This window comes from Polyodon spathula, chromosome 12, assembly GCF_017654505.1.
Source record: "Polyodon spathula isolate WHYD16114869_AA chromosome 12, ASM1765450v1, whole genome shotgun sequence".
Lineage (NCBI taxonomy): Eukaryota > Metazoa > Chordata > Actinopteri > Acipenseriformes > Polyodontidae > Polyodon > Polyodon spathula.
In genome coordinates, this window is record NC_054545.1 from 44735979 (window position 1) to 44796664 (window position 60686).

The window sequence follows — 60686 nt, forward strand, 5'->3', positions numbered from 1 at the left end:
TGGTGGTAATTGTAAATTAGAGCCAGGTGCAGGGTATTTGAGAGGCAGCCAGTCTGTTCCAGGCTGCTGCTGAGAGAAGAGTCCGACTGTGTGAGTGAGCAGTCGTATCGAGGTATTGTGTGAGGGTGTGTTTTTGAATGTTTGTGGCAGGTAAACGGTTTAGCCGTCCTGCGTGATAGTTAGGTTTATGTTTAGTGAGTGCTCCAAATAGGAGCTAGGTGTTTGTTTTGTGTTTATTTCATTTTGTGTTTATTAAAAGTGCGCGTGAGCGCTGTTTCAGTACAATCCTGTATGTTGGGTCGTGATTCAGAAGGGAGAAGAACCCGTGAGAGCCTGCGTGGCGAGCAAAAAGGTGACAATATATATATATGCTGAATGTGAAAAAAAATGTCCGGGGACCCTCGACCTTCACACCTGGGTTGGTTGTGACACGGGCTGGTTGTGACAGTGCTCAGCTATGAAACTAGATGGCGCATGCAGGTGATACTGACACTGAAATGCGTGTTCTACTGTCTGGAAGTCAACCATCTTGTAATTTGAGGTCAATCTAACAAAGGTTCGGAAATATTTCTTTTTTTTTTTCATACCCAAAGTAAAAAATGCTTATCTTGTTATTTGTTATAACTCTTAGTAGTATTGGAGTTTGTTTGAATTGGTGGCCATGTTAAATAGAACCAGATACTGGATATCTTTTGGTGTAAAAACAAAACCAGTAGGTTCTCCCAGTAGTATTGAATTCAATTATCATGTAAAGTCTGGCTGGGGCAGGTTGTCACATAGTTTTGGGGGTTGGTTGTCACGTGTAAATCCTATAGGAAGAAGTCTTATATTTTTTCTTTCTACTTTTTTACACCAAAATGTGGGCTATGTCACTGTGTAATGCTTATTTAAATTATTTACTGTTTGTCCTCTGGTTCTGTGGAGGCTGTGCTATTATTTTGTAGCATGGGTCAACATTTCATATATAGGTCTGTATTTTTTATGTTCACATAAAAAGAAAAAATACAACTTTCTGTCATTGTACACAGTAAAACTTTGTTATTAAAAACTGGTGACCGACGCATTTTCAACCATCTAAATATCATATTTGGAATAAAGGTATACTGAAATAAAAAATCAATTTGTACATGAAGAGTTATTCTTCAATATAACGAGAAACAGAACCTTGCAGCATGGCACCAGATTGAGGAAAATAGAATAAAAAGAGTGACAACCAACCCCGGTCTCCCCTACACAAAGGATGTGGTAGGGTTGGATCCTGGAATAAAAGTAATTTAGAATGTTGGTTCCAGATGTTGGGCAACGAGAATGTCTTTAACACTGTTCCTTGCGTAGATCTGATAAGCTTCTGAAGATCTGCCAATAAGCTTTTTTTTTTTTTTATTACTATTTAATGACATGCGGAAGAATATTTCGCTGAGCAGCTGTGGTTGCAGCTCCAATCCGGAATGGCACCAATAGTTCGAGGAAGAAAGGCCGCCTTTTTGGAGCTTGAAGTCTTGCAGAAACCAGGACCTGAATACTCCTGGGTTGCGCACAGTTACAAACAGCAAGTTTTGAACTACAGGAGGACCCCGTCAGGCAGCCAGGAGGTTGAAAAAGGGCAATCGAAACCCACAGGAACTCGACACACTCCAGATGGACGGAATACTTCACCCGAGACCGAAGCTCCAGATGCACGCCAACGGCGCAAAACGCCTCGACACGTAGCAAGGAGCAAAAAGAACAATTCATGCGAGATTGTTACGTGCTTTAAAATATACAGATCTAAGATTGAAGGTTAAGTTCTCCGATGCAGTGGTCTGAGAATGGATAAATGAACTTGTTTCAGTGGTGATTTTGCCATTCCAGAAGTTGCTGCTAGAAGGACATCCTTGAATAGAGAGAAGAATCCGGAGCGCGGAGCGTTGACAGAACTCCAGGGCTCCTTTGTGATGGGTGGTTTGGAATAGAATAGATTTTCTATTGGGTCTGTTGATATGGTCTGTTGATCTGGAGGATTGGTGTGTGAGTGAGTGATAGAACATCCAGTTTATCAGGGGCTGGAAGCAATACATTAGAGAAGCAAGTATAATAGATTATAAGGTGATAAGCAGCTTTTGTAAAAACATCTAGAGATGTCTCTTTATAACTTAACTGAAGTAATTCCCTTCTGGTAAGTTAGTCTAGCCTGTGGTTAGAAAAATAATGCAAATGATGAAATGGAATGTCCTGGGCAAATTACTGTTTTGAATTGTTCTTGATCTTGAAGAATTGGCTGCGTGATTTAAAGAAATCTGGCACACAGAACAGAATGCATATCACGGTATGGTGAAATGGCGCTTTTTATGTGTTTATTGCTGAACATTATATTTTGGTAAAATACTGGGAACACCTGTTATAAATAAATCACGGTCGAAACATTTTTGACTATGAATTGGAAATTTCGGCCTCCCTTTAACTGGACTGCTCTATGCTTGGAGAGTTGAATTGATATGTCAGTTGTAGGGTTTCCTTTACCTTACTTTGGTATTGTTTTAACCTACCCACCGATTCTAACCCTGTACTTTCTGATTTGAGTGTATTAAGTCTATGGGCAAGGGTTCCATATATTCATTGTTTTTAAATAATGTCTTCACTGTAGGTTTTAAGATACCTGGAAATGTTATCTTGGCTTGTTATGTTGATGAGTGGTATGTTGAAATCACTGTCAATATAACACGCGCAAGAATGTATGCGGAAGAACTCGCAGCAGACAATTATCCACAGTAACCTTGTAAATAGAGTAGTTAGTGGTTGGTTGCACTTGAATGGAGTAACAGCAGAATAATTAATTGATATTATAATTAGTAAGATAACAGACATAAACTGTAGTCACATAGCCTCTGAGCTTACTAGTGTATAAATATCAGGCATACAGTTGTACACAAAACAAGCAATTAAAAAAAAAAAAAAAAAGTGAAACTATGGACCAAGGCTCTAATGTGGGTAAGACTTCCAGCAGCAGAAATCACTTCCCTTTGGTTTTGAGGGGGTTTCCTGGATTACCCGCGCTGCTCTGGACTTTCCTTCGTTTCTGTTAGATTCTGTCAGAATCTGATAAACAACAAACTCGGGACTTCTAAGGGTTTCATATCCCCATTTTTAATTTTTTTTTTTTTTTTTTTTCAAAATAGAAATAACGCGGGTTTCCTTCTTCTAGAAGTGCATGTGTGCTTCATTTCTTTTTGAGCAGAGAGACAGACACCCACAAACTCTTTAGAAACAAGATGTTTTGGGATCTGGGTTAGGTGCCAACATTGGTAATTAAGCAGCATTGTGCTAAAGCACGATGCATTGAAATCAGAAGTAAACAGAGTTGTAAGAAAGCGATTAACTTTGCATTGCTGCGCGTCTTTGTGGTTTTTTTTCTTGCTCACTGAGTAGAAGCCGCGTGATTGCTATCTCGTTCTAAATGATTTTCAGCATTGACGGTGCAGTTGCATTGCCTTGGTTCTGTGCTTACCGGTTGCGCTATTATTGACATATCGATTATTCGTTGCAGTGCCGTGGTACTATATGCATGCAATGCTAGTTAAATCAACTGCTAATTAATCGATAATATTACTGTTGTAGCATTGACAACCAATTAATATTGTGCATCTATTGCAGTAATAATGTATCCTGATTTATCTAGCTTGTGGTCAATAACATATGGTGCTGAGTGGCATTTAGTGTCATATTGAAACCCTGACACCTTCTTCGGTGGAAATCCTAAACCAGACGCTGGTGGTTTTGGTCAGCGGGGCTATTTCTGTTTTTAACCCGAAATGTCAGTTCGAAACCAAATGAACGATAGACAGGAACAGGGGATGTACCGTAGAGGAGCATTTCAATGGAAACAGCATACATTGGAAATCCAGATGAACCTCATCTCATCGAGTCATACACACAAACAAACTTTTAGGGGAATTTAGTGTACCAGAGGTAGTGTTCATGTATTTTCACGAGTGCTCGTTTCATTAAACGCTGTATAGCTATAGGGGTGTATTTAAAAAGTGCGATTCTGTAGTAGAGGCACCTATTCATTGTCAACTTATTGTTGATCACCACGGGAATGGTTATTGACTGAGGAAACCGTGTGTGTTCTAATTCGTATGGATAGATACTCTCCATGTCCGATTCGATTTTTGTCTTAACAAAATGGTCCATTTATACACTGAAATCAAGACAATCACACGTTTTGGGAAACACGATGTATCGCGATCGTATAGGCAGATTCGTCTATGTGACGGAGATATTAAGATATTTAAAGGTGTTGTACCAAATGACTTAATAGTTTCCCGTGAATTCCATCGGCTTCAGTGTCATTTTAATTGCTATAGTATTATTGATGAAGTTATTGTATTTAGGCAGAGTATTTAATTCAACGTTTTGGACAAGTGTTTGCAAAAACAATTTTGAATGTTTTTTTTTTTGACCTCTCAAGTGGCGCTGATGAAACATCAAGTCACTTGACCACAACACAGCCACGCCGAATACCTCAACCCGTCTGCATCAAGAAGCGTGCGGGCTGTCTGAGTCACGGGACTGTCTTCACACACAGTCAGAGTTCAGATTTATTCACAAACACTGACGATTTGATTGGGCAACTATGTATATGTTCTTGAAAACTGCCAAAAGTTTTGCATTACCTATAATTCTAGGATTTGAGACATCATTTAAAAAAAAAAAAAAAAATTATGAACATAAATGTTGTTCTTGCTTTAACATCACGTAATCAAAGAAACTACAAAACTGATGTCGCAAAGGTCTACCGGAAGCCATAGTAGCAGTACATTTTGAAATGTCACATTTTACAATTTTTGTCAGTTGTTCGTTAAGTATATGGAAAACTACAATGGCACTGGAACAATTTTTAAAGTGGGGGTGCCGAAAGCCATTGAACAAAACTGTAACCCCTGTATATGATAAAAGTCATGAAAGCAAAGGGGGTGCTACCGCACCCCCAGCACTAGTTCCAGCGCCCTTGGAAAACTACAAAGCGGTGTGTAATTCAGCACGTTAACGTAACATTATTCAGCATTTTTTATTTGACTTTATGAAGCATGGTTAATTCTATATAGAGGGGAATGCTAAAGTTTTGGCCAATGTGGTTACCCGACGTCCCGGACAAACTGGGATTGTCCCAGTTTTCAGCCTTATTTTTTTGTCCCGGTCAGAAACAGTCAAATTGCTGAATCGTCCCTGTTTTGCTATTTTGTATAAGTACAAAAGTGCAGCGGTGCGCTCCGAAAGGTAACAGCACAGTCATTTATTATACAACACTAAAATAAAGAAACCTATGGATTACGTGCTTAAAAATCCATATTTTATTTAACTTCCTGGATGAATGTTGATTTTTTTTTTAATAACGACGGTGTTATTATATACTCGTCTGAACTGTTTCAGAGTTGCTACCAGCTTCAATAGATTAAAGGAGAAGGAAGGGTCATTCTTTTTCATTCTAGAAATCTGGTTTAAAAAAAAAAGTCTATATGTGATCTTAAAATGGACTCTGAGATACCAAGATGCAAGCGCGGTTTGGCCCTGTTGACAGTGCTAGGGCGGGTGTTTTATTTTTTTTCTCCAACCCCTATCTATGATCATCATTTGCCTCAGATTTTCCAGATAAGTTGTCACAGTTACCACGAATTTATGGGAAAACCCATTTGCATCGGTAAGCGGTCTACAGAGCTGAACGTTTTAGATCGTGAGAAGAACCTGGAAATTGCATTCTCTCTATTTTAAAATGATACACTGTACACCGCTTCAGAAACTGTATATTATATAAAACCTTACCATAGTAAAAGCTTTTTTTATTATTTTAAAAACATGTCAAACGGGGGTAAGCTACGGTAAACGTATAGAATAACCACGAGAAAAGCCTTACAAAACACAGGGCAAGAATACTATAGTAAACTCTTATAAGGGAAAGTCATCATTCCTGGACCAATTCGGAAACGGTATATGTTAAAATGATATACTTTCTTGTTTCATTTATTCTTTGCACGGGTGTTAAAATATATGTTGTCTTTGTGTATAATGAATTATAGTATAATGCCTTTTATCGCACGACTGAGGGTGACCAAATAATAGCAGCACATGGGCATTTTTACCACTAGAGGGCAGGTGTGTCTCATATTGAAACCTCCAATTGTAATTGTAACAGGTCTTAGAAATTCTTGCTGTATTTTCTGTGCATTTGAACCGCACAAGCCACGATTGCTTTTGTACCACGCAGACGCATGTAAAATGTTCAGTAAAGCAGTTGCAGTTCATTCGGTTCATTCTTCAGTTCTCATTGCATTGTTGGTGTGTTTTTGTAAGTGTGTATTAAGGCAGTGGTTTTCATTCCAACTGAGCTCTCAATAACTGAACTCGACCTTTTTCCTTGTTCAGCTCTTCAGCTGTTTAAGAGCGGAAAACAATAATAAAAACAGGTCTAATTAAGCAAATTATCAGTTCAATTAAGGGTCTAGTTAAGTAATTGATTAATTCTGGCAATAACACTTTGAATAATCGACTCTTGGATGTCCAAAGCCGTCACTTCGACTCCTGGTCTTTGTTCCAACACTGTTCTAAATCGTTTTAATTCAATCAACTTAGCTCGCATCTAGCCCCTGCATTCGTTGATTATATAATCGTACCTTTTACTAGCTTATGTTCCACAAGTCTATGACAGGCAGTCAGAAGAGATGAAAAGCGCCAAATTTTAAAACATGTAATGAATGAATAGCACAGAATGGTTCCAAACACCATACACATGTAAGGGGTTAGAGTGTGTGTGTGTGTGTGTGTATATATATATATATACACACACACACACACACACTATGAACACCAAGGGTGCAGTTTCTTTTCAGTTTTTTTTTAATCGCACTAAGGTTAACCTCAACTATAAAGAGAATGAATAGCATGGTGATACCGCTTTGCAACCAGTGCCTCCAAAACAAGCAACGTGTTAGCAAGCATTTTTTTTTTTTTTTTGTGCGTGTGACAAACCATAACTGTAAAACGCACAAAAAGTACTGCAAATTAATTTTAGTAATTATGTATGTTTCAATAGCAAAACTTTTTTTTTTCTTTTTAAATCGTATTATACTGAAATGGAACTACATGGAGGGTATATTTTTTATAAATTAACTTGCCTTTTTCCACAATCTCTCTTTTCTCCCATGGAAATCATATTGTGCGCGGGTCAGCTTCTGGATGTTACCTCATTTGAAAGGAATGTTCCCTGCAGTACTTGGCATCAGTTTTTAATGTGTTGCAAAGTTTGAACAATACACATCATATTCCCTTCGCTCACGATTTGTTAAAATGTACTTTTTTTTTCTTTCAGCAATTTTAAAACAGTTTGTATGAACTCTATGGATTTAGAAAAGTTGCCATGTTTTATAAAATAGTTAGGAAACTTAACATGACACAATGATGCACACTGTGACTGAAAGGCCTGTTTTAACATCTCAACGTCCAATGCACATTAAAAACAACTGATGCAAAGCAGAAAAAATACCTTAAAATGCACACCAAGTGACTGTACATAAGGTTCGGTACACATGGGAAAAGGAATGTGAACATATCTACAAATACACCCTTATGGTAGTTCTATTTCAGGTGAAACAACTTCCAGAGTGATTTTTTTTTATTTATTTTTTTTTTAGTTTTCATAAATTTTTAAGTCTACCTTAATCTCTGTATTGTAGTGTAGATAGACACACACAATTGTTCACAATTAATAAAATAAAACATTTACAGTGCTTCTAGGATGGTTACATTACAAAAAAATAAAAATCCAATTACACCACTTCTGTAGGTGGATATGTACTAATCCCACAATGCACTGGGCTCAGAAGCATGCTTCATATATCTTGCACCCCGTGGGTTTATTTTTATGCCAGTTGTAAGATCATTGCTCGTTAACAAAAACTAAAGGTGCACAACGCCTGAGCAAATATCCACGGTATTGTGTGCAGCAGCAAAGAGGCACACGTACCTGCAAGATAATATCTACACACAGTAAAACCCAACCACCACCTGAAACTGTTTCATAGTTTAAAAAAAAATAAAATAAAACACCTTTGTAGTTTCAATCCTTTAAGTCCACCTTAATTCCTATAATGGAGCACAGGCCCACTTATAATTAGTTTTGTTGGAATTTGTTGAATGTTACTGACCCCCCCCCACCAAAATACATTTAACTGTATTAAGCAAGTGGATACTCGGGAGCTGAATTGCAGTACTGAAATTACCTGCACATATAAGTGCTGGCTTGGTGTGTTAAATTAACACACAATTATATATTCTTATTAGAAGTACTTTATTTCCTAGATTCACGATTTGGTTAAAAAACTCAAATGTGGAAAGACAAAATAATAATTGTTAACTATTTTGAGATAGATAGATATATATCCATGCAGAGGAGTCACCACAGTTTGGATGTATACTTTGTAGAACACACACACACATTTTATATATATAAGTGTATTTATTACAGTTTGAGGATAACCTAGATGTGTAGCAAAAGTGTGAAGATTACTTGGATAGGCGATACCTTACTGTAAGGGGGCATGGTTCAGGGGAAGGGTGAAAGATGGAGACCTCTTGTTCAAAAACAGGAAACAGAACTACAGCAACCCTTCACCCAGGATTACTCTACCTGCCTCGTTAAAACCAACTACACATCACTACTTACCACATCCTACTTTGTTATGTTCATTGTGCAAAACATCTCAAAAGGTGTTACATTTACAACACATACACCCCCCCACCCCCTGCAACCTTGATTTTAGAAAAAAAAAGGAAATTCTATGAAAGCACCAATTGATGAGATCAAACTGCTGTTCATGCTTAAACTGAGCTTTTAATTTCACAGAACTCAAAACAAATCCCTTGATCTATTACCCACACACACACTGTTCTGGTAAAGAATGAAAGTAAAATGGTACCTGCCTTTCTCCAAAAAACTGAAAAACAAAGAGGGATACACAAGTCTACTTCACTTCGTCACACATACACAAAAAAAAACTCCTCATACACCTGTCAATCTTGACAAGGCGTGCAAGAGCTTAGTTTGACAAACCCTTTTGTTTTAACAGAACAGCATGAAGTAGCTGTTAAGAGCCCCTCAAGAAAGGCTTGGCATTTTTAGACAACACAGCCGTCAGTGCAGTTACACTTGAGCCGTTAACAGGGGGGGGGGGGGGGGGGGGGGGGGGTAGTATTTACCAGCATGCTTTCATTCATTGTGAAACATAGCATACATAGACCAAAAAGTTACACTTACTGGTGACGAAAACAAAAAAAATCTGTTCAGTTTTATTTAAAAGCATACAAAGTTTAAAAAAAAAAAATAATAAAAAAAAACTAAATCACTATCTGCTATTCTTTCTTCTCGGAAACAGTCTCCTCGGGTCCAGACTCTGCGGGAGGTTCTTCAGGGGGGGCGCTGTTGCTTTCAGAGCCAGTGTTGCTGTCGCTTGTGCCCTCTTCAACCACACTGTCCACTCCCTCCGGCACGCTCTCTTTGTCTTCTGTAGTGGAGGCCCCTTCCTCGCTGTTCTGCTGGCTCTCCGAGGCCTCCTCTGCCTGGGGCTCATCTGTAAAATAGACGTCAAAAAAATAAATAATTGTTGAATTAATAGGTGCGTAAGGCTTCTGTTCATTCAACTTCAAGACTTCAGATGCATTGGCCTAAAACAGGGTGCTGAGTCAATCCCGGTCCTGGAGGGCCATTCCACTCCAGGTTTAACAGGTAAAAAATGAACTACTTCAGGGTCTGGAGGGAGATTCACTTGGGTTCAAAGCAGTGGTTCTAAAACTCAGTCATCATGACCCTAGTGTCGCTTGGTTTTCATTCCAACTGAGCTTTTAACTAACTAAACCCTCAATTGAACAAATCATTTGCAAATTTTCTGCTCCTGAAAAGTTGCAAATTTCAAGTTACTTATGCAACTTTACAGTAACTTGAAATCTCCAACTGTTTAAGAGCTGAAAACAATTACAAAAAGCCTAATTAAGCAAAGTATTAGAAGTCCGGGGTTGAGAAACACTGCATTAACCCTTTGCGGTCCTATGTCGGACCAGGTCCGACATTACAATTTTCACTTTTCCGGTCCAATGTCAGACCCCGTCCGACATCAAAAAGACGTCAAGCACAGGCCTCTAGTCGTTATTTCTCCAGAAAAAGCAGAGAGAACCTATCAATGGCTGAATGAGGCCGATGAGCTGAAAAAAAAAAAGAGGGGGCAGATCTGAGCAATACACATAGCCCCAGCACCAGAGAGATAACAGACGAACAAAGCAGAGAGCTGCTTCCGCGTCCAGCGCTCAAAGAACATCAGACATTTGCAGAGCTTTTTGAGATGTTATTGAGGAGTTTGGTGATAGTGATCAGAAGATGATTTAATCAGTATGTATGACTATTAAGATGTATGTGATACAGACAGCGAACAAGGGGTGGGGCAGGGCTGGAGATGCAGTATCGAGTGCCGTGCTGATATGTAGTGCCTTTTAAACCTGTTTTACTGTGAAAAAACACACTTAAAAACAGCATGTGTTCAATAAACAGAGTGTGAAAATAAATTAGACCTAATGCGCCCGACAGGCGCTGAATAAATGGACCGCTAAGAGTTAAACAATTTAGAACAGGGTTGGAACAAAGACCAGGGCTGGCAGCACTAACTTTGTCCACCCTTGCCCTAAAACATGCCCCAGTCAGAAACAATTATCTTGTACATGCGCTTTGTTTGGTCTGCCAATATTCACTCACTGTCAAATCATAATTACACAAGCACGGGATCTCTGGCGCCAGTCAAAGTTCCAACAGCTTATCAGACCTTTTAACACATGTAAGTTGCCTTGGATCAAGGAGTCTGTCAAATAAATTAATAACACTCTGAATGTCAGACATACCCTGGAGCGTATTAAAGTGTGCAATCAAACTGACAACTCAAAATTGGGAATTATGTAATTTAATTTTTTTTTTGGTGGGTCTGCAATCAAATGAAACACACCACAAGATTTTCTATTAATGGTGTCTAAACAAATTAAATTCAAGGACTTTCCACCAGGGGGTGCTGTGGTACCACATACCAGGATACCATTTCTACTCAAGAAATGCAGCAACTTCTTCCTTCAACATTTTGGACAAAAGCATGCTTGGGATGCATTATATCTGGGTGAATCTCATTTACCAAGACATGACTAATAAAAACTAGCTGCTTCACACCAATTAGTAGTGTTGGTGGGTCATTTTCCTGTGGCATACTGGAGGTTTAAAAGTAGGTAAAGCTAGCTAATCTATATGCGTTCGCTACTCTGACAAGACAGACATCAGAAGTCCAACATTGTGGTAATAGGTCCATACAAACATACAAAGTGATAAAGTATTGCACTCATCAGTGGTATGATGGATTTCCTATCCAACGTAACACTACAGGTTCACCGAACAGCCCTTGTATTCTGCTTTGCAGGGGAGACTGGCAGACTGTGCTAATGAACCCTCACCTGTCTCCATGGGTTCCGCTTCTGGCTCCTCCTCTTTCTTCTCTGGCTCCTCCTCCTCAGGTGCTGCTGCTTCTTGTTTGCCTGCCTCTGTCTCTGCTGCTATTGCCTCCTGCTTTTCCTCCAGTGCTGCTGCCGCTGCCGCTGCCCTCTCTGCCTGCTCTGCAGCCTCCTGCCTCTTCCGAGCCGCCTCCTCCGCGGCTGTGATCTCCGCAGCGATCTTCTCCATGTCCACCTCGACCTTCATCCCACACAGCTGGAGAGGCAGAGACCACAGGGTTTAATGTAACACCAGATAGTGCTCAGAGAAATCCCGGGATATTCAGATGCATGCGTGAACAGTGTCTCTGCTGGTGTATAGCTATGCTCAAACATTTTGCAATTTTACTGTTTGACTGGGACCAAAAAAAAATAAAAAAATGATGGCTGAAGTGTGATCGTCTGGTATTTATTATAATGCATACAGCTACAGCTCTCGTTGCCCTCATGCAACCTTTTTTTTTTTTTTTTTTAAAAAAGCACAGAACACAAACAACAAAAATACAATAGAAAAAAAACTAAGGAAATGCATTTGGTTCCTGTAGGGTCTTCCATGAACAGATACTGACTAACTGTCCTTTTCCTAGTGGTTCACGGTTACGTGAACTGGGGTTTCAAGCCCAAAACCACAACAGGTATATAAATTAAACAAACCTACGGCACTTTCTACACCAAAAGGCAAACCCGCTTTTGTATCTATTAAGTCCTCAACGCTCGTTTCAACAGTTTTTCACTGGGCACCGCGCCTTCCTTCAGCAGGCCTTCACTCTGCAAAATTTCGATAATTTCTCTCCATCTTTACCCCCCAAAAACTTCTTCAGCAGAACTAATTTAACAAAATGCCATGTTACTCCTTCATTCACAATTACAATGTCCACACGCAACTTCAGTCCGTGTGCCACGTCATGTGCGACTTACACCTAACCCCTTTGATTTCACGTAGTTAAAAACCCCAAAAACTACGGACTCACTTTAAATCATGTATTTAGCATTTAATCATAATGGGACGTCATTTAATTATTCGTGTCTTCATTTTGAGAAAAAAAGTGACTAATGTCACTTTGTGGTTTCTCTGATTACATGATGTTATATAAAACATCTAAAATTATATTTTGTTTATTTTATTTTTATTATGGTCTCAAGCCTAAAATTGTAGGTGCCGCAAAACTTTGCCATAGTTTGACACATGGCATGTGAACAAGGTATGGAGGGAGGACAATTATAACCCCTATTCCTAGCACTGGCTAACGTTAAACTATTTACATATTACAATCGTCTACCACCATGTGGAACAGCAACCCTAGATTTAGGTCACAAAGTTACTTCAGCATAGCATGTGATCTCTGAATGCCCCAGCTAAGATTTCTAGTTTCCAAAACTAGAACTATATTGAGAACATACCCTCTTGAGCTCATTGTTGAATGAGTCTGTTGTCTCCAAAAATTTTCTTTTCTTATCCAGGTGGCGGTCTTCAATCTGGAGCAACTCCGCTTCCAACTTCCTCTGCAGGGAAAAAAAAATAAGTCATTAAAAAGGCTTTTAAAAGTTTAAAAGTTACGACTGCCACTGTTCTATAGTCCTCATTCTACTGCTAACAGAATATAACCAAAAACTATTTTACAGAGACCCGTTAGAAAACAAGATAATCCAGTTATTTAGCCATTAAACACTTTATTCAATCTGGCTCAGAAGGTTCGGACAGCATTATCCAATTCTAAACAAAACCTGCATCTCACAAAAAGATGAAAATAACTGACATTTCGAAATCTAACATTAAATACTGTATTACTATTATTGTGTTACTAATTTAAAATTAATGTTTCAATCCTAAAATTCAAGATTATGCTAAACTTTTGGCCATAGCTGTAGATCACCATGTCACCTTTTCCATTCCAGCAACTGAACCACCCCGCCCCGCCCCCAATTCCCTTTAGCCACAAGGAAGAAACCCACCTGATGCACCATCAAGGACTGGACCTGCCTCTTGAGGACCTGCATCCTGGCTGTGGTCACCACGGACCGGACATCCGGCACCACGCTCTCGCTCAGGATCTCGCTGATCAGCCTGTGGTTCCGCTGGAACCGAGCGGCCGCCGTGTGCTTCATAGAAAACCCATCATCATAGTCTAAAACACACAAATAACAAAACACTACTGTAAACAGAAGAAAAGTTTGGGAACAAGAGAAGACCATTTCGGGCCCTCAAGGCTGCTCCCTTGTTAGCACCACACCTCTAAGAATAGTTTTTTTTTTTTTTTTTTTTTTTTAAATGTTCCCAGTGTTTAAGCCTACTATTTCACCTGGCAGGCAATTCCATGCATTTATAATGTGTAAAGTGCTTTCTACCTTCTGTTCCAAACTTACTTTTTCTCAGCTTCCATTTATGCACTCACATTATTCTCTCTGTTGAAGCTGCAGTGTCTTGGGTTAACGATCCTTTGGCTAATTCATTCATTTGCTTAAAATTAGGGATGCACCGATAATTGGTAGCCTATCAGCATGGCACCGATATAAGGAGGGGGAGGAGAACACAACCGGCTATCGGTAGTTTTTGTTTTAGCCGTTAATGTACACCGATATTCCAGCTTGAATTTCTTCCAGCACGGAATTTAACGTTTGATCAGGTGCGTTTTACTAATGACATAAGTACACAGACTCTCATTTTCCCCAACGTGTGTTCAAAATTGTAACATATGATTAAAATGCAGTAAAAACCTCTCAAAATAACGGTGTTTGGATTTTTTAAATTTTTATATCTGAAGACAATAGGATAGAGTTGTGTGCAGAACAGACTTGATGCTTCATTAAATCCAACAATGAACTGCAAGCAATTATTCTGACAACAAAAAAAAAAAAAGGTAGAATCCTAAATAACGTTGTCAGTTTGAGTTGTTGTTTGTAGTTTAGAGTACATGCAGCCTCTACAGTTACCAGACTAACATTCAACCCAAGTAATGCTTTGTAGTTGGTTTCAGACTGACAAAACTAATATAGGGGCATTTATTATTCGTAAGAAAATATTAACCAGGCAAATGTTTGTTCAAATGCAGCATCGATGTGCGGTTAGTTACAAAACTGCCTCTGCGATGTCTCTGCTTTTTGTTCATCTTGATCTGTTTATCTTAATCTACATTTTGAAGCTGGACTTGATTACTGTGCCGTCTGGTTTAGTAACAAATTCAAGTTTGACTGAATTATGTAGGCGGATATTTTAATGACATTTTTGTTTTTGATGAAGTGAACAATGTAAGTTGGGCTGCATTTAAGCAGTGTATGCTTAAAATAAGAATTTAACAAACGTTGTTGTAGTTGACTGAGCAAGCTATTCTGCTGTTCAGTATAGGGTAGAAGTTAGTTATGTTTGACAGCAAGCAGCTATAAAAAAAAAGGTCACATTATATATTTATTCTACAGAGGTGTTTTTATTATTAATTCACAGTAAAACCAAAAATGGATCAAACTGCTATGCAATGGGAGTCTTATTTCCCTTCCTGTTGTGTAAAAGATACCAGACACCTAAAAAATGAATTCATCTGTGCAAAAGACTCAACCTCAAACACATCTTTACAACAAACATTCAGAATAGTTCCGGTCACACTTTAAATTAGTCTCCCAATATAGATTAAATAATTTCATTTTGACATTCGCTGCTTGGAAAATGTACTTTATTTAAATTTCTGCATTCTTGTAACAATGCTGGTTTTGTTTTTGCATGTCAGCAGGTATAATTCTAGTTCATAAAAAGAACAAGTATGTGTAGACAGGGTTTGGTCAGAGGCTTGTCATTGAGAGGTAATAAGCATGTTTCAGTTGACAGTACATTAAAGGAAACTCGCCTCAAGCTTGGGCAGATCAAGCAAAGAAATCTGTCTAACCTTTTTAATAGCCTCATAAAAGGACAAGAACCCTTAATACTACATTTAAGTCACTAATGCTTTCAATAAAACAAATCATACTGTCTCTTCCTGAACAAATTCATCTACAATGCAAAACCAAAAAAAAGAAATTACAGTCCACACGGATACACCAAATGGTGATACACGCGGCGCAAAACCTTATCGCTTTGACACGAACACTTATTTATTCTTGCTCTGAAACTAAGCCCCCAAAAGCGCTAGTATAAAATATGATAAAAGTACAGAAGCAAATGATACAAAACATGAGGAAGGAGGACAACTGGTCAAGCAGGCAGCCACCTTTCCCTTGGATGAGTACGCAAGGTGGAGAGGTGCTGATCAGGAAGCCTACTGTTACTTTCAGGTATCAGTCCACACACAGATTATAACAGGGTTGGGGTCAATTCTTGTTTATTTTATTCCAATTCCTTTTTAAAAATCAATTCTCACTTCCAATTCCCTTTTAAATCAGTTCCAACACATCACTGCAATCAAAATTGCTATTAGCAGTATTCTGTTAATTAGGTTTTCACAGTGACAACAAATTACTTAAAAATTGAAGTCACCATTAGCCAGTTAAAATTGGATTCAAATGAAAGCAGTTGAACAAATCACAACAATGTCTCATTTCCAATTCCTCTGAAAAAATTGGATTTGGAAAGTGATTTTAAAAAAGTAATAGAGGAATCAGCCAACCCTGTCTCCTCTCTTACCATCAGGGTCCTCTGCTGGCTGGATGCTCATGTAGGGCTCCCCCTTATCAATGCGAGACTGCCTCTGCCGGCTCTCCTCCTCCAAGGCTGCCTCCGCCCGGCTCTTGGCATTGATGTAGGCCAGGTAGGCTGGAGAGTTGTGGTAGGTTTTCATCGACTCGTTGTACTCAATCTAGAGCAAGCGAACACAGTGGGGGGGTTGAAATAATCTTAAATTTTAACCCTTGGGCACCACACTTGTTTTGGATGCAAGTTAGTTCACCCAGTGAGAGTAAGGGTGTAGGTAAAAAGAACGACTGATTGTGCTACAAAAACTCTGCCATAGCATAGTCGATGAAAGACCATCAACTCTAGTAAAGAGCAGGACTACACCCCTTCTTTGATGACAATGCCAAAATGTGTAAAGTTGAGGAAATCAATTGGAAGCCAGAGTCTTGTCCAAAAGACCTCTTGCAGTCAACATGTACAAATGGATGGGTTAACAATCACTCACTACTTTGAAAGAGCAGTTTGCTTCAGATTTGTAGCATAACAAATAAAAAAGAGCATATAATTGGTATTGCTGTTGGTTTATAGGGTTACCTTTTCTGCCTCGTATTCATTTAAGTATTCCTGCTTTTCTTCATCGGTGAGGTCTCTCCACATCCCACCGATAATCTTCCCTATCTCCCACAGCTTCAGGTCTGGATTCGACGCTTTTACTTGGTCCCAAACCTGCAAGATGGAGTCTTTGGTTAGCTAATCAGTCATCAATACTTGGGGCTGTGTTCGACAGGTGGCATCCACGCACTTTTTTTTTTCTCTCTTGTTAACAGAAACCTTTTGAGAATGTGTGAATACTATAAAATCACACATGAAATGTCACTCGCATGCAAAACAATCTTTTGATTTGTATAATGCATATTACGTAAACAAAAGTTTTCATATTAAAATCCACTATCAAAATCTTTATAGGTAGCAACTCTATATGGTGCCGTTGTCGTGTACGGAGCAGGGTATCCAAAGTACTGGGGCGGGGTACCTATAGCGGTTGTAGTGCAGTTGTAAAATATGTACTGAATACCTAGTGTACACTGTAAGAGAAGTGCTATGGTAGAATATGTTTGAAACATACAAAACATATATGCTAACACTAATAATTTTAATTTCCGTCCTCCCCCTCCAGCTCACGTTATCCAGAGGCAAACTCTGAATTGCTTCATTCGCTACCTCAACAGCAAAGTGCTGTACAGCGTAAGCTGTATTGAAAGAAATGTCTTGAAAACCCTTTGCTGTTTGGGATCTTGTTGTTAAATGTCCAGACCACAAAAAAAGAGAAAGCTAAATGCAAGCTGTGGAAGCTACTGTTGATGTATCATGGAGACACAAACACTTGACAAGCGCAAGTTCATATTATTATTATTTTTAGTAGTAGTAAAATGTGACTGACTGATAAGCTGCTTGGAACGGTGACTTCTAGAGCTTTGTTTTGCCCAAGTCTGCTGCAGCTGGTGCTGCTGCAATGCAAGCTTACTGTACACAGTATATAGTAAGCTTCAATTAAGTGTAAATAAACAGCATGTATTTTTATTTAAATTATAAAAACATGATTACTGCTCTATACAACTTATTTTACATGTTAATGTTTTATTCCATTTATATGGATTACCTGTAAAATGGGATTTAACCAAACAAACAAGTAGCTATGGTGACGTCACCAGTAAATTATGCAAAGTAGCCCCATCGAAGGTTCAAACCTTCCTTCAGTAATGTGTTCTAAACCTTCGAAGGTCAAAATGTACCCTTCCTTGCAGCCCTAAAATAATGTATTTATACAAACATATATTAGCTTAATAACATACATTAATTGTCAAATCAGTGCAAGCTTCGCTCACTTGAGTGAGCGATTACCTCACCCAAGCTAAAACCCAAGAACCAAACCCTTTCAGCATGCTACAGCTTGTCTCTTTAAATCAAGTTAGTCATTTTTTTTGTTTATTTTTTATTTTAAAATGTTAAATCTTTCTCACCTTTCTGCTATATCTCATATAGGGCATCAAGGGCTTATCCGGAGGTTTTGGTGGCTTTGGAATTGTAATCCCCTTTTAACTTCTTAAGCTGCTGAGAATTCTAAAAAAAAAAAAATTTTGTTTTCTCTCCTCCTTTGGTGGTTAATGTGTCCCGGAGAATTTTATATATGTATATATATATATATATATATATATATATATATATATATATATATATATATATATATATATATATATATATATATATATATATATATATATATATATATATATACACACACACACACAGTGTACCAGTCAAAAGTTTGAGTGCACTTGCTGGAAACCGGGTTTTTTTCATAATTGACAATGTTTTACATTGTATACGTTTCTGTAAATCCTTGAAAATGAAAACATGTTACAATATACAAAACATGAGTATCAAAGCAGTGCTCAAGAAAACTGAAAATTCTCTAAATCTTGGATTCCTCAACATAGCCACCCTTTGCCTTAACCTCACAAACACGAGGCATTCGGTTAACAAGTTTCAGCAGGAAATCACCCAACATATCTTCCCAGCTATTCTGCAGCAATTCCCAGAGATGTAGGGCACTTGTGGGTAGCTTTGCTTTGACGTCCAGTTCATCTCATACAAGTTCTATGGGACTGAGGTCTGGAGACTGAGCAGGCCAGGTCATTAGACAGAGTTGTCCTTCACTTTCCTTCTTTGTCAGATAGTTCTTTGAGGTGTGTTTCGGGTCATTATCTTGCTGAAGAATGAAGGACTGCCCAACTAGACATAATCCTGATGGAATGGCATGCCTCTGGAGTATGCTACGATAGCCATGCTGGTTGAGCTTGCCATAAAGATCACCAACTCTGTCACAGTGTCAGACCATGACACTGCCTCCTCCATGCTTGACAGTGGGAACCACACATACAGAACTCATGCGCTCACCCTCTCTGCGTCTTACAAATACTCTGTGGTTGGACCCAAATATTTCAAATTTTGACTCATCAGTCCATAAGACCGACTTCCACTCCTCGAACGTCCAGTTTCTGTGTTTTTTGGCCCAGGCAAGTCTCTTCCTCTTATTCTGCACTCTTAACAATGGTTTCTTTGCAGCAATTTTTTCCAGTTAGGCCAGCTTCACGCAATCTCCTCTGAACAGTTGATGTTGAAGCAACCTTACTTCTAGTAGCATTTAGCTGAGCTTGTATTTCAGGGGCAGTTAGTCGCCGGTTTCGTAGACTTGTGACTCGAATGAACTTGTTTGCTGATTCTAAGGTCACCCTTGGCCTGCCTGACCTTGTTCGGTCCTCATGAGTGCCAGTTTCTTCAAATCATTTCATTTGTCTTGGCCACAGCAGTTACAGACACTTGCAACGTTCTAGCGATTTGTCTTAAAGATTGACCTTCATTTCTTAAAGTGATTGCAGACTTTTTTCTTTGCTTAACTGAGCGTATTTTGCCATTTTCTGCTCCCTTACATTCAGGAATGACAACCTTGTGCCCATGCTACCTATATTTATAGTAATCATGGACCCTCACCTGTTAACAATAATTGGTGACAAAAGGTTAATTAGGTAACATGCTTGTTAACTCAGAGAACATCTAACAAAGACACTTTTATACTTAGGCCAGTGTTCTAACTCCGTGTTATACACATTTCAGACTTAACTGACTTGGGCTTCAGACTGAAATTCCCTTGCTTTGGGTGACCATTTCATTGTAATTGAAAAGATTTACATTTTCATTTAAAAATTCAATTTTTGAATGCAATTCACTTATGATTATCAGCTTGTACAAGTATCATATAATGAAATATTAAGTGTTTATAGACAAGTTTAAACAGTTAAGCATAGATCATGAAAAACCTGGTTCCAAGCAGGTGTACTCAAACTTTTGACTGGTACTGTATAGATATACAGTTTTGGATAAAGAATTTAAAACGAGTTATGGTAAAATATATAAAAGCAAAATGGAAATGTCAAAGCTGGTTTGCAAAACAACACATTTGCATCATACATGTTCCACTATAAACTTCAAACAAATGCAGAACTCTGATATGAATTAAATAAACAATCTGAGCTACATTTTAATTTTGCAATACAAATTCAGCCATTTAGGATAGGTTGTTTACAAGCATGGAATCCATTAACTTGGTTGTGTTTGAAAGTATAATCTAGTTTGTGGCGATAGGATCCTGGAGTGTCACATGGTTTTAAATTAATATGTGCATTACAAATTAACTTAATATATATACACACACAGCATTATTCAATGAATGCACATTATGAAATACTAATGATGAAACTTTAAAAAAAAAAATCTCCAGAAAGATAATAAATGAGAACATCTAAAAAAACAAAATGTTATACTAGAGGGTCCTGCTTTTGAATTACAAATGGAGAGGCGTTGCTAGGTACTTCACAAAAAGTTTGTTAACAGTAGAGGTCCTGCGTGGTTCTTGCAAAGTTTTGCTCTTTTGAAACGGATTTAAAAAAAAAAAAAAAAAAAAAATTAATTTTAGATTTAAAAACTAAAAAAAAAAAACACAGATGTTGGTTAAGGAGACCATCCACAGGGCAAGTTGCAACCAGGTTGAAAAAAATAAAATGTAATCATTCACTGGGTCATCTCAAAAGGAATGGCCGTTTTCTGAGCTCCTGGGTCTCCAGGGGGATGGAAATTTGTTTTCCTACCGTTGCCCGGCTGTTGCTGCCTGGGTTGCCCCCCAGTCTGTAGTTGTTGTACGCCAGATGGCTGTATGGGTTGTATCCCACAAACCCTGGGGTGCTGGGCATTTGCTGATGGAAACAAATGAGACAAAAAACACAAAATGAAAAATGAATACCAAAAAAAAAAGTGGAAACTAAAAGAAAACAAAAATGGGTAAAGGGGGGGTATGGTCCACTTCCACATGCACGCAAAAGCAACCAGTTTTCAAAGCAGCAAACCCCACGCTGTATAATATGGTCACTGCTGTAAATAACGGTAAACCACAAGCCATGAATAGAAAAGCCAATATGCTTATGCACAGTCAAGGTATTTAAGTCTAACTGTTTAAATACCTCCCGCCATTTGAAGTACGGTTTGAACGTACAAATGGCTCAATGTACCACAGGATCTTCATACAATCTAAAAGCTTAACCATGGCACCTTGTGATGTAGCTTAAAAATGACAACTCAAATGATTACAAAAACAGGGGGGGGGAGATGCAAACTGCTGCAACGCTAATAAAATAAAACTGGAACTGTGCCTTTCTCAAGGTACTTTCAATGTTTGTGAGAATGCAGTCAGGTAGTTGCCATGAACACATTTAAGAATAGGAGGGCCAACATTATTTAATACTTTATAGGGCATTTTCACTCCTGCTTTTAGCCACCTTTTAGTTGAGTTTGGAATACTTACTGTGGTGGGGGCAGGGGCTGGGGGCGGGGCATAGGATGGCCTTTCTGTATAAGAAGATTTGGGGAAAAATTCGTAATATAATTTTACAAAAACACCATTAAATGCAAAGATAAACTGAACACGAATAAAAAAAATCCAATCAGAGAACTCCTATAGAGAATGCACAATAGTGAGAGTTTGAACATTTACGATCAGGACACCAAGCATCGTCCTTCATTTTGTGAAGCAAGGTGTAACCCCCTCTTATAATACAGGTCATCAAATCGTGGCAAAATTTTACATTCTGCACCTGCCAGGGACAATTGATAATTGGCCAATTTTCTCCATTATAACACCAAACATTTTTTTTCACTTGGTTGCATTCCCTTTTCTAAATTTAACATGGATGATGCAAAAAATAAATAAATAAATTAGAATTAGCTGCAGCTGGGAATCATATAACAGTTTGTGAACCGGGCACCTGAAACTGTATTTTTGGTTTATTTTCATATAAACAAGCGCTGTAAATAGATGTTTAAAAGATGTGCACGTCCGCCACAGAAGACTAGAACCACAGGCCAACCCAAACAAAGTTGCATGCTGTGCATATTCGGGTCTTTCAGGGTGTTTAACTAAATAATTAATAATAGTTTCAGATCTCAAAAATAATGTGCTGTAAAAATGTATCTTCACGGTCAGATAGGCTGTATCTAAACTCTACATAAGGTTTTTTTTTTTTTTTCATGTGCCAATGAAACCCACCAGCTAGCCAAACCATATGTCTAAAATCTTTTAATTGCTATATATTTACATTCAAATCACATTAACTGAATTTCCTTACTTGACATCTTGGCAGATCTGGAGGGAAGCTATCAGGCTATTCCAGTCATTGGGTTCTGTAATAAATAAAAAATATATCTGAAATACAGATGTTTGGGTGCATTACTTCCAGTCCTTCGCACAGCGTTAACTTTGGTATGTCTCATCACATCGCATTTGAGTTCCAGTCGTAGTGCACCATTATATATATATATATATATATATATATATATATATATATATATATATATATATATATATATATATATATATATATACACACACACACACACATACACACACACACACACTTTATATTTACAACTTAAATTATATATAATTCATTTAAGCTACAGCAACTCTGAAGCTCTTAATTATACAATAAAACAATCAATTTATAAAATTAAACTGTGTGTGTGCGAGCGCCCAACAAATACGCATTTCATTTAACGCTTAAACTTTTCATAACCAGATTATTTTAATACTACATGGAATGCATCCACCCCTGTAGGAAAACCGGAGTATTTTAAAAACAAAGGTCTGCAGACTAAGGAAAATCCGCCATTTCGGTCTCGCTTTGTTCTATTGTATTTGATCGAGGCCTAACACACATTACACCAATATATTAGAGAAAAATATGTTAATATATTACTTGAAACAATGTACTTCTCAAAAGGGGAACGGGGTTTCATTTAACACAAAAAGTTACAGCCCTTAGCTGCGCAGACGGAGTGTATTTTGGACGAAGGGCCGGCCAGTCACAAGCCTGTGTGAATGAATGGCTGACACATGAACCGGCATGAATATAGCATGCTACCAAAAACTACAGCACGTCAATAAACACTACACCGATACCGCCACATAGCACAGCGTACATTTCCAATAGTCTTGTCGGCGAATAATTAGAATTGCTAAAGACGAACTATATATACAAATATCAACAACTACAGCCTCACTCACCACACCACATCCAAGACTGCAGCGCCTTCGCTTTGTGCCAAAAAAAAAAGGCAGCTTCCGTTTCATTTATAACATTCTCCATTAAGGTACAGTAGTGTTAGGAAAAATAAATACGTAAAACCAAATAATAATTTTAAAAAAAAATAACACATACACCGCAAGTTTGTATTGTTCACACACATGCATATTTTATTATTTAGTTTTGTATTGATCAACGGTGCGGCGATGCGATGGATGGCGAATCTGTGGCAAGCGTTCTTAAACTCGACATTAGTGAGGCGCGCCTGCAAACAGGCAGACAAAGAGAAAGAAGCCAGTGTGTAGAAATTGAAGCGCCACTATCATTATTTACACTGCATAGTGTTGAATACGTGTACTGGATTTATAACAGGTTCTTTACATTACTGAAAATGCTCTCGTCTTGTTGCATTGTGTTTTGTGGGATTGTGTTTAATTACACTGCAGAGTAGAGTGAGTGTCAGTGACGCTCATAGACATTTCGGCCCAAGACAAGTTTTTAAGTTGCCCTTATGATTTGGTAACAGGAAAAAATAAAAACATTAATATTATAATCTATACAGGGTCTATTTATGAATAGGTTTCAAAAACTTAACAAGAAATGACATGCCACAAACATGCCTGGGTTACATTCTCAGTTGTGTTTTATTATTTCAAATGATGCACACTGGAATCCCTTTGACATTAACCAGAACACAGCAGGGTGAGGCCTCTAGCGCAGGCTTGAGGCAAGGAGTGACCGCGGTGTTTGTTAAAAAAACAATTACTGCGAAACCGTTCCCCAAGAAATAATCTTTATCGTGAGAGTCGACCCACCTCGAAACTTCCCAAGAACCAAAGTGGCAGTGGTTTATTGAGACAGCAAAATGTTTGTATAGTATAATCTTTGTAATTACCATTTAGTGCTTGCAAAACGGTTCAACGATGCTGTACATTTTGGAGACACAGCCTGAAGATTTTTCAAAGAGGGGCAAAATAATAGATTGTAATACCCTCACGAATGTCTTCTATAAGCTATATATGTTGTGTGATGTTCGTACAAAGGCACAGTACCCCTGTATCTAATAATGCATAGCCTGGTCGCATAAAAACGCAATGAAATAAAGCTATTGTAAATATAACTTTAGCATATTGCATTTAGATAGCAGGAATAAGAGCAGACTGGAGTCGATTACAATTGTAATTGTGTAATTTGTATTTAATTGCAATTACAATGTAATTGTAGCTGAGCCATTAGCACACCTTCTTAATTGTGTTTGTAATTATACCATTTGACTGTTCGATTACAGTTCGGTTACGTATTTATTACGTATTTATTTGTATATACACAAGTAGCAGTCCCTGTAAATGTGAAGCGTGCCCAGTATGAAAAGAACTGAAATGAATATGCACAAAAAAAAATTAAAAAATGATGCAGTGGTTTGTTACTGAGGATTATATTGATGGCTACATGTGTGGGTTTGGTTGCATTTCTGCTCTGTATATAAAAGGAGATGGAAATGCAATACTGCAGATCTCTTGGCAAGGATCCTTTCACTCTTTCACTGTTCGTCTGTGACAGGTGCACCTGAATGAACAGAAATTAACTTTAATAGACCAAAAAAAAAAACATGCTCATGATTGATATTGTAAATGAACTCAGTCTTGTTCTAATTGCATTTTCTAACAAAATAGATCCTCCACAGCAAAAGTACTGTAGTGGTGCCAAAAATCCATGCTTGAATCCATGTTTTTGGTTTTTTTTTTTTTTTTTTTTGCAGCACTGGTATTCTATATAAATTGTATAGAATATCGTCTTTGTAGTGGGTCTGAACACTGGCTTGAATCAGCGTGTGCGTGTGCGTGTGTGTATATATACATATCATTTCATTTTATACAGATTACATAGTTACACTGATCTGTGTGAATTTAATTTGTCAACACCCAAGATATTAACTGATAGTGTGTGCTAGTCGGATAGATTGACTTCAGCTGAGTCAAAACCGTGTTGAGTGCAGATTGAAGCTTGCAATTGCAGTGATTGAACACTAGAATGCACTGGTGAGCTGCCCAGGTTGGTCCAGACCAGGATCAAATTATCCTGTACCTTGGTGGAATGTGAACGTGTGAGTAATTGGGAAGTTCAAGCAAATAATAATAATAATAATAATAATAATAATAATAATAATAATAATAATAATAATAATAATAATAAAAAACTGCCAGGACTGGACTTTATGAGCCATTTGGTAGTGGTAAAATTTTCGTACTTTGACATTCCAAACCCACTGTGTTTTGCGATTGCAGATTATACGTGCTATACTGATAAGCAATGCTATTACAATGGCATGGGAATGTCACTCAGTGGAACCTTTTCCCAGCAGTACACCTGCTCGTTGGGGGAGTTACCAGACCTTGCTCTAAGGTCACCCTGAATGACTCAGAGGACAAGCTCTAATGGTTTCACGCATTTCATATCTGCGCTGTCAGGTTCACTTGCCACTTATGGGAAGCAGAAGCAGCAGAACTCTTGGTATTACAGCACTCATTCAGCCTCTCCCTAGCTGCAATCCACACATTCTCTGTCTGAAAAAACAAGGACTCCCCCAGATCTGGCAGCCACACAGCTGGCAGTAATCATTTACATCACTACACTGTACACAGGTTTGTTGTACTGTTGTTGACATTGAGCACTTCTTGTTTTAAAAAAACCCAAATAATGATATATGATGTGCAGGGGCAAATTAATGTTGATTTATTAATTATCAGAAATAACTCACGCAAAAAAGCAGGTCCAAAGCTGCCTTGTTTTTTTTTTTTTTTTGTTTTTTTTTTTTTGGGGGGGGGGGGGGGGGGTTCCCCACTGTTTTTAACTGTTTGTATTGAAACAACCCTTTGGTTACAAAGCAAAAACCTCAATTTAAATGTAAAATTCCACAAATAATTCCCAAGTGAAAATGTCTAATAGAGGTACTACATTTCAGCATGGTAAAGCAAGCACATCAAGCAACTGCATACTAAATCAAGATATTAATGAGCACATGCATTGTACATTCCGGATGCAGCATTGATTAGCTCAAAAATCATTGCTATAATGAGGGTTAGTAATATTATCCTTGTAACATTAGGGTTACCATTGAGATCGTTAATATTATTAGAAACAATTAGGCACCTACAAATAAAAGCTAAATAGTGTTTGTTTCTTTATTCTACTATAATTATATTAACATGTAGAATATACTGTATATGACCTGCATCTCAAAAAAGTGCATATACTGTCCTATATCGCAATATACATTAGAAAAGATATACATTGCTCAAAGATTAGCTGAATTGCAGTGCATCTCATATTCTTTTGAAGGGCCTTCATTAAGGGGAAGGCTAAACCAGTCCTGTTTATAATAAACTATAATGATGAAACTCCAGAAAGAATTGCATTAGCATTGTTTGCTCACTGTAATAATCTTATTCGATCAGTTTCTTCAATCTAACTCAACATACTATAATGAGGGGATAGGTGATAAACTGAGCTGTTGCTTGTACTTTGCACTCATCTGAACTCCATTAGCACACTGTGGTCATGTTGCATATTATAATATTTAGGGTGTAATCTTAATAATCTTCTATTGCTGGAAGTCAGGGTGTGGTAGCCTGATATTTGTTATAAAGCAAGGGTATGCTTTATATAAACAAGTAATAGGCTATTGCACAGAAATATTGGTTTACTAAGATCCCTGGTTAATTCTGTCAATAAACAAGTTTGGGAAATAAGAATTCAAGGCAAGGTCATATTTCACTCCAGTAGTGCATCGGTGCCATCTTTCTGAAGCACACAGTACTATGGATTTTGCATCAGTATGTAATTAATAACTCTGTACTTTCCTAATTTATATAATAAATAATGATATATATTTTTTTCTGACATATTAACATGTATTTGTAATAGAAATATATTTAGAGGAAAAAAAAATAGAAACGATTCTTTGCATTTTCTCTAACACAGTAAAATACGTCTGCTGGTTAGCCATTCTAAAAGTTTACCACTGGATTTTTGCAGGATATTTTAGCAGTTATATCATAGTATACTCAGCCTTGCCTTGTTTGTTAATATGCTTTACCATACCTCACTATTCTTACCTATGCTTTATTACACTTTGCTAGGCTTATAGTATTGGAAACTTTTATAAGGCCATTTTTGTAAGTCAGCTTTTTTTATAATCTTTGGTAGAATTCCTTTATCTTAAGAGCTCACAAAAAGGGCTTCTTACAACTTGTTATATCATTAGCAGGATAAAGTATTCATTCTATAATCCACCAGCGTTCTGGAATCAGGTGCCACACTACTGTAATATGATGTCATTTTGGCACAGATTTGGCAACACTGAATTACCTAATTAACTATTATGATGTCATGGCAATTTACAATTACAATTTAGATAGCATACAGTATACTTTAGATCACCTGTACAGAACAGTACATCCATAATCCAATGTGAGCAAACCATTATCCTTGCACTGTGGGCTACCTTCAATCTGCCCCCATCAAAAACAATTACAGTTCAACTGCAGTAAAAATGCATTACATTTAAACCACTAGCTGCAAAGTGTACTACCTTTAAATATCTAATAACCCAGGATTAATAAAACATAAAAAACACATTAAGCATAACAGCATTCTCAACCAGTCCATCACTGTTTTGTTGTTGACCCTTTTGACTAGCTTGTTTTTCCTGCCACAAGATAAAGTTCCTTATCGAAGACTTTGCTAACTTGTCTCCATTCCTGGCTCCCGATCCTACATTACAAAAATGTGTTCATTCTCTCATACAGATTTTTGAAAGTTTCTCATTAAGATAAGGATGAAATAAAAAGTCAAGTTTTTGGGACTAATTTCCATGGCTCCAAAAAACATCTAGTCCAGATTCATTTAAGCGTTACCTCATATTCTACCACTGAGTGGCTTATAGGTATTACAAAAAAATAAAAAAGAGCAATCAACCAATCACCTATCTTGTGTATGGATCTCAGATTCCAACATCTCCTAAACCAATAACATGTGACTTACAAGCTGAGTGGTTATGCTGATGGTAGGTGAGAAAATGTCATTGTAAGCTTTAGTAAGACTGCTGTGTCAGACCCTCTGTTGCTCTGGTTGGTGGTGGGGTGCTGTTGTTGGGGTGTTGTTGTTTGGGGGGTTGTCCCTGGTTGTTAGGGGGTGATGGTGGCGACGCTTCGAGATCTCTTCATGACCAGCCTGACCTCCACGTCGGCCACACTGTCCTCCGTGGTCTCAGCACAGCTCTCGTTGGCCACGGCCAGGTGGAGATCGAAGCGCAGCGACACAGACTTCTTCCGCAGGTGAGGGTTCCCCTTGAAGAACGAGCCCTCCCACTCCTTTATCACCTCGTCAATCTTCTCTTTCCTTCAGGAGGGAGAGAGAAACATCATTGTCAAATTAGTGATTGTCTAATTGAATTGATGACTTCAACAGGCCACACATGCAAGTAATTAAAAATAGTAAGAGAAAAGGAACACAAAGCCACACATGGTAAATTTGTATTGAATGACTCAGAGGAATAATCTGCAATCAATGGCAGTGCTTTATTACTTCAGTATTGATTGACTGTACTATAAGCCTGTGCTTACTAGATGTCATGATAGGGATTCAGCTTGATACAAAGGCTCAATCTATTGGTATGCTAATAGCTTGTTATGTGTTATGTCTAATTTCTGGTTAACAATGGGCCATGCAGCACAACACAACACTAAAATTTCTGTATTTTGCGCTGCGGACAGAGGACTTTACATCACAAGTCCCAAAGACTGAATTCATCCCAAACAAAATCAATGAAAGGGATATTAAACAGCCTCCCGGTTCCAGCCTGCCTGAATGAGGTTGGCTCCTGTTTCCCTGTTGCTCTCAGATACATCAATACATAAGAGCAGATGGAAGCATATCAAAGCCACACCATGCTGCAGCTTTATCAGCATGTCCTGGCTTGCCTGACTAACAAGGTTAATGTTCTTTGAGCTGAACATCCTCAAACACGAAAACACACACAGTGTGTTCATGACCAGAGGTGCAGAACAAAAACAAAGTCATGAATAATAAATACATTACATAAACTAAATGCATGTATACTATAATTAAAAAATGCATATCTCGGGGCTTTGGAAACCAATAATAAATAAAACACATTCTACTGTTTAGAAGTTTCTCTTTTTCCTTTAATGGTTACTTGAACTGGGTACCCTTTTTTTTTTTTTTTTTACTGTGATATGGTACGGATTTTACTTTTGTTTACCAGCTAATTCAAAATTAAAGAATGTTGAAATACACGTTTATATTTTTTAATATTTGGGGAAAAAACAACATGTTCATCCCAAAACTATTGCTCTTTTACTCCGACTTTTTAAGTAAAAAAAAAACACACTATCCGTACACTATGTAATTGTCTCGTTGAGTTTGCATGGACTCTGAATGAAAAGTGAAGCTGGGCTGCTTCTCTCTTAAACAACCCTGGTCCTCTATGATCTCACAGACAGCCGCCCGCTCCTGATTGGATGAGTCTAGTGAGGTCACTCTCAAGCATTCCAGCAGGATTAACGAGCTGATCCAGTTAATCAGCTAATCACTCACAGGATCATAAATGAAGGCTGTCCTTACAGTGGCAGCAATAATTTCACATTGATGATTGTGCTGAATATTGACATCCTTGGACTTGCCAGGACTAGCAGTGAGGGATAGTCATTTAACCTTTGAACAGATGAAGCACTGGTTATTTCTTTCTTTCTTTCTTTCTTTCTTTCTTTCTTTCTTTCTTTCTTTCTTTCTTTCTTTCTGCTTTAAGGGAGGAACAATTTATTAAACACCAAACTCTTGTTTCTTGATCATTTACTTAAAGCGCCTGATTTAACCCAGTTCTGAAACCCAGGACTGGATGCAAGACTTGTGTGAGTTTCAAGGTATATTTCTTTGTTTATTTCTTTCCCTGGCCTTTACTGTGTTTTACTCTTTAAAGTTCTTAAAGTTCTGGATTCCATACCATGATCTACAAATATTAAAAGCAAAAACTCTCTACAGTAGAGTATTTCTACACACCTTACCGAGAGTGTTATAGTTATCACATCGCTGAATGTAATAAAACTCCAGGAGGGACAATGATTCTAGAACAGTGTCGGAACGTTTCCCCGTGCTAGAATGCTGGATAAGTCCACTGATTCTCTGCAGTGCCATCCACACTGTGCCACACTTACTCTATGGTTCCATGGGCCTCTGCACTCTCCCTCAGCACGTTGCCCTGCAGGATCTCGTGGGTGGTCACGGTCTCAATCCTCGTATCCTTCTCAATATCCAAGGCTGGAAAAACAAAACCTGGTTAGGAGCAACATGCTCTCAATGTAGACTCTCTTTAATTGAGGCATGTTAGATAGAAGCTGACTGTAATTTTAACAGTACTTGTTGGTACCTCATTGTCCAATTATCTTTTTTTTGTATTATTATTTTTGGTGGGTTTTTTCTGCTAGACCAGGGCTCTCAAACCCGGTCCTCGGGACTCCAGTGTCTTCCGGTTTTCAGTTACTTAACTAAACCTTTAATTGAACTAATAACCCACAGTAACCTTGTAAAAGAGAGTAGTTAGTGGTTGGTTGTACTTAAATGGAGTAACAGCTGAATAATTAATTTCTATTGAGAATTACGAAGATAGCAAAAACAAACAGTAGTCACATATGTTCTGCGCCTACTATACTATAAATACCAGACATAGAAGCATCCACAGACAGAAGCTCTGAATACCTCCAGAATGATCGTGAGCCATCGGTGTAGCGTTTGAGGGCTCTGTCCAGGGGTTCAGGCAATCTGTTAATACTAGAGGCACATATGGTATCTAAACAATCAATGTAGAATGTCCTGTGGGTGTTTGAAATTACCTGGAAGTAACACTAAGCTTTTCTGTCTCCGCAGTGGTTTTGATTTCTTCTTCATGTTATTCTCTGAAGCCATAGGCACCACATGGTTCTTCAGGCTGCTCGGTTCCATGCCATTCCTCAAGGGCGGGCAGTCCCCCTCATTCCTGGAGGTGTTCCCTTTCATTACATTCCCGGGGGGATGTGATTTTTTTAAGTGGCAGGAAGGACGCGACTCCATGTCGTCTATTAAGGTTCTTGATTCCAGAGAATTCCCAGAGATGCCTGATTCCAAAATATTCCTGGAGCCATCTGATCCATGGAGCCTTTTTCAGAGAGAGAGAGAGAGAGAGAGAGGAGAGAGAGAGAGAGAGAGAGAGAGAGAGAGAGAGAGAGAGAGAGAGAGAAGGATGTACATGTATAATTCTAATCATGTTTGGGAAAATGAAAGGTTTTCCACTGTGTGTAATGGAAACCATTCTCAACGCCAATATCAAATTATACGGTTATAGATTGAAGATTAACCCTTTCATTGCATAAAGTACTTAAATACCGATAATAAATATATATATATATATATATATATATATATATATATATATATATATATATTTTTTTTTTTTTTTTTTTTGTTTGTTTTTTTTTTTTTTTTTTTTTTGTTTGTTTTTTTTTCCAAACCAATATAGCCCTACCCTGACTGTCTGACTCGATGTATACTCCAGAAATTGTTTAACCTCCCGCCTATATATATATATATATATATATATATATATATATATATATATATATATATATATATATATATATATATATAGATGAGAGAGAGAGAGGAGAGAGATGGAGAGAGAGAGAGAGAAAGAGAGACTAGAAGAGGTTTTTTGCAACCATCCCCATATGAGGTCATGTGCATGAAAAGGTTTTTAAATGACAGTGTTTCAAGGGTTGTGATGCAATATATGTTACATAGAATGCATACAATGTATGTTCTATACGTATTTTGTCTTTGAAAATTATCATAGTGACCTGATATTTAGAACAGGGTCACAATCGTTCCATTAACCACGTAATAATTGGTGCATACAATCCTAGGGATTTGGATCCCTAAAGGTGAGGGAACAATGGCTTGAAACCTGGTTCCAGGAGACCGGGACTGCAGACTTATTGTTAAAAGATTAGTGAATTGCAACAGCATGATGTGAACTGGTAAATACATGCTGGCTTCAGGAAATATTTTCAAAACCACCAATTACATTTACTGCTTTAATTTTATTGCTATTACATTCTGGAATGCAGATCAGCCTTGCTGTTACATTCCAGAATGGGGATAAGCCTTGCTGTCACATTCCAGAATGGGGATAAGCCTTGCTGTCACATTCCAGAATGGGGATAAGCCTTGCTGTTACATTCAGGAATTCAATCTCTGTTGTCAGAAAATACCTGTGGGGGGGCAGGTAAAACACGTTTTTAATAACTAAATACGCCTTCAAAACAACAACAAAAAAAAGAGAAAATGTTTAGTTTGTTGTCAACTTTCACCCTGTGTGGAGTTTTGTCTGAGTGGAGTTAGAAATAGTAAATAAAAATATAGTTAGAGTCAATGAGAAGACCCCTAAAATATAGGAATGCAAGTCAAAAATATATATATTTCTTCTTTTGGCTCTTTGGCATTCTTCAAAAAACTATTCTGAGCCCCGCTTGACGTTGACGGCACCCCCCCTTATTTCGACACCCCTTGTGTCTTTAGTGATATATTACTGCTTATCTCACAGGCGTGTCGTTGATTGGAAGGTAATTAAGGACCCTACATGTCTGGGACCCATCCCTGCTGAACCGAAGCCAACTGTCTGAGCGCTGGCTCTGCGTGCGTCTAAAATGAACACAAACTTTTCACTGGAGGTCCTTTCCGTTATTAGTATCGGTGACAATTTCTCTCAAGATCTATTTTACATAACACCAGCATAGGTTTCTATGTTATACAACAGCAAAAGAGCCGGGCTCGCCCGCATTCACGGTTTTAGATGTTTTAACCTCATCTCACCGACAGAGACCAGAATCCATTACAGTGGTGTATCACACAACACTGCTTGTTATCTGTGCTACTTTCCACTGTAGGTGGTGCCAAAATTGCCCAATGAAGAAACTAATTGCGCTCTCTTGCAGTGCGCGGGGTCGCCGGTTCTTGGTTCCACTCACCTGTTCTCCTCTCTCTCCAGCAGGCTGCGGTAAGTGGCAATCTCCCTCTCCAGAAGCTCTTTGGTGTTGAACAGCTTCTCGTGCTGGTGCCTCTGGCTCTCGATGCCCTGCCTCATCTCCCTTAGCTCAGTCTCCAGCCCCTGGATCACAACGGCCAGGCTATGGAGCTCACTCTCGTACTGCTGTTCTGAGGCCAGCAGGGAGTTCTCCAGACCCTTCTCCTTTTGGAGGGAGGGAGGGGGGGGGGGGGGTGGGGGGGTGAGCCTCCCAGGGCGCCATTGGATATTGCCATTGGATATTGCCATTGGATATTGCCATTGGATATTGCCATTGGATAGACAATATTACAGCTGACGGTACTTTGAACCATTTTCTTTTGGTGTTTGTACTACATACAATACGTTTTGCACTCAAACTTAGCTAAAAAGGTCCACATTTTTTCCTAATGTGCCGTATTTGTTGAAACAGCATGTAGAGAACATGACAGAAATGTGGTTTCCATAAGTTTTGCCTCAACCCGCAACCAGTGGCTTAGGTGCTGGAACCATTTTTATAGTGGGGGTGCTGAAAGCCATTGAACAAAACTGTAACCCCTGCATATGATGGAGCCATGCCAAGCCATGCTGCCGCACCCCCAGCTCCCTTAGTTCCAGCGCCCCAAGCTCCAGTGCCCCTAGCTCCAGCGCCCCTAGTTCCAGCGCCCCTAGTTCCAGTGCCCCTAGTTCCAGTGCCCCTAGTTCTGGTGACCCTAGTTCCAGCGCCCCTGGTTCCAGCGCCCCTGACCAGTGGTGTGGTCAAGCCAGAACTCCCATAATATAGACCAGCTAAATCACATGAGTCCCATCTCCTGCACACCTGTCCGATTCAGTCAGCCCTGATACAATGAAAAGACTATTCTTCTTCTGTTATTCTTTAACAAGTTTAAACATGCAGACTGGAATCAGACAGTGCATGAGGATAGTAGAAATAAGTGTTCCTAGAAGTTCAGTATACAAACAATATGTGAATTTGTATAACACTTGTCGAAAATATATAATGCGGTCTGGAAACTGGAACGTGGATTTTCTAGGGTTGATCCTGTATTCTCACCAGTGCGTGGAGGGATTCGATCTCCACCTCCAGACTCTGCCACTGTCGTCGAGCCTCATTTAACTCTGCCCTTGCGGCCTTCAACGCCTCCCCGTCTGTATTCATACTCACCTGGGCTGCCTCTTCCTCAAGCTGTACACACACACACACACACACACACACACACACAACCTGGTCCCTCCCAGTCTCTTATTGCCAGTTGGTCCTTAAACCTCAGTGACACAGCAACATGTGACGGGGGAGGAAAGAGGAAACATGTAGTCCTTGGCTGTAAAATACATATTGCAGTCTCTATGTGATACCATGCATAAACTGATGGGATAATACTGTACAAAAACAACATGCCAAATTTATTTAATACAGTACAGTTATATAGGTTTAAAATAGGAAACATTTTCTCTCTTTCCTATGTTAGACAATTCCATTTCTGGCTTTAATTCCAACCTAATGCATTTTGGGGGGTGTAGTCAAATGGATAGGATATTAGTAGCTTTACATAGAGTATGTGTCACAATAAAGTGTTACCATGAGCCCACAGCGTACATGTCACGTACATGTCATCATACCTTATATAACATGGCTATATTTAGGATGACATCATATTCTCTCTTACTGATTAAGCAGAGCGGTTTGCCTGCACTTTAAAATGGACAGGAGAGAGAGAGAGAGAGCGAGAGATAGAGAGCGAGAGAGAGAGAGAGAGAGAGAGAGAGAGAGAGAGAGAGAGAGAGAGAGAGAGAGAGAGAGAGAGAGAGAGAGAGAGAGACAGAGAGAGAGATAGAGAGAGAGAGATAAACAGCCAATGCCAATGACACAGAGGAAAATATAAACTTTGCCCAGCTTACAGTATGTGAACATTGGGCCCAGACATACACAGAGAACCATACTAGTAGTTTAATTCCATTGCTGCCTTTTCAATTGGGATTCCCTGCTTGTCGAGGGAGGGAGAGGGGAGGGACAGGGAGGGTGTTGCTGGGGAGAGGAAGGCACGTTCATTACCTGGGTGATGGCTGTGCTTCCCCGGACCTCGGCCCTCATCCCATTGCTGCTGCTGCTAACGAGGCTCTCGTAGTGGGTCCTGATCTCACTGAGGAGTTGGGAGAGTTCCATTCCTCTCCCATCGTCCTCCGACAGCACTAGCAGAACATCAGGAGCGAGGAGACAAGACTGCTGCAGAGCCTGCACTGCCTGCAGAGATGGCCCTCTCTCCTACTCTGTCTCCCCGCCTTCCTACGCCTCTCTCCTCCTCCTGTCAACCTCCCCCTCTCCTCTCTGCTCTCCCTCTGGCTCTCCCTCAATATCTCTCTACCTTCGTACCCCCCCCTCTCAACTCTCCTCTCTCCCAACGTTCTTCCCTCAACACTCTTCCTCTCTACTCTTCGTCACTCCATTCTCTCCTCTATTTCTCCTCTCTCCCGTTCCTCCCCCTCTCGCGTTCCCAATCACTCTCTCGTCCCCTCTCTCCCCCCCTACCTGCAGCTCCTCCTTTTTATATTTGAAAACGGGTCGAATGTCATACGACTGTAACGGGTCTGATGTGTCTCTTGGTATGATCATCACAATTAGGTAACGACGGAAAAGTTAACCTCGAAGGTACGAACAGGCTCCCCCTCTTCCCCCGGCCCTGTCCCTCTCCACAACTACCCCCTCTCCTGCCTGTGCAAGTAATGGACCACTCCCGACAACAAGGGGCCTCGAGCCGGGATCTTCTCTCCGACCTCCTCGATTCCCCTTCCTCCGAGGCCTCTCAGAAGAACTCCCCCGCAGTCCCTCTCCTCTCACCCCCCCTTCTCAGTCCCCTCCCCTAGTAGCGGAGTCTAGTCGCCCTCTCCTAACTCCTCCTAGCCCTCCGCGCTCCTCCCCTGTTTGACTGCGTCTCGCGACCCCCTTCTTCCCTACCTCCCCTCTCTTCCCTTGGGGGGGTGGGGGGGAGAGAGGGAGAGAGAGAGAAAGGGGAGGAGAGAGAGATGGGGGGAGAGAGGGGGAGGAGAGAGAGGGAAGGAGGGGGAGGCTCGGACGTCTCCGTACCCTCCTCTCCCTCCCCTCCTACCTAGAAGGGAGTGAGAAGGAGAGAGAGCAGTGAGAGAGAGAAAAAGAGAGAGAGGGCAAGGAGGGGAGAGAGAAGGAGGGGAGGAGAGAGAGAGAGAGAGAGCAGGAGAGGAGAGAGAGAGAGAGAGAGAGAGAGAGAGGGAGAGAGAGAGAGAGAGAGAGAGAGAGAGAGAGAGAGAGAGGTATCGAAGCGTTTAAAATTGCTACAAGCCTTCTGTAGGTCAAGCCAGTCAGGGAAAATGATGCAGCATTTTTAGTTTTTATTCTTTTTTGCCTTGTTAAAATAAGTAACTGCTGTAGTAACAGTCTTTGGTATTTCTAGATATCTTAGGATATTTTTTTACAGTTACAGATTTTTTGATTTTTACAGAATTACTTAATACAGAAGATATTAATTTGTGTTGGTCACCCTATTGCACATGTATTAATAAAATAGTTTAGAATAAGTATTTATATACGTCTCTATGGGTGCAATATATATTGGTGTCTCGCTCTGCTTGTGCAGTATGTAACTATATGATACTGTGCATGCATTGAGGGTATAATACTGTACAAAAACAACAAGGCAAATGTGTTTAATACAGTACAGGTATATCGGTGTACTAAAAAATAAGAATAAAGTATCCTTGTTGAAATGTTTGTTTTACTTTGGAAACATTTTACATTGCAGCAAGTGTCTCTAATTACTGTGTATTTAAATCGTAGTTACTTAGTAAATGCATCTGTACTTGCACACAATGACCATGTTCTTATGCATAAGTACAATGTATTTATTGTGCAAGTCTTTTTGCATGATATATGTAAGTACACAATTGTATCAGAAAGGGGTTAGTTAGGGTTTGATTAGGGTTTGGGTTATATCATGCAAAAAGATTTCCACAGTAAGTACATTGTAACTATGCATAATAACATTGTCATTATGTGTGAATACAGATGCATTTACTAAGTAACTACGACATAAACACACAGTAATTAGAGACACTTAATGAATAGTTTTACTTTTACTAATTTTACTTATTCAAGTTCTAGACATAAATAACTTAAATGTCTGTACAAAGGGAATTAGGCAGGGTACATCATCCCTGTTTTACCTCACTGTGACCCAGCTGTAAGTCTCTGATCTCCCCCATCCTCCTCTCCAGCTCTCCCTGCAGCTCAGAGCTCTGCTGATCCAGGCAACGCTGCACCTCACGGAGGGCCGACACCTTACCTTCCATCAGTCTTGTTCGGGACTCTTCTGCGGCACACCTACGGCAAAAAGAACGTCATCTACTGGCATAGAATCGACTGTGGAATTCAGGGAAAACTTATTCTGAAGAAAATCATGCAAAGGATAATAAACCAAGTGGGATTACAGCTGGTACACCAGAGTGTAGCTGTGAAACTGTCCCCCCTGCAACACTCACACGTAGAATGAGTGTAGTATTTCTTCCATCCAATAGGGGCATTGTTGTAGGGGGAGTCGTTTAACAGTTACACTCTGATGTACCAGCTATCCTTTGAGATCAGACATGCTGTATTAAGCCACAAGAGGGCATTTAAGCGTCTGGGTTTTAAAATGCCCCCAGGGTGTGACGAGTCCAACGGAAAATGATGTACAAAGTGAACCTAAAAAAATATACGACTCCACGAGCTTAAACACCCGGGATATTGTAAACCTGTACAAACTAGTTCTTTAACCTTTTCCATACCAAAGCACCAAGCTGTATTCGTGTACATTACATTTAGACTTTTGCGGTGAACAAAAATTAAAGTAATGATAACAGCATAGTTAAAGAGAAATTATAATAACAGGCAGAAGATGCCAGTTAAATACGCTCAACAAAAAATTACAAAGTAAGCTGCCCTCAAATAAGGACAATGGCACTTAATGGGTTAAGTATACAGTGCTAATAAAGTATCTATAAATTACTCCAAATTGACAAGGGGAAAGTTACCAGGAAAGCACACTGAATCCTGTGTATAATGTATTGCCAAGGATATTCCTCACATCTGATCTTTTTTTTTTAAATGACATTTTAGATCTGTAAAGCTTCAGCTGACCTGGTTTTGAGATGTGTCAGTTCCATGTGTGTGGTGTCAAACTGAAGGGTCAGGTTTGCGTTCTCTACCATCAGACTGTGTACCTGCAAGGGGATTTGAAACAGGACTTCAGCCAGCTCATGAACTTGTTTTAACTTTTAAATAGTATAGCTAATTAACCTTAATGAGTAAATCTGAAGTTTTGTACCAAGTTTCAAGTTTGTACTGCAGAAGTTTATCAGATGTCCCAGGACGTTTTGTTCCAGTTTTCAGCCTTAATTGTTTGTCTCGGTCAGAAACAATACAATTGTTAAATCATCCTTGTTTTGCTATTTTGCATTCACAAAACTACAGCATTGTGCTCAGCAAGTTGACAGCACTGTCATTTATTATACAAAAATAAAATGAAGAAACTTATGGATTACTTCTTTAATAATTAGAGACACAATGTAAAGTGTTACCAAGAGTTTTTTTTAAGTCATGCTTAGTGCTCCAGAGCACTTCACTACTTCAGACTTAAGCGCAACCCAACGACAGTCAACCAAAGTCTTTTCTAATCATCACCGATATCACTGTAGGGCTGATTTGTTCTAAATCATCTTCCATGGCCTGTGGTGGATGCCTATTTCTTTGCTTCTTTCAAGCAGCGCACCTTGCCAGCTCCTCACTTGATATTCATGAACTGGAAACTCATTAGCGTTGATGTGGATGTTAGCATGTTGAGGCACAGCGGTCGCTGAAGAGTTGCCGTCTCGAACGTGTTCATTTTAGTTATGTTAGTCAATGCTCTGGGCTGTGAGTTATAAGATGGATTTGAATGGAGGGTTGTGGGAGTCAGAATGTTCCAGAAGGAATGGAAAGCATCATAAAGCATGCCATCCAGTGCATAGATCAGGGTAACTCAGCCCTGGTCCTGGAGGGCTGCTGTCTTTCCTGGTTTTTGTTCTAACTGTACACTAAATTGATTAACTGACGAATTAAGCTTCTAATAAGCACTTAATTGGTCCAATTAACTCATTTAGGGTACAGTTGTAACAAAAACCAGGAGGGACAGCGGCTCTCCAGGACCAGGGTTGAGTACCCATGGCAGAGATCGTAAAAACAATATTTCTCTCTTTTAAATTTGATGTATATATATATATAGATAGATAGATAGATAGATAGATAGATAGATAGATAGATAGATAGATAGATAGACAAACAGATAGATAGATAGATAGATAGATAGATAGACAGACAGGCAGGCAGACAGATAGCTATATAGACAGACAGACAGACAGACAGACAGACAGACAGACAGACAGACAGACAGACAGACAGACAGACAGATAGATAGATAGATAATGCTATTTATTAGAAAATTCTATATACTATATATGTGTAAATAAATAAATACTGCAGTTTATCTAATAGATCATAAAACGTATCATGTAATACTGTGTATGTACAATAAGAGACCATGCTGTCTAACACTGCTGCAACTTATTTAAAATGCTTGACAAAGCATTTTCCTGAAGAAGAAAAAAAATTAAACTTTGAAACTCGGCGCACTGAAACAACACGATTTCAACCAGAATAATAATCAGGTGCAGAATGATTGCGCATTGAAAAGCCAGCCTACTTCCTCCCTGAGCTGGGTCAGCGCCTCCAATGCTTGGCTCCACTCCCTCTGCTGGGGCGCGTGGCTCTTCATCCAGCCATGGATCTGCCCCTCCAGCCCCTGGTTGATCTCCTCCAGGCTGCGGACCTGCTCCAGGAAGCCAGCTAGCCGTTCGTTCAGGTTCCTCATGGTCTCCTGAGGGTCCAAGGGCCCGGGCTGGCCAGGGGAAACGAACACCTTCCTTATCATCGCTGCAGGCTTGCTGCGTGGACCAGGAGTTTAGGAAGCAGCAATGAATGAACAAGACATTTAACTCAAGAATAATGAACTCCAGATGTATCGTTATTATTTTATTGTCTTTGTCATCATTCTGAGGTTGTTCTGGGTTATTATATATTTGTCTGTCTTTACCTGGCTTCGAATATGCTTTGAGCTTGCCTAGAGAATCCTAGGTGACAACCTTGCTTGTTCAAATCAAGACCTCTCTGCAGGCCCCAGTCTTTTCTCTACATACAGAAAGACAGAGAGCTTTAGAAGAGGCTGGAGGAGCTGAAAAGTCACGTTGCCACGTGACCTGAATGGATAAGGAAGAGTGTTCACTCGAGGCATTTAGGATTCTCCAGACAAGCTCCAAGCAGCAGCTCAGGTAAAGACAGATTTAGAGAAATGTATACAAAGTTAATATGAGAGCAACAGAACCCAGACCCACTCAGAATGAATGCAGACGGGATAGTAAAGGAAATAGGATTGAATTAATGACTTTGATAATAAATAAGTTTCAATCACAAGCATCAATCCAGTACAGTGGCTCATGATTGTACATACAGTATACCATAGACCCTTCATTAAATCACTTACCTCAATTTCATCTATTATTAATAATAATCATTTTGTGCTAAATCTTACAGCCAAATAACAAGGGAACCTTCCATTTAATGTGAAAATAAGCATGAATCAGAGCTTTGCTCAACAATCACACTGTGGCTCTTCACTGGACTATGAAGGAGCTCCCCTTTCACCCGGTTCAGAACCCCAATATAACCACAACCCTCCCTAACCCCCTCTGCTGGAGAACCCCAAACTCACCGTGCAGTCCGAGATCAGAATCCAGCTGCCTTTGTGATGCTCCAGATAGCAGGGCAGTCACTGGCTCAAGCCTCACAGACTCTGACCATTGCTGACTGTCAGTTGTGTAACAAAGCTACTTCCTGTAAGGTCACCTGGAAAGAGAGGGCAGGTTAAATGAACTAAGCCATTAGGCCAATTTCTGTGTCTCCCAAAAATGTGAACCTTCTATTCTTTCTAGTTGTTGTCCTATGTGTGGAACAAAGGCCAGAGTCACACCTTTTGCAAAAACATCCTACAGTCACCATCACTGTCGCTATTGTGGCCATTGTGTGGCGTGCTTGATCCCGGATTAGAGGCTTCCATTCAGACTCACAGCAGTATCCTGTCTGAATAGTGGTGGAGTTCAGTCCTAGGGGTCACCAACAATAACACTAAATGCATTCTCTTATTGTGTGCACTACTCTGATAAACATGTTTTTTTTAACATTGCTTTTTCACATCTCCCTGGATAAAATGAAACCAAATACCCCATTATTATCTGTTCGAGAAAGGATACAGTAGCAGTGTACAATCAGAACACCTCAAGACTGTACTATGTCCTTTGTATACCTACTTGCATGAAAACCTCTGGGTGTGAGGATTTCAATTGTTCTGTCAGTAATCAGTGATATAGAAACACATGTGAAAACGTTAGACCATTTTGTCCTTTAATTAGACATCTTAAACCACTTCTAAAAAAGTCTCTTTCCTTTTATTATTTGTGACTCCATGTTCCTTTTCTCTGACTATTTTAAATGAATTGAATGCGCGGCTTGTCAAAGTCATAAATGAAATTAAACAATCACTAATTTGCCTATTTGGACACTTTTCCAAGATTTTCAGTAACAGTAGTTTGCTTTCATTTGCACGACAAACCAAAAACAGCAGAAGCAAGGGTCATTTTTGCCACTGAATACATTTCAAGCTATGCTTGTTATATTTTGAATATATTTATCGTGGCACTAACTTTGTGTATTTTTCAACACATGGTTTAGTATTGCGGGTATAATAAATGCAAGTGACAAAATATGTTCTGTCTATTTGAATAGAATACAATTTGTAGCATAGCAATACATATTTGTCATACAAATACCTGGTAGTTACATTGAAACATGCCTGGAATGTATAATTCAAAAGACCTTTCAATAAAACAATCCCATGTTTTAATTCCCGATCAAAGATTTGAAAGTCATTGATCCGTATCACCTTTTTAAAAGTTCCTTGTAATGCATAATCTCCCTTGACAAAGCGAGAACAACAGTGGACTACTCATGGAATCTGAACATTGTATTCAGCGCTGGCCCCACCTAGTTAAATATGTGACGTGCCATAAACTTGTCCTGCCGAAGCTAAACAAAGCCTTATTGACTACAGTACCGAGGTATCAGCCAGGAAAAAAGAAAACCTTAGAAAAGCATAACAAAATGTCATAAAGCCTAATAAAAGCATGGTAATGCAAGGCAAACATTGTAAATCCTAGCAAAGTGGGATAAACTTTATTAAAATAGCATGGTCACCTATGGGAAATGCATAGCATAGCCATGGAAAAACAATAGAAAACTGCAAAATTGCCATGCAAAAATTCTGTTGGAAACTTTAATGGATATTCCTACAGGAACCATGTTTCTTGTGCTAAAATAGAAAGATAGTACCTTTAACCTCATAAACTGCCAAATAGCACATTGAGATTGTCGCTTTATACATAAAGCAAAGCCAGATGGCCCGGTACAGCAAACGAAGTTAGGCATTCTACTTTACCTGTTTGTCTTCAAGGAATGTATGTCAACTAGTGAAGGAATGTGAAACAGCTCAACAAAGAAAGAGTCAAATGACCGCAGGGTACAGACACTGCAAAAGACACACAGGCTCCTGGGGTTTGTTTGCCTTGGATTGCTTCATCGCTCAGTGCATTTTTTATCGTCAGAAATGTTTGGCTTAATTGGCAAGCAGACAGATTAAACAGTCACGCCATTGTGTAATCAGTAACAGAGAGCTGATTTCTTTCTTTTTCCCTATAGTCATAGGCAATATTAGATACAGGAGAGGAAAATAAACACACAAACACAGTCAATGAGTTAAGCAGAATTAAATTTAGAACAGAACCACAATTCTACACAGAGAGTTATAAATGAATGGAATAGATGACCAAGTGAAGCAGTAGGATCTAAAACACTGGAGACATTTAAAAAAATACTTTTAAATTACATCCCCCACCACCACCACCCAGTAGGGGAAAATGAGCCCAATGGCCTTTTCTCGTTCTCAGACATTTTTTATGTTCTTATGAGAACACAGCATATAAGACCCAGGTCAGTTAGGCATATAAGACCTAGAACAAATACCCAAGAAAAATATTGATTGGCCCACTTGGTGACTTATAAGAGAAGACTGTGGCTTTAATCAATCTTCACAATAACCAAGTAGCAGTCAGTGAGTCAATCAGAAAAATAAATAAATACATTTTGGTTAATATTGGATTACTAACAAACTTGCGTAAAATCAATAAATATATCTCATGTGCAACTTTGTTTTACTATGTGTATCCCTGCAACAGCTGTGCTAGACCATAATAAAATTATATATATATATATATATATATATATATATATATATATATATATATATATATATATATATCAACTAAATTGTTCCCCCTTATGAAAGAAAGAAAGAAAAATAATATAGAATGTAAATAAATGTATTCTGTATTGACTCTATTTAAAAGTAGCTGGTGACCTCTCTTTTAGATTTTTTTTCAAGCTTAAGTTTCCACTCAGCACTGCAGCTGGCCACTGTCTTTATATTCAAGAAAAACAAAGTTTAAAACCTGTTTGGCAAACAGATAAACACACGACAGAGAAACAAGAAGAAGTAAACATTGCACTGTACTTACAGCAAGCAGAGAGACGGACAGTCAACTGTAAAAGGCATTTTCTGTTTAAAGCTAAAACTCAAAAACTTGTTGCCTTTCCCACCCTTTGGTTTTGAATATTCCCAAAGGTTGTGTTGATGTGAACTGACATTTTACCAAATTAGGAACCCTGTTCTTCCAGTCTGAAACATCCCTGCCCCCATTAGCCATGAACATGTGCAAAGCTTACCATTAGAGCCACTGAAAAACATTTTCCTGATTATATGTGCATTTGTAATTTCAAATTACCATACTTTATTTTGTTTTGTTTGGGATATTGGTAACACTTTACATTAGGGGTCTCTAAGTACTGTGCATTTACATAGTAGTTACATAGTAGTTACCTTTAAAGGTTAGGGTTAGTGTTATATCGTGCAAAAAAAATTGTACAAATTAAGTAAATTGTAACTATGCATAATAACATTGTAATTATGTGTAAGTACACATGTGTTTACTAAGTAACTACTATGTAAACACACAGTAACTAGAGACACTTAATGTAAAGTGTTAGCAGGATATTTTTGGGGTTAGACCAAAATAAAATAGAGAATGACAAGTGGTTTCTTTTCAACTACTCACAGTAATAAAAGTAAAAAAAAAACAAATAGCATTTACTGTACAGTCTACATGCCAATCGTTCATTCTCCGCTTGCGTTTCTTCCTGCATGCCACAGTCTTTAATATTTGGGCACTAGTCTGTTGTAAGTTGATCGAGATGTGCTGACTGCTGACAATCCAATCAGGATGTTTATCGCGTTACCCAAAGAGCATTCTCATGCAACAAGACATTGCCAACCTTCAGGCAAGATGAGGCTGGAGGCAACAACAATCAAAGGCGTGGGAGTCTGTAATTATTTTATTTGATTGGCAGCCATGTAAATGTCAACCACACAGCATAATCATTAGAGCGGTTGAATACCACTAGGTAAAGGACTGCTTGGGGCATGTTTAACCCGAGGTGGCACCTCTAAAGGGACCTGCACTTTAAATCTGTCTTAGGCGTGAATGGCAATCTTAAAATTGACAGTTAGGCCTGTAATAAGACTAGCATTACAACACAGCGAAAAGCTCAAACTGCCACGCAGTGCGAGGGAGTGTTATTCCCACCACAGTAAAAATTCACCTCTCAAATACACCACGGTACATTTTAATAAACAATTAGAAAGCAGATTATTCCACCTGCATGCTTCGAATAATTACCGTCACTTGGGAACACCCTAAGGAAAGGCACTGATCTGCAAAGCACCTAAGAAAATAACTCGTTTCGAGAGAGGGAAGAGCTTTCTTTAAGCATTTTCTCACATTCCTAAAGACCAGCTTGAATCTGAACTCGATTTGAATGAACTAAAAAAAAAAAAAAAAAAAAAAAAAACAGCGAGAGACGCTGACCCTTAAAGACGGTTCTCTCGTACAGTATTTATTTTCGGGTAAAATACCTTCTTGTTCCGTTGAACATCTTTCCAAAGATTTAAATGCGCTGCGTGAAAATAAAATTCTCCTTTGTGCAGAACAATCTATCTCAGCTCCACTCTTCTGACAGGCTCAGTATCACACATCTGTGCTGCAGGATCCATGCTGACAATTATAGCAAAACACCCCTTTTAAAAGTTTTCTGTGGAAACTTTGTGTGATACTAATTTTGTAGTTGACTATACTATACAGTCCTCATCACTGTGTGATCTATGACAGGTAGTCACAATACTGTACAAAAGGCAGTGTTTTATTAGATCAAAGGCAGGAGGGGGGGGGGGGGGGGGGGTTCAATCATTGCCTTTGTTAACATTTTGTGGTGTTGACCGGGGTCAGAGTCTGTAACGTCAGTCACACAACACCATGCTTCTTTTACTGCTGATAATTTGTTAATAAAAAAAAAACAAACAAAAAAAAAAATGAAATAAGATTCTGTACACAAGAGATTTTGCAATGCAAGAAAGACCCCTTTATTACTTTTGCAGAACAGGACAACCAAAAATATGGGCAAGCATTTTATCCAGTGCAATTCTCAGGAAGACTGCTTGGCAGTTCTATTTGTTTGAGTGTATCAATTTAACAGAAAAGAGAAAGCTGCAGATTTTTTGTTTTGTTTTGTTTCCACCTGTGTTGGAAGTTGTGCTGCTTCTTCCCTGAGGTGGTACTGTTCACACGGGCTGCTTAAATCATCTCCTCTCTGGTATCGACCACCTCGCCATCAACCTCCTCTACGATCACGTGCTTTACCTCCTTGGCCTGGTTGACTGGAGGCTCTGAGAATATCAAAGAACTACAGTTAAAAACCCAAGACATTGCATTGAAGTGCCACGTTATCCATTGGTGTTTCCCTAAACCGAAGAATCAATCTGATCATGAAACATTACTCTGGGTGCCTTATTAATTGTGTTCTTTAGGTAATAATGTATTATTGAGCTGTTTTCATTTGTAGTGTAGTTGTAGCTATGCTATTGAATTATTAATATTGAAAATAATAATAATAACTTTTTTTTTTAAGGTTACCACCACTACAGCAGCAGAAAAATTTATTAGAACAAGGTTTGTCATTTATATACCTACCTGCATGAAAACCTCTGGGTGTGAGAATTTTAATTTCCGCTCAGTAATCAGTGATATAGAAACAATAGGCACTTGTGTGTGCTTTAATTAGGCATCTTGAACAGCTTCTAAAAAGTGTCCTGCATTTTATCATGTGTGGCTCTGTGGTCCTTTTTTCTTGCTATTTAAAATGAACAGCATGTGTGTGACCTATTACAGTCATCAATTAAATTAGGCAATTGCTAATTTGCCTGTTTTGATCATTTTCAGAAGCAATGGGTTGTTCTAATAAATGCACACATGCATGGTAAACGGTATGAAGAACATATACCTGAGGCCTCCATTGCATTCACTGCTGCTGGAGCTGTAGGAGCAGCTGAAGTCGAATTGTAAAACTTGCTGCAAGCAAGACAAGGAAAGAAAAGCATTAGAAATGACACTCAGGGGAGTTGGGGGGGGGGGGGGGGGGGTATATGACGTTCTTGTACTGATCAGTTTATCGGCGTCCCATTCAGTCTCACCCTGCAACCTCTCCATCCAGCAGGTGCCTGTACTCCTCAATCTCCATCTCCAGACGGGTCCTGATGTCCAGTAGCATCTTGTACTCATTTCCCTGGCGCTCCATGTCCATTCGGAGCTGCACCAGTTCAGCCTCCAGCCTGTGGATGAACGCCTGCAGCTGACTGAGCTGTGCCCCGTAGCTGCCCTCTGTCTCTGCCACGTTGACCTCCAGCACAGATTTCTAGAGCGCAAGATCAAACGACACAGCGGCATGACATAAGGGGCTTCTTGTTACCAGGGTGTTCCAGGTTCAATCCCCACTCAGCCACTGACTCACTGAGTGTCACCCTGAGGAAGTCACTTAACCTCCGTCCTTGGGATGAGACATAAAATAAACAAGTTCCTATTGGAAGTGACTCTGCAGCAGCAGCTGTGATGCATAGTTCACCCCCTGGTCTCTGTAAGTCGCTTTGGATAAAAGCGTCGGCTACATGACTAATTAATAACAATAAGTTACTATTTGGTGTTAGCATCTCTCCAGGACCTCCTTGTAAAGGAGAGATCATGTTTTTTGTCCCCCTCTCCTGCTTACCATGCTGAGCTGAGACTGCATTTCGATCTCCAGTCCCTGGACGGTCCTCCTCCGTTCTGAGATCTCACTCTTGGATGTCTGGAGAACTTCTGTGCTGGTGGTCACTTGCTTGTTCAGCTCCTCAAACTGAGAGGAGGAAATAAAAACACATTCAATTAGCATTCGTGGTCTTGTATCAAATTCCTATATTCCATGATGACATTCAATCCATGTAGAAATGTGAATAATTAAAGTTTAAAAAATCTATTATATTCTATTATATCAGAACATTCTGGACTACAAGTCCTTTCTTATTCTACCCAGATGAAGAAGCACTTGTAGTGCGAAACGTCCTGATGTCATTTTTTTTTTTATTTTAATCAATTATTCACATTTGTATCTTCCTGCATTACATATTTATTTCTATCTAGCTGTGTGTGTTTTAGAAGGAAAATGTTGCCATAGCTTTCTTGTATCTGGGAAATCGATTGTATCTGCCCCCCAAACATGGACTCATACCTTGTCTTTGTACCAGGCCTCCACTTCCCGGCGGTTCTTGTCGGCGATGCCCTCGTACTGCATGCGCATCTCCTCCAGGACTCTGGACATGTCCTGCTGTGGGGCAGCGTCCACCTCCACATTGACCGTCCCGCCTACCTGAGAACTCAAGGCCAGGAGGTCCTAAAACAAAAAGCAAAGCAGAGAGAGAAGGGACTAGTTAGCAAACTGACACTGTGATATGCTTACAGTAAATACAGTTCCATTCCCTAAGACCCCACAACTACTGCCTCAACTGCTTCTCCTGTGCAAACTAGCAGTTCTGCACTGCATTTCTGCAGGGTCTTCACTCATTTAGTGTTGGATCCTTTAAAAGATACTATTGCTTTTGCAATGCTTCATTCAACCTTGTATTCGTCCTGTAGGGATTACAACAACCCATCTTGTGGCTGGTACCCACCTCCTCGTGGTTTTTCTTGAGATAGACCAGCTCCTCCTTCAGCCCCTCGATCTCCATATCCATGGAGGATCTGGCCAGAGTCAGCTCGTCCAGGACCCTCTTCAGTCCGGCGATGTCGGCCTTGACGGACTGCCTCATTGCCAGCTCAGCCTCGTACCTAACCCCAAGATGAAAGCACAATTCCAAGGACAACATTGCTCTTGCACAACCCACCGTTGTTTGATGCCCAAACTAGAGACTCTATAACTGTTAAAACAGTTTTTTTTTTGTAGCCCACCCCGGTTCTTCTCAATTAATGCTTTATAGATGCACAGTAGATTAATAAATATGTCACAGATCAAGCTGGAACAACATTTGCACATGCTTTGCAAATACCCAATCTTATACTCACTTATAGTGCATATTTATTCTACAGAATTATTTGTTTCAGTAATGGCACACCGGAATGGAAAACTCACTTAGCACTGAAGTCGCCCGCTGCTAGTTTGGCATTGTCAGTCTGGAGAATAATGCTGGCATTGTCTATATTTGCTATAGCGATCTGTAAAGAGAGAGCAATAAGAAATATCGCTTAACGCCAGGAAGAAAATCTTTGTTCAGAGTTCCTCTAGATTTTAACATTCTTGCAACTTAACTACAAAGTACGAAAACAGAAATTTAACACTGCAGCTCTCAAAGCATGCAATCGAAAGCACAACATTGAAAGACACAAATGCTTAAGAGACTATCGCTGTCAGAGGTGTTGCTTTTCCCAAAGCCCTCTTCTTTCATTTTTCCACACCATGTACAGTCATGAGGAAATGTATGAACCCATGAAGATTTGTCATTTATATCCTTGATATACCTACCTGCAGGAAAACCTCTGGGTGTAAGAATTTCAATTTTTGCTTAGTAATCAGTGCTACAGAAACAACAGGCACTCATGTGTGAAAATGTTAGACTTCTTTGTGCTTTAATCAGACATCTTAAACAACTTCTAAAAAGTCTCATGCATTTTACCATTTTATGTGTTCCTTATCTCTTACTGTTTTAAATGAATTGCATGTGTGGCCTATTAAAGTAATCAATTAAATTAGACAATCACTAATCTGCCTATTTTGCCAATTTTCTGTTACAGTCGTTTTGATTTCATGCACACAAAAAATCATAACAACAGAAGCAACACGTGTAGTTATTTAACAGATCCAGTGCACACAGAAGTGAAGACTTGGACTTACCTTGCCCTGGAGCTCAGCGATGGTCTTCCAGTAGGCACTGTAGTCCTGGGTGACAATGATACGGTTCTGGCTCCACTCACAGATCTGCTTCTCTAGGGTGGCATTTGAGGCCTCCAGGGTGCGCACCTTCTCCAGGTAGATGGCCAGGCGGTCGTTGAGGTTTATCATGGTGGCCTTCTCGTTGATAGAGCCACCAAGCTCTTCATCAGTACCTGCACCACTACAGCCAAAAACCCCACCCTTACCACCCCCCACCGACAGGCCACTTAAATAGCCAAAGCCTCCACCGTCACCACCACCGCTAGAGAATACAGAGTAGGAGATACAGGCACCATAGCCTCCAGCACCTGCGTATACGCTTGGCGCCTGCCGGGCAAACACCTGGCTGCTCATTCCATACGAGGAGAGGGTCGAACTGGCAAGCTGCTTCGAGGAGAAGCCTCTGAGCGAGAGCGTGGACATGCAGGGTGAGAGAGATAGAGAGAGAGAGAGCAGCTCTTTGGTGGCTTTTCATCCTCACATCAGCAAATATATAAATATATATATATAGTTTCTGATAAGTGGGAGGTACTCCATTATGCAATTAAAAATGAAAGACGTGTCAGAATGTGCAGGGTCTCTGGTGCCTCTGGCTGGGGGGGGCGTGACTCCTTTTAGGTCAGTGGTTACAGGACTTTTTGTTCTGGCAGCTCTCCACAGAAAATATAATCACATCAAGGTGTGTCTTCCATTATTTTCGACTACTCTCCCATCTGTTTTTATGGTCGCTGATAAAATAAAATCAGTGTCTCTGACATTGTTCTAAACTAGTCTGAAGCTGAAAAAGAGCCCAGTACTGTACATTACTGCTCCTTCACCCCCTGAGAGAAGGGCTGTCCATCCATTCCAGGGCAGTTCAAAACAAACCCCAGTAGGGTTGAGACAAGAATCAGGGTAATAAAATGAACTAATAACGAAACAACTTGATAATAATTTCTTTCAATCATATTAGTCAGGAATCGATACCTAGTTAACACAGAATTGAAAATGTATTGCTAACGTTAGAGTTTATTTTCTGACTGGTCCACTCCCTGTAACTGTGCTGGGCAATACACAGTTCACATATAGCGCACACATTGCCCCGCAAGTTTACAAAATCCATTTCCTTTGGCTTTTGCAGCTTCCATATCATTTTAAACCGCTTATTACTGATGGTTTAACAGGACTATAAATCAGCTAGATGTGTTTTCAAACCATAAATTACACATTTCCATGTTTTCATGTTATCGCTGTTATTGTATGAAAAGTATGTATGAAAGTATGAAAGCACTAACATGAAGCCAAGACTGCTTAATATCACCACTTCTACAACATTTTTGTTAGTATGAAAATTATATTGTACAGTTTATTTCCTTCCTCCATTAGCACTCAATCGTAAATTCCCAGTTTCCCTTTCCCTTTGGATTGCTGATTTTGTATATAACACGGTCATATTTCCAAAAGATTTTGTCTTTAACCTTGTAGCCAATATTGTAGGTAATTTAACATATCTACATATTTTGAAACAAATAGTCTGGCCCAATATAGCTGTCAGTGATGTAATTTGGAAATTTCTGAAGAGATTATTATAGCCTTTATAAAAACTGAGCCCTGTGTGGAAATAAAAATAAATTAAGAAAGGAACTAGTACTTAAAAATACACACTATTGTTCACTCATCCAGCTCTGCTGAATGGATTTGTCTTGAAAAGCCCTCTTCTGGTGGGTAGTGGGTAATGTAATGCATAGCAGTGTGACGTGTAAAGGGTTCACCGATGAAACAACACCCAAACAGGCGCATCAATGAGAACAGCCAAGTGCTTTAGAAATTGCAGGTGGGTGCATGACAAGACTGTACAGAGACATTGATGCATCCTGGCTTATTGAAAGCATTCACATTTAGTTCTCATGAGCAGGACTGCATGCATGTGTCGGTGCTATTGACGAGTTAGTTTAGTTAAATGGAATTTGACAGATGATGTTGAAATCTGTATTTTCCTGTTAAAAGCGGTTTCATTATTTTGAAAGATAAATACTAACTGAAGTATTGCATTTCCTTTTTCAAACATGTGTTATTTTCACGTAATAGAGTATAGACCAAAGAAAATAGAATCAACTGCCATAACATTGTCAATACGGTTACAGGGGACAGCTACAACTGATTCGGTGTGATGCAAGGTGTTTAAAATGTTCTGGAGGGATATGCGATCAACTAGAATTCTAGATCTTCTGTCTTGCCTATCTTTACTGAAACTAAAAATTAAGAGATGTTTCTAGAAATGAGTCTACTCCGATGGTCTCTTTCTTGATGCCATTGAATGTATACGTGTGTATAATATATAAAAGGCTATATATAGCCTTTTACAGTGTACCACCATCACAAAGAGCTTTACAGAGATAAAGAGTCATTTACACCAGGACACTGATTTAACATCTTATCCGCAGAATGGAGCACAAGGAGATGAAGTGACTTGCTGAGGGTCACACACAGATTCAGTCAGTGGTACTTCCTGTTGGCTTTTTCGTAAAATGGATTATGTCTGCATGGAACTACTGTGTACACTATATTGAATATTAAAACAAGGAATTATGTTAAATCTGTAGCTGAAAAGGAAATATTATGTAAGAAAATTGGTTAATAATAACCAACAGGACAAAACATTGGTTGAAATTATTTTTATTTTCAAAGTTTTGCAGCTATTTTTTGCCCCTTTACAACAATACCCATGATGAATTAGTAAATAAATCTCAATACCCAATTATAGTTTCATAGAGGACAGCAATAACAGCTGCACTACGACAGCGGTATTTCTAGAAAATAAGCCTTTGGAACTAGACCAGTATTGAAAAAGGCATGCTGGGATAGAACATTTTTGCTAGAAGTTTCTTCAAAGTACAGTGAATGATATATATATATATATATATATATATATATATATATATATATATATATATATATATATATATATATATATATATATATATATGCAGTAGGGTTTTCAACTGGGATGACCTTTTCGGTATTATGAAGCAGTAGATAGAAGATAGACAGTGTTGGTTGTTTTACATCTTCTCTTCCACCTCCTGCACTTGAGTAGAAACAACCTTTCCGTTTATTCGCTCTTCTACAATGGTCTTCACCTTTCTGGTTTTCAGGACCTGTGGCGCTGGTGCTGGTGCTGGTGGTGGCGCTGGTTTTGACTCCACCAGGGAGGTGAGGTGTTGGGAGGACGAAGACGACAATGAAGAAGTTCCCTCTAAAAAAAGAAGTACAAGACTTTCAGAAATCTGTATATTAAGTGTTATAACCCCCCCCCCCCCCCCCCCCCAAAGGACCATGAAAGCAGGTTTAAAACACACAAAATTGAGCAAAGATGATACAAGGATAAGGAAGTGTTATGCTGTGAGACTGTAAGGAATGCATTAAAATAAAACATTTGGCTCACCTGACTGCTGAGTTTTGCTCACTTTGGTTGTTTCAGTACTCCTGATGGTCGATACACTGATGTTGCTGCTGTTGCTCCTGCTAAATTACAAAGGAGAGATGTTATTTTTCATGGAGACTTGGTGGTCCAGTGGTTAAAGAAAAGGGGCTTGAAGAGGCCCCTGGTTCAAATGCCAGCTCGGCCACTGACTGTGTGTGTGTGTGATCCTGAGCACATCCTTGTCCATGGTCCTTTGGGTGTCCTATTGGCAGTTGTTGATGCATAGCTCACCCCCTAGTCTTGAAATAGCTTTGGATAAAATCGTCTGCTAAATGATGGATTCATAATAATAATTCACTTTAAAAAAATGTAAATTACTAATTGACCTCTGTATGCAATTATCATGCACTACTCAACCCTTGTGCATTAAATGAGTGTTTTGCTCAGATACTTGAAGTTAAAAGAGAAGTAGACAAGCCTGTGCTGTCCTCACCTGCTATCCTCTCCGTCCAGCAGGCGCCTGTACTCAGCGATCTCTATCTCCAGACGGGTCTTGATGTCCAGCAGCATCCGGTATTCCTGGGATTGGCGCTCCGTGTCGGAGCGCAGCTGCATGAGCTCCGCCTCCAGGCTGCTCACCATCCCCTGCAGCCTGTTGAGCTGGTTGAAGTAGTTGGTGTCTATCTCCCCCAGTGTGCCCTCCAGAGCTCCTTTCTGGAGAGAAGGGTAAAGCAAATCATAATGACAGAAGAAAAGTCTGGGAACCAATAAAAAGGCAATTTGAGATGTTTGCGATTCGTAGGGCACTCACTAACATTGTAAACTTTGAGAATGGTTTTCTGCTTATCGTTTCTAGTTAACTAACAGTCCTAAGTCTTATAAGAACATAAGAAAAGTTTGGGAACAAGAAAAGACCATTCAGCCCATCGAGGCTCGTACCTTGTTAGCACACCATTCTCCCCTACTCTGGGGGGGGGGGGGGGGGGGGGGGTCTAATGTAAAAGCACAGAATCTAGTCTTTTTTTATGTTCCCAGTGTTTTGGATTCTACTGCTTCACCTGACAAGCTATTCCATGCATTTCTAACTCTCTGTGTAAAACACTGCTTCCAACCTTCTGCTCTAAACTTTTAATCAGCCTCCACTCAAGCCCTCTTGTTTTCTCTCTGTGCTGAATTTAAAGCCGTGTCTTGGGTTAACTTCATTTGGACCATTTACAATTTGAAAGACTTCAATCAAGTCCCCTCTTTCCCTTCTTTTTTTCTAGGCTGAAGAGATGTCATTATTTTTACCTGTCCTCATAGCTCATGTTATTAAGTCCTGCGATAAGCCTAGTTCTCTGTACCTTCTCGATTGCGATTTGTGTCTTTTTGGTAGTGAAGTGACTAAAACTACATTCACAGTGAAAAAAAAAAAACAGACCACTAGGGGTGTACTGATACTGGTACTCATACTCATAATTGCCTTTATAGAGCATTTATCAGCAGGTATTAAATATATGTATTAATGTGTTGATTTCAAAACAAGAAAGGCTGTCCTTCCCTCACCTTTACAACTAAAGTGCCACTCGTTGGCAATTAACTTGTTTTTACAGTTTACAGCCCTGGCACGGCATGAGAGGAAAATGAGCTTCCAATCAGCTTTTAAGGCTGTGTGGAACGGGGAGATGCAGCTGTTATATAGGGTATTTCTCTCTCACCATGCTGAGCTGAGACTGCAGCTCAATCTCCAGGCCCTGCAGCGTTCGTTTCAAGTCTTTGATCTCAGTCTTGCTGGTCTGGATCTCAGTGGTGCTGGAGGTGACCTGCTGGTTCAGAGTGTCAAACTGCAAGACAACAGGGTTAGAAATGAGGTTAGCAGGTTAAGTACTGTTCTGAGTAAGAGCTGTATGGTACAATACAGCAATCCTAACTGTAAAACACAGTTTATGCAGTAATGCAAAACTCTTAAGAAGTTTACACATGTAACACTTTTTTATATTAGGTAATAGGCATAAAGTCATAAAAGGTTACCCTCCTGGTTAATGAATGAATAAATCAAATTACATTTTGCCATTCATAATTTCATAACAGCCTCTGACTATAAACAGCCCAAATTCAATGCTCTACAGTGCCACTAGAGGGCATTGGATAAACTACATTCTAAGAACAGCCAATAGGGGCTCCTCACCTTGTCCTTGTACCAGGCCTCAATCTCGCGGGTATTCTTGGCAGCGATGCCCTCGTACTGCGCTCTGATTTCATCCAGGACTCTGGATAGGTCCTGCTGTGGGGCAGCGTCCACCTCCACATTGACCGATCCGGAATTAGTCTGAGCCTTGAGAGATGCCAGATCCTGCACAAGACAGCCGTCAAAAGAAAGAAGTTGATTATCATGAGCCAATCGTCGGGATCTGACATTCAGATAAAGTTAAACTAAGGTCCAGAGAGAGATTGCTCAGCAGTCTGGTTCAGGCAGGGAACTCACTTTTAACCTCGGATCAAAGCACGTAAACATCAAGTATATTTTAGGTGCTTCCAATACCAGATCAAACCATCAGTCGAATAACTGGTACCTTATTTGTCCTTCTATAAGTAATATGTCCAATGATTGGCAAGGAAGGGATTTACATCTTGTCTCAATCTGTTACATCCTCCGATGTGAGCCAGTTTGTCTCCTCCTCCCTGCTTTTAGGCTAAAGGAGGGCAGCTATCCTGCCCCCCTGCCCATAGCTTCCCTACAGTCAGCCTCTCCCCTTATCTGCAAGTAATTTATGGGCTACCTCGAAAAGGCGAGAATTTAGTATAAAAATATGTATGATGCAGTAGTGTTGTCCAAACTAAGCTTTAATAAATCAAATATGGCTTGAGTTTCCTGACTGAACCAAGAGATTCTCCTGTGCCTGTGGTTCTCATACCTCCTCGTGGTTCTTCTTGAGGTGGATCAGCTCCTCCACCAGCCCCTCGATCTCCATCTCCAGGTTGGATCTGGTCAGAGTCAGCTCGTCCAGGACCTTCCTCAGTCCGACGATGTCGGCCTCGATGGACTGCCTCATTGCCAGCTCAGCCTCGTACCTGCACAGGGATATACTGTAAGCAGGTTGCAGCACACAACCATGTTTCCTTCAAGAGAAGAACTCCTTGGTTTGGCATGGACTGATTCATGAACACTCTATGTATGTTACTTCAGAAATCACAGACCTTACTACAAGAAGACTGGTCTTATTTCAAGGCCCAAAAATAGGTATTAAATGTATTTTTACCACCAGTGAAATCGTGAAATCCTTTATATATATATATATATATATATCCTTATTCAGAATTAATCTACAGATAATATATTGATTGTTTAGAATAGATTTCTAATAGATTCTGAATTCAAATGTAAAGACAGATGTAAGCAGTTCCAATTTTCTGAGCAGATCATTGAAATTGACCAAACAAAAATACATGAAACTATGGACAGTGAAATGTACTAATACCGTAAAAAAAAAAAAAAAAAAAAAAAAGTAATTTCTGGTGGCACGCTATAGACTGTTACCAGGGAAACCCAGTGGCACGGTACAGACTGTTACCAGGGAAACTCAGTGGCACGGTACAGACTGTTACCAGGGAAACCCAGTGGCACGGTATAGACTGTTACCAGGGAAACTCAGTGGCACGGTATAGACTGTTACCAGGGAAACTCAGTGGCACGGTATAGACTGTTACCAGGGAAACTCAGTGGCACGGTATAGACTGTTACCAGGGAAACTCACTTCACGCGAAAGTCGTCAGCAGCCAGCTTTGTGTTATGAACTTGAAGGGTAATCTTGGAATTTGTAAGACGAGCAGCAATGATCTGGAAAATAAACATAACAAAATATAAATTTATCAGAATTTAATCCTGACTTTCTATTGGTCGATTAATCATCCAATCTATGCTCGGATAATTACAGCTGTTTGCCCGTGATCTGAAATTGTATTGAAAAACAATTACAAGTAATAGAAACCATTATCATAATGCTATTTACGGTTTCAGAATGCCAGTTAATGTTCTCTCTCTCTCTCTCTCTCTCTCTCTCTCTCTCTCTCTCTCTCTCTCTCTCTCTCTCTCTCTCTCTCTCTCTCTCTCTCTATATATATATATATATATATATATATATATATATATATATATATATATATATATATATATATTGATATTTAATACTGACATGTAATTTCACAGTTTGAAAATATTTGCAACTAAGATGATACGATAAACTTGGCTGCTGTGAAAGGAAAGCACCGATGAGCAAAATGTTGAGCAGGTTGCAGTCTTGTTTCTTCATTCTAAGATAATGTGAAATACTGGGGATACATCCCAGGTGCCCTTTTACCAAGACCTTTAGAAGTACCAAAGAGAAAGAATACCAAAGACCACAGGTTTGATTAATCGATTTATTCATTCAAACGATTAAAGTCCCCAATCACAAAGAAATGAAATATAACTAAAGTGTGAAATGTGGTGCGCATGACAGTAACGGTAATAGCGGATGCAATCAGATTCTAATTGAATTTCATAGTTGTAACATATGAATATTTGTGTGTGTCTTGCTTATTACGCAATGCTTTTGTAGTTATACAAATAAAGTACAATTTTTTTATGTAACCAAAGGTACGTCAAAAAACTATTTAACTTTTATCAATTAAATTGTTTTTAAATCGAATACATGCCCAAATTAATTAGATAAACTCCACAAACAGAAGAAAGACGTGTCAATCATCACATAATAAGCTCAAATATAACCTTGAAACAGGAGCACAACCCTAAAATCAGATGCCTGCAAGTTATCACCGATAGCAATGTAAAGTAACGGTTACAAATTACTGCTTAAACTGTTACTGTGGAAATTACAAGCCTAGTCTCTCAGAATTATTTACTTCAGCTCGAGTCAGCTGTCTAGCAACCAGTAAACCCATCACCTCCTGAAGGACAAACATTATTTTCCACATATATCAAATTTTACTAAAATATGTTGGGGTTTTATTGCAATAACTCCACGGAAGAGCATACACAAACTCATAGATAATTTTAAATGATTGTACCTTCGAATTTGTATGAGCACTCAATGCAAATGGATCAAAACTGAAGGAAGTTGCTATGCTGAAGTTACTTTTATCAAGCAGAATTGAACATTCCCAAGGTATAAGAAAAATAGAATCAATAGAATTGAATTGTTCCAAAAAATGTGACCATTCTTCAAGAACACCTGCTCCTTTAAATTTCCATTGCTACCAGAATAGGAGACTTTTGAGGTCTTGAAAGCCAATGTTTGTATATAGCAGTACATCTAATAAACTATATAAGCTCAAATGTATTGTCACTTTCTGTGATAAGTGTACAAATAAATGGGTGCTTCAGCACTTCATAAGATGACGCTGTGAAAGACTTTGAGTCAAAATCTTTGTCAAAGAATTGACCAACCCCGAGTGGTCCTGACTTAATACAGGTATTAATAAGAAAAGTAATTATTACCTGTTGCTGGAGGTCATGGATGATCTTTTCATAGGTGCTATAATCTCGGTCGCTCTGTGGCATCTTCAGCTTCAGGAATTCCTGGATCTGGATCTCCAGCTTGGAATTGGCAGTCTCCAGAGAGTGCACCTTCTCTAGGTAGGCAGCCAGACGGTCATTGAGGTTCTGCATGGTGGCCTTCTCGTTGATGGAGAGACCAAGGTCTCCACTGGCACCGAAGTCCCCTGCTCCTCCTGCTCTTCCTCCTCCCATGCCAAAGCCTCCACTATACCCTCCAAAACTGGCTGACCTGGACTGGCTCAAGACTTGGGTACCGAAGCCTCCAGCGCCCTCGTAAATGCTAGGAGCTCTCCGCATGGAAGAACCCCCAGAGGACATGAAGGAAGAACTTCCAGACCCTGCTTGGGATGCCTTGAAGGGGCCCCCGGAACTGAATGAGCTTTGGCTGGAGTATGACATGATGATCAGTCACTGCTAAGAGATACACAAGCTTCACTACAAGAGGTGTACTGAACTACAGGGGATTCATTCCAGTCTCCTGTTATATAGAGATTCGAGTGGGTTTCCGTGCGAGCTGCTTTGTCATTGACCCATCCTCCTTTTCGGTAGATAACAAAGACATTGGAATCCATCCCTGAGTAATTGTTTTGCAAACGTTTGTAATTTCAAGGTTGTAGTGCCTCAGGTGTTTATTTGCTTAGTGTGGGTGGAGTTAGAAGTGACTTTTTCAGTCTTGAATTCATCAGAAAGCTGAAGCTCTGCATGACCGACCTTCATCAATGAGGATTCTAAGCACCAGCTCACAGAGTATTATTTTTTCTAAATTGATAGTTCTCATAAAAAGGTGGGGCAGGTGCCGTGACAGTAAACAGCAGTCAGAGAGAAAAAATGGCATTAGTCTCCCAGCCCTGCCCAATAACACACCTGCACATTCAGATGATGTTATCGATAATTTGTTTAGTCTTGAACAATATGTAGAATGATTTTATTAGTAATACCTGTGTTTCTCAGTCATCTCAAGCGACTGACTGTAGTAAGGCATAGCGAAAGGTGAAAACATCAACAGCTTGAATATACAGTAAATTAAGAACCTTAACTGATGTGTAATTTAGGTTATTTTCTGTTTGGTTTCAGGGTACAGTGTGACCTTAAAAGACCATTGCAGCAAATAGAGCACCAAATTCAATTTGCTAAGTTGCTGCTGAGTTGTATGTTTTATGATTTTGTGTTTTATTGTGTTTCATGCTGTTCGCTGTGGTGGTGTGAAGCTCTTGCCAGGTCATCCTTGTAAATGAGAATTTGTTCTCAATTGACTCATCTGAATAAATAAAGTTTCTGATTGATTGATCAGGGGTGAAATCTGCCAGTCTAATTGACGGACTAAAATACTTAGAGAGTTCACAAATATTCTTTAAGCCTAACTGTTCAGACGTTGCTTGACGAATGCAATACTGTCTTGTGAAGTGGGAGGTACAGTCAATCGGAAACACTGGCAAAAAGTCTCCCAAGGCCTGGAGGGTTAGACTGCAACAAATAACTGGGTGCAATCTTTGCGTGACAGCTTTTTAGAGGATACATTTGAAGAAATGTTTCCAGTAAAGTCATTAAAAACATTTAAAATGGCCTAATTTTTGGAATTGAAAACAGTATTTAAAGAGAAAACGCCCGTGGATTATTTGTTGCAAATCAAATGTACTGCTACACTGTAACTGATGTTGAATGGGTCAGGTGTAACCAGTTCTTCTAAAATACTTTCCTACGCTTACTGTCAGTGTAATGGGAGTGGACCGAGACAAGCTCCTTA

General features: G+C 39.4%; 4 protein-coding genes across 8 annotated transcripts; all 4 read right to left on the reverse strand.

Annotated features, from left to right (window-relative positions):
• Positions 1 to 8843: 8843 nt before the first annotated feature.
• Positions 8844 to 23403, reverse strand: LOC121324468 (SWI/SNF-related matrix-associated actin-dependent regulator of chromatin subfamily E member 1-like). 2 transcript variants are annotated; one of them, XM_041266392.1, is made up of 12 exons: positions 23316 to 23403; positions 22378 to 22432; positions 21558 to 21601; positions 20848 to 20952; positions 18845 to 18853; positions 18163 to 18234; positions 16736 to 16867; positions 16154 to 16325; positions 13498 to 13670; positions 12946 to 13047; positions 11509 to 11761; positions 8844 to 9599 (listed from the first exon to the last, which is right to left on the reverse strand). In XM_041266392.1, exons 2-12 carry the CDS (start codon positions 22382 to 22384, stop codon positions 9382 to 9384), a joined length of 1287 nt encoding a protein of 428 aa, XP_041122326.1. In that variant the 5' UTR covers positions 22385 to 22432; positions 23316 to 23403; the 3' UTR covers positions 8844 to 9381. The 2 variants fall into 2 exon arrangements, with proteins under 2 accessions (XP_041122326.1, XP_041122325.1); XM_041266391.1 differs by lacking the exon at positions 18845 to 18853 and adding an exon at positions 18605 to 18612 and having other exon boundaries at positions 23316 to 23402.
• A 2803-nt stretch (positions 23404 to 26206) lies between these two features.
• Positions 26207 to 44227, reverse strand: krt222 (keratin 222). Of its 4 annotated transcripts, none has more exons than XM_041267217.1 (11): positions 44174 to 44227; positions 41260 to 41393; positions 40195 to 40435; positions 38595 to 38677; positions 37643 to 37799; positions 35502 to 35690; positions 34503 to 34634; positions 33414 to 33634; positions 31245 to 31546; positions 30570 to 30672; positions 26207 to 28734 (listed from the first exon to the last, which is right to left on the reverse strand). In XM_041267217.1, the coding sequence occupies exons 3-11, from the start codon at positions 40420 to 40422 to the stop codon at positions 28521 to 28523; spliced, it is 1629 nt and encodes a 542-aa protein (XP_041123151.1). In that variant the 5' UTR covers positions 40423 to 40435; positions 41260 to 41393; positions 44174 to 44227; the 3' UTR covers positions 26207 to 28520. The 4 variants fall into 4 exon arrangements, with proteins under 4 accessions (XP_041123151.1, XP_041123152.1, XP_041123149.1 ...); XM_041267218.1 differs by lacking the exon at positions 44174 to 44227 and adding an exon at positions 43039 to 43132 and having other exon boundaries at positions 40195 to 40389; XM_041267215.1 differs by lacking the exon at positions 44174 to 44227 and adding an exon at positions 43039 to 43132.
• A 1880-nt stretch (positions 44228 to 46107) lies between these two features.
• LOC121324969 (keratin, type I cytoskeletal 13-like) lies at positions 46108 to 50469 on the reverse strand. The gene is made up of 8 exons (XM_041267222.1): positions 49965 to 50469; positions 49206 to 49288; positions 48748 to 48904; positions 48309 to 48470; positions 47811 to 47936; positions 47239 to 47459; positions 47049 to 47116; positions 46108 to 46434 (listed from the first exon to the last, which is right to left on the reverse strand). The coding sequence occupies exons 1-8, from the start codon at positions 50424 to 50426 to the stop codon at positions 46343 to 46345; spliced, it is 1371 nt and encodes a 456-aa protein (XP_041123156.1). The 5' UTR covers positions 50427 to 50469; the 3' UTR covers positions 46108 to 46342.
• A 2459-nt stretch (positions 50470 to 52928) lies between these two features.
• LOC121324966 (keratin, type I cytoskeletal 19-like) lies at positions 52929 to 59435 on the reverse strand. The gene is made up of 8 exons (XM_041267219.1): positions 58883 to 59435; positions 57141 to 57223; positions 56301 to 56457; positions 55574 to 55738; positions 55104 to 55229; positions 53900 to 54120; positions 53428 to 53507; positions 52929 to 53238 (listed from the first exon to the last, which is right to left on the reverse strand). Exons 1-8 carry the CDS (start codon positions 59339 to 59341, stop codon positions 53045 to 53047), a joined length of 1485 nt encoding a protein of 494 aa, XP_041123153.1. The 5' UTR covers positions 59342 to 59435; the 3' UTR covers positions 52929 to 53044.
• Positions 59436 to 60686: the final 1251 nt, after the last annotated feature.

Coding starts and splice junctions, on each gene's coding strand:
- krt222 (XM_041267217.1), bottom strand. CDS start 40,422: ATGATAAGGAAGGTGTTCGTTTCCCCTGGCCAGCCCGGGCCCTTGGAC. Junction 35,691..37,642: donor TACAGCTGGGTCACAGTGAG/GTAAAACAGGGA, acceptor CCATCTCTGCAG/GCAGTGCAGGCTCTGCAGCA. Junction 28,735..30,569: donor GAGGCCCATGGAACCATAGA/GTAAGTGTGGCA, acceptor TCCCTCCTGAAG/GAAAGAGAAGATTGACGAGG.
- LOC121324966 (XM_041267219.1), bottom strand. CDS start 59,341: ATGTCATACTCCAGCCAAAGCTCATTCAGTTCCGGGGGCCCCTTCAAG. Junction 55,230..55,573: donor AGGCCTGGTACAAGGACAAG/GTGAGGAGCCCC, acceptor GTTGTCTTGCAG/TTTGACACTCTGAACCAGCA. Junction 54,121..55,103: donor TGCAGTCTCAGCTCAGCATG/GTGAGAGAGAAA, acceptor CCTTCTCTCCAG/AAAGGAGCTCTGGAGGGCAC.
- LOC121324468 (XM_041266391.1), bottom strand. CDS start 23,397: ATGGAGAATGTTATAAATGAAACGGAAGCTGCCTTTTTTTTTTGGCAC. Junction 16,868..18,162: donor ATATGAGATATAGCAGAAAG/GTGAGAAAGATT, acceptor TCCATCTTGCAG/GTTTGGGACCAAGTAAAAGC. Junction 13,048..13,497: donor AGTCCTTGATGGTGCATCAG/GTGGGTTTCTTC, acceptor TTTTCCCTGCAG/AGGAAGTTGGAAGCGGAGTT.
- LOC121324969 (XM_041267222.1), bottom strand. CDS start 50,426: ATGTCCACGCTCTCGCTCAGAGGCTTCTCCTCGAAGCAGCTTGCCAGT. Junction 48,905..49,205: donor GCGGGCGACTTCAGTGCTAA/GTGAGTTTTCCA, acceptor TCTTGGGGTTAG/GTACGAGGCTGAGCTGGCAA. Junction 47,937..48,308: donor AGGCCTGGTACAAAGACAAG/GTATGAGTCCAT, acceptor TCCTCCTCTCAG/TTTGAGGAGCTGAACAAGCA.